This window comes from Schistocerca piceifrons, chromosome 6 (genome assembly GCF_021461385.2).
Source record: "Schistocerca piceifrons isolate TAMUIC-IGC-003096 chromosome 6, iqSchPice1.1, whole genome shotgun sequence".
Lineage (NCBI taxonomy): Eukaryota > Metazoa > Arthropoda > Insecta > Orthoptera > Acrididae > Schistocerca > Schistocerca piceifrons.
Window position 1 is genome coordinate 438,006,326 of NC_060143.1, and position 72,089 is coordinate 438,078,414.

A 72,089-nucleotide genomic window follows, 5' to 3' on the forward strand; every position below is an offset into this window, starting at 1 on the left:
ACAAGTTGGACGTGCTGCTGTCAGTTGCGCAACGATGCTGGTGTCAGTGGTCGCGTGAACATTCTCACACCCGTAGACGAGATTCTGGATATCTACGCAACTTAGACGCCCGCCAGAATCGTCGTGTTGTGAGGGAAGCACAGCACAGATATGGGGACTTGTGAGACCAGACGTGTCAAAACCAATTGTTGCACACCGGTTATTAGCTGCGTGACTGCTGGCACACACGCGTGTAGCCCGTCTTCCACTCGCGCCGCAGCATCGACGTGCACGGCTCGATTGTTGCCGTCAGAGGATCACCTGGAAGATGGAATGGAGCGCCGTGGTCTTGAGTCATGAAGGGATTCTGTCTGCTCTCAAGTGATGGTAGTTTGCGCGTACGACGTAGATCTGATAAACGCCGTTTCGTAGATTGCATTCGTCCAAACCACACTAGCCCCACTACAGGCCTTATCGCCTGGGGTGTGATAAGCTACAACTATCTTTCAAATGGTTCAAATGGCTCTGAGCACTATGGTACTTGACATCTGAGGTCATCAGTCCACTATAACTTAGAACAACTTAAACCTAACTAACCTAAGGACATGACACACATCTATGCCCGAGGCAAGACTGGAAAGTGCGACCGTAGCAGTCGCGCGGTTCCGGACTGAAGCGCCTAGAACCGCTCGGCCACCACGGCTGGCCAACTATCTTTCACCTTTGCCGTTTCTAGAGGGGACACTAACCAGCGCCAGCTGCGTGCAGAACGTTTTTAGCCCCGTTATTTTGTAGGTATTGCAACGGGAAGGTGATGTGTTGTTCCAACAAGATAATGCTCGCCCGTACACTGTCCATAAAACTCAAAGTGCTGTGCAAGACGTGCAACAACTCCGCTCTCCATCACGATGTCCGGAGTTGTCTGCAATCGAGCACGTGTTTGATTTGATGGGACGAGAAGTGACACGTGCGATTAGTCAACAAACAACTCTTACAGAACGTCGTGAACAGGTCGAGCAGGCATGGCATAACCTACCTCAGGACAATATTCGCCATCTGTACGACCGACTGGATGTCAAAGTCAGCGCCTGCATTGCATATCGTGGAGATTACAGCGCGTACTAATGTGGGTGTTTCAGTGCCGATCGATACATGGTAACTGAGAAACGCTTGTGCTATTAATCTGTAAATGTAATAATTTTATGTACTCAATATGTACTGTCGTAACAATGAATACTGAGTGAACTGGAGACCTCTTAAAGGGTGTATTAATTTTTTTCCGGTAGTATATACTGCTCGGAGACGCATTTCTTCCACTGAAACCTGTCACCCAGTCACGTTCCCCATAACAAAAAACTTGCCGTGGTGTGGTGACATCGACCTGCCTGCTAAAACTAGTGCACGGTGCAGTCTCCGACTGAGCGCGGCTAACTTCATCTCGCAGTTTCCTTATGTGCGTATTTATTCAGACCCACGTGTTGCGGCACTGTGGCTACCTTCTTGCTGCTGATAATGAAGTATTTCATGGTGGTTTCTCACTACTTCTTATTACTTTTCTTAAAATACTTATTACATTTGCTAGAAGAGTGGGTAACGACCCTACAAACCATTTAATACCTGTTATTTGATGAGCATCTGGACAAAGTTTGACAAATATCGAACAGGTGCTTAATGTTGTAACACTTTATTTCCAGTTAGTGTAGGAATTATAGAACAGGACACTGCTAAACATAGCTCTCGTTTCACACGTACGACGTATCTTATGAATCAAATTAAGTTTCATGCAATATTCATTAATTCTGATGGTCCATTGTGCGGATAGTCCAGAGAATACAAATAATACTCGGAGTTCCTCACAAACTGCTGCTTTTGTTCGCATGCAAATTGCGTTTATAATAAATTGACTGAACTGGATTAAGAGACAGTGGAAGGGCTATGGCCATAGAAAATAAAAATCACTAGAAATAGCAAAATAAAATAAAACATAATGCTGCTGTAGTATATATCGAACGATTCCTTTTGATCGGAGGATTGTGAAACAAATTTTATTTTGTCTAGAAAAAATATTGCCGCAGTTCTTATTGAAGCTCTGTCAGTGTTTCAATGACATAATAGTAATTGCGGTATTGCATTTGAAAAGAACTGATCACAAAATCGAGATATTTTGACCTCGAGTTTGAGCGATATGCGTCAGTTGCTTCGAACGGCCTTTCTATAAGAAGATGCCAAAATCAGGACGAGCAATGCTCTCGCATCAGCCGTCTCGGGATTAGTTGAGAAGCTGCCACCACAAAACCTATTATGTTTTTATGAGTAGCAGGTAGTTCTAAATTCCAATACATGCCAGTAAATCTGGGCATAATTTCTGAACGAAAAACCAGACACGACAACTTGAACCACAAAAAGAAAGCTAATAAAGCAGAGATACCTAAACGGTAAGGGAGTGATAATTAGAAACAATTTTATGTAATGGTCGAAGGAATCTGTTCTGTTACACCAGAACCACCTTTTATTACGCAGGCTAGTATTTTATGTCGTAGTTGACGAAAGAGGTATCATCTGAAGTAACGTATTTGGAATTATCTGTAGCTCGCAACCGATCTTTGATTTATGAAAAGACCGACGAGTTCGACACATTTATATCTGAACGGCTGCAATGTGTTCAGCTGACATTTTGCGGGTGACAAACCAAATGGTCAAGTATGGCGCTCTAATTGCAGACCAGCGACCACACTGTGGTGACAAAAGTCATGCGATAGCGATATGCACATGCACAGATTGTGGTAGTATCGCCTACACAATCTAAAATGGGGACGTGCATTGTCGAAGCTGTCATTTGTACTCAGGTGGTTCAAGTGGAAAGGTTTCCGATGTGGCTATGGCCGCACGACAGGAGTTAACATGGTTGTTGGAGGTACATTCACGGGACGTTCAATTTCTGAAATCGCTAGAGAATTCAGTATTCCGATACCCACAGTGCCAAGAACGTGCTGAGAATACCAGATTTCTGGGATTACCTCTCACCAGGGACAACGCAGTGGCCGACGGTGTTCACCTAACGACCGAGAGCAGCGGCGTTTACGTGGAGTTGTCAGTGTTAACAGACAAGCAACAATGAGTGAAATGTCCATACATATCAATGTGGGACGTACGACGGACGTATCCGTTAGGACAGAGCGGCCAAGTTCGGCGTTAATGGGCTCTGGCAGTAGACAGCCTTTGCTAGCCTGCAGCACTTCTCCTGGGCTCTTCGCCGTATCGGTTGGACCCTAGACGACTGGAAAACCGTGGCCTGGTCAGATGAGTCCCGATTTCAGTTGGTAATAGCTGATGGTGGGGTTCGAGCGTGGCGCAGACCCTACGGAGCCATGGACCCAAGTTGGCAAAAAGGCACTGTGCAAGCCGGTAATGGCTCCATTATTAGTGTTGGCTGTGTGTACATGGAATGGAATGAGCCACCGAGGACACAGACGAAAGTGATACCATATATATATATATATATATATATATATATATATATATATATATATAAATGCTCACCGTCCATTTGACCATCTTCTTCCGTGCGGATGCGCAAACAGTTCACGAACTCGTACGGGAATCAGCAAAAAGCCGCAAGTAAGGAGTGTAATGGGCAGGGGCACTATGAATATAGCGCGGGATAATAAGTTGGGAATGCGGGTCTCACGGGAGGCGTGTCAGAGGTAAATCCCTGCAGTCGCACAATCCTCTGTGTCTCAGCTGGCTCAGATGGATAGAGCGTCTGCCATGTAAACAAGGGATCCCGGATTCGAGCCCCGTCGCGGCACACATTTTCAACTGTCCCCGTTAACTTATATCAATGCCTGTATACCGCTAGGGGTATGCGTTTCATTGTAATAATTTATTGTAACGCATTACGAATACGTAGGCAGAAAGACCTTTTAGTGTTTGATTACATGACTGCGGAACAATCACTGTAAGCAGTTACTTCCACAAACCTATGAGCATGCGTGCTGAGTGATTTGAAGTGGAACAACCACATAAAACTAATTGCGAGTAAGGCAGATGCCAGACAGACGTTCTTTGGAAGAATGCTCAAGTAATGTAGTCCATCAACAAAAGAACTAGCATACAAAACATTCGTTCCCCCAGTGCTTGAATATAGGACTGATAGAAAAAATAGATAAGATCCAAAGAAGAGCTGCATGTTTTGTTACACGTTCATTGAGCAAATGTCAAATTGTCACGGAGGTGTTCAGCCAACTCCAGTGGCTTACCCTGCAAGACAGGCGTTCTGCATCACGATATCGTCTGCTGTTGAAGCTCCGAGAGCGTACCTTCCTAGAAGAGCCAACTAGTAGACTGATTCTTAACCATATCTCGTGAAAAGTCTGTTATACACTCCTGGAAATTGAAATAAGAACACCGTGAATTCATTGTCCCAGGAAGGGGAAACTTTATTGACACATTCCTGGGGTCAGATACATCACATGATCACACTGACAGAACCACAGGCACATAGACACAGGCAACAGAGCATGCACAATGTCGGCACTAGTACAGTGTATATCCACCTTTCGCAGCAATGCAGGCTGCTATTCTCCCATGGAGACGATCGTAGAGATGCTGGATGTAGTCCTGTGGAACGGCTTGCCATGCCATTTCCACCTGGCGCCTCAGTTGGACCAGCGTTCGTGCTGGATGTGCAGATCGCGTGAGACGACGCTTCATCCAGTCCCAAACATGCTCAATGGGGGACAGATCCGGAGATCTTGCTGGCCAGGGTAGTTGACTTACACCTTCTAGAGCACGTTGGGTGGCACGGGATACATGTGGACGTGCATTGTCCTGTTGGAACAGCAAGTTCCCTTGCCGGTCTAGGAATGGCAGAACGATGGGTTCGATGACGGTTTGGATGTACCGTGCACTATTCAGTGCCCCCTCGACGATCACCAGTGGTGTACAGCCAGTGTAGGAGATCGCTCCCCACACCATGATGCCGGGTGTTGGCCCTGTGTGCCTCGGTCGTATGCAGTCCTGATTGTGGCGCTCACCTGCACGGCGCCAAACACGCATACGACCATCATTGGCACCAAGGCAGAAGCGACTCTCATCGCTGAAGACGACACGTCTCCATTCGTCCCTCCATTCACGCCTGTCGCGACACCACTGGAGGCGGGCTGCACGATGTTGGGGCGTGAGCGGCAGACGGCCTAACGGTGTGCGGGACCGTAGCCCAGCTTCATGGAGACGGTTGCGAATGGTCCTCGCCGATACCCCAGGAGCAACAGTGTCCCTAATTTGCTGGGAAGTGGCGGTGCGGTCCCCTACGGCACTGCGTAGGATCCTACGGTCTTGGCGTGCATCCGTGCGTCGCTGCGGTCCGGTCCCAGGTCGACGGGCACGTGCACCTTCCGCCGACCACTGGCGACAACATCGATGTACTGTGGAGACCTCACGCCCCACGTGTTGAGCAATTCGGCGGTACGTCCACCCGGCCTCCCGCATGCCCACTATACGCCCTCGCTCAAAGACCGTCAACCGCACATACGTTTCACGTCCACGCTGTCGCGGCATGCTACCAGTGTTAAAGACTGCGATGGAGCTCCGTATGCCACGGCAAACTGGCTGACACTGACGGCGGCGGTGCACAAATGCTGCGCAGCTAGCGCCATTCGACGGCCAACACCGCGGTTCCTGGTGTGTCCGCTGTGCCGTGCGTGTGATCATTGCTTGTACAGTCCTCTCGCAGTGTCCGGAGCAAGTATGGTGGGTCTGACACATCGGTGTCAATGTGTTCTTTTTTCCATTTCCAGGACTGTAGATAAAACGAGAGAGGTTGGACACCACACAGAGGCTTATCAACAATCGTTCTTCTCGCGAAACGTTTGCGACTGGAGCAGCAAAATGGGGAGTGATACTGATGTACAAAACGTCCTCCACCACAAACCAGAAGATCACTTGCGGAGCACAGATGTGGATGTAGACGTAATTGCTTGGACTTCGGCATACAACACGTGTTAGAGGTCTGCATCATCACAGTGCCTTAGGATCGAGGCCAAATAAAGTTGCCTCTTAAACTCGGGCCAGGCGACACATTGCAGCAATGTTGCAGTGCCATTCCCTGTCGTTCTTCACTCGTTTTGCTCTGTATATTTCACTTTTTAATGTGCAATGGTCGACGTTTCGTACCCAAATAACATGGTACGTCTGGTACGTCTGCCAGTAATGACCAAAAGGAGACCTCCAAAACAAATGGTTAGCAAAGGTAACTTGGCGCTTTATACTGAGGTGGCGAAAGTCGTGGGATACGTCCTCATATCGTGTCAGACGTCCTTTTGCCCGGGATAGTGCAGCAACTCCACGTAGCATGGACTCAACAAGTACCCTACAGAAATACGGAGCCATACTGCCTCTGTAGCCATCCATAATTGCGAAAGTATTGCCGGTGCAGGATTCTGTGCACCAATTGACCTCTAGGTCATTCTCCATAAATGTTAGATTGTATTCCTGTCGGGAGATCTTCCTGCGTTTGGGCCACACGAATCTGGAACAAAGTACCCCATAACCTGCATCCTATCCAAAACCAATCTGTTTGAGAGGATATTAAACCTTTGTTACCTTCGGCGTAACTTCTTTCTCGGAATGATCCAACTATTTTCATTCTGTGCAAGAATGAACGAGTATACTGTCACATTATCAACACTATACCCTTAGTTTTCTCATATCTGTCCATTTCTATTTTCTTCCTTCCATCTCATCCGCTAATCTTACCTTATTATTTTCATTCTACCTCTGGCCAGGCAATTTGTTCTCCACATTTAATTCCTGCTGTTCTTGCACCGTACATTTTTGTTAGATCTCATTACTCTATTTCGACAAGAATGTGATTAGGAAATTGCGTAACGCAATGTTAATAAGACTGAAATATCTTATATTTCATCTATTCAGTATTATATCTATTACCATCAGCAATGCCATTTGCAAGGTGTGAACGGTAGCCGATACTACTGTTTACGAAAATGGCCACTAAATAAACAGTACGTAGCGGTTCACATGTGTGAGAACAAAATAGTCAGATCGTTGGTAAATGTAGCATCAGTTCGTCTCAACACACTGCCTGTGGGAAATGAGTGAAAAGAGATACCACGTCGGAGTTTAGTAAAGTACTGAAATCATTAAGGCGTAGCCACTGTAGCTGACCCAGATTTGGACCAATGAAGACCGCTGTATGTGGAACATAAGCGAGTCGCAAAGGATGACGGAGTCCCGCTCCCCCCCCCCCCCCCCAACCCTCCCGTTTGTTTAACAAAAAATTCTGCTTGGGGTCCTTCTGTTCCTCTTCGTCTAGTCTAGTGAAACAGTGTAAGCATAAAGTGAGCGCCACTGCTTTATGTGCCCACAAGAGCTTCCCATTGATATATCTTTATTTTAGTTGTCTGCTGTTAGTTGTTTGTAGCGTATCTCGCTGCATGGCCCACAGCATAAACACCAGCGAAAACTGAGATAGGTGAATGTATGCGATAGTAGAATCTAAGGCGTTCTGCTAAACCTAGGTCTGAAAACGAATCGTTTACGAGAAAATGATGAATGCCTGCTGTCGAAATTTCACTGAATTCAGTATGGAACATTTTCGTTGTTAGTAAAATACTCTATGCAACACAATTATCTGCGAAACAAAATTAAAGGATCTTTTTTTTTGAAACCCTGTAATTGTCTCCCATTGCGACACATAGGTTTGAAATTTGGCTCAATTGTACCTAAACCTTCCTGCGTAACGGTGCAGCAGTGTGGCGCCCTGCCGGCCTACGGTCGCAGGTTCGAATTCTGCCGCGGGCATGGATATGTATGATGTCCTTTGGTTAGTTAGGTTTAAGTAGTCCTGAGTTCTAGAGGACTGATGATCTCCGATGTTAAGTCCCATAGTGCTCAGAGACATTTGAGCCATCTGACCAGCAAAGACGTGTCCTGAGACGTCCTGGACAGTGGTGGGATACCAACTAGACTATCACCCTCCATGCTGCCCAACAGCCAGGAATGATGGTCTGGGGTGGCATTTCATTTCACAGCAGGACCTCTTTGGCTGCTATCTGCGGCATCCTTATAGCGCACCGGTACATAGACGATATTGTATTCCCTGTTCTGTTGCCTTTCATGGCAACCCATCCTGGGCTTATATTTCAGTAAGATAATGCCCGCCCACAGACAACGAGATTTGCTACTCTTTGTCTGCATGCTTTCCAAACCCCACCTTGACCAGCCAGATCACTGGTCTCTCCTCAAGGCACTCCAGCAAATCCGGGATTTTGATATAACTCGCCAGTTGGCCTGAATTTGGCACGATATCACTCTGGAGGGAAACCAACAAGTCTATCAGTCAACGTCAAGACGAATAAATTGTTGCATAAGGGCCAGAGATGAATGAACGCGTTGCTCACTTGGTCTATTTGTGAAGAGTATCTCTCGTATACATCATGCAATTTCTCAGAAATTGTAATAGTTTTTCTGTACGTGTACAACTACCGACATCCGCCACATTCGGATAATTTCTTTGTGGTGCGACTTTTTTTTTCTCTCTCTCTTAGAGTGTAGTTACCTTACACAATGCCGTGTGACATGTTACAATGTGGAGGCCTCTAGCCGCAGGAGAATTGCAACTTGAATCAGCCTAGCGGGAAGGTCAGCCGATTGGTATGCATGACTTTTAATACATCAACCAACACTGGGAACAGAATAAAAAGTTCGGAGGCATTACTTTTTAGCACGATCTTGTAGAGTAGAGGCGGCGCTCCCGAAGGTTACGCATGCCGCAGGGCCCCTTTGTGCTGTATGGGTGCTGAGTACCGCCAACTGAAGCTGGCCCAGACTTCTGCAGGTCATAGCGACGGTGTTTGGCCCTGCCGGTGGTTCGGGGGGCACGGCCTGTTCAGTCATAGCCGAGGCTGGCTGATGGCGCTCCAGTGTGAGATGGCACAAGCATCTGGGTATGAACCCTGGACCTGTGTATAGCGGGCTGCTCAGTGGCTGGCAGGGCCTCAGTTGGACCTGGCGGCAACTAGACCTTCTTGCAGGTGATCCTGCCAGGACGGCTGTAGCGTGGCGGTGACCTCTGTGAGTTGGCGATTCGACCGATAGATACTCCAATGACCTGTCTGGACGAACAGCCAGTATTTAGCCGTGTCAGAGTGAGTCTGCTGTGTTGCTGCGGCTGCCAAAGTCGTGTACAATGTACACCAAGGTGCCTCCTGGTTTCGGTAATCGTCGGAACAGGCAGACACCGACTCCCAGTGTATGTTGAGGTGCACTTGCCGCAATACTGGATCAACGCATTGGTACAAGCGGACGCTTTACGGCATCGAGTCCATATTTCTAGGTTTGTGCCTTTACACATTGGAGACTCTATGCTGTTGCCTTCCTCTGACCTTTGAACTTACTTACCCAGTCATTTAAATGATGACTTACAGTTCCACATGTACTTCGAACCAGGGTGCAACTCGGCGTTTTTCACATTAACAAATACTGAAAGATGCGCAACTAGTGTTTAATAACAGATAAGAATCATAGGATTGAGTGTGCTGCCTTACCATTGAACCAGCTAGCCACACAAAGTAATTCAGCACTCTTCGCGTTACAATCTGCTGTGCACTGGTATCTTTTGAAGGAGATGTTTCGAGTGTCATACAGATATTTGAATTCGCTACTGCACTTTTGCACTACTGCGCCAAATAGGGTGTAAGGCAGAGATGTAGTCTTTCGGCCCTGTTCTTCAATCTGTACATCGAAGAAGTTATGAAGGAAATAAAAGAAAGGTTTAAAATTGGGATTAAAATGGAAGGTGAAAGGATATCAATGATGAGATTCACTGATTCAATGCCTGTCCTGAAAGAAAATAAAGAAGAATTACAGAATTGAATGGAATGAACAGTCTAGTAAATACAGAATATGGAACTCGAAGAAAGATGAAAGTAAGGAGAAGTAGCAGAAATGAGTAGAGCGAGAAACGTAACATTAAATTTGGTGACAACGAAGTTCAGAAATTCTGCTGTGTAGGCAGCAAAATAATCCGTGACGGACGGAGAAGGAGAACATAAAACGCGGACTAGCGCTGGCAAATAGAGCATTCCTGGCCAATAGAAATCTTCCTATATGAAGCACAGGCCCTCATGTCAGGAAGAAATTTCTGAAATTGTACGTTTGGAGCATAGCATTGTATGGCACTGGGAAATGGGCTGTGGGAAAACCTAAATGGAGGAGATTAGAAGTATTTGAGACGTGATGCTACGGAAGAATGTTGATAGTTAAGTTAACTGGTAAGGTAAGTAAGGAGGAGGTTCTCTGTGGCATCGGCGAGAAATGGCATATATGGGAAACACTGAGAAGGGATGGTAGGACATCTGTTGATACATCAGGGAGTAACTCTGATGCTGCTAGAGGTAGCTGTAGAGGGTAAAACCTGTAGAGGATGGCAGAGATTGGGATACATCCAGCAAACAATCGAGGACGTAGGTTGAAAGTGCTACTTGAAGATGAAACTGTTGGCACAAGAGAGGAATACGTGGCGGGCAGCATCAAACCAATGATAAGACTTCACTTTTGAGATGAATTCAGACAGAAAAATCCCGCTTTCACCATTAGATATCGTCTTACATCAGGAACAAAATGTGTCGGTGTTCCGTCATGCATGTATCCCATTCGTCAACCATGAGCTAGGGCTGAAATTTGAACTTAAGAAGATGGGGAATTCACTGAAAAGGTTACATTTTAGATACATTTATGTTAACTAGGACAGTGCGCAAAATGTGTGGCAGCTCGTAACGACACATTTGTAAATATCTCGCAAAAGGCTAATTTGTGGAGCGCTATTTGCTGAAGTTGGTTTGTTTCTATTGTCTTATGCGTTCACCAATGTCAGTTCTCGCAATTAATTATGATACACCAAGCATAGTCTGCGCCTGCGCTGTATTTCCTAAACTGGCTTTATGTTGCGGAGCATCAGTCGGTAAGACCTGTTCATGCATTGAAAATGACAGCAAGGGTACATGTCTAAGTATCGGTAGATTTAAACTAATGTACCTGGCCGCATTTCCTCGAGGTTTTCAGACAGCTGGTCAGCATTTACATGGTCGGTTACCCCCTTACCTCTAACTCAAGCTATTTCCATAGCCTGATTTCGTTTTCTACGCAGCACAAGCACCTTTATTGTTTCAGTAATGAAACAGCTCTCTTTCATATACCAGTTTCTGGCTCCCACAGTTTTCGCTACAGACAAGACGCCTGCTTTTGGATTCTTCTAGAGAGCTTCATTGCCTCCAATATCACAACGCTGTCGGCTCTGACTGCAAAAGATACTGAAATCAGTGTCCACCATGAGAGACATTCTGCATTATTTTCAGATTTCATGTGCGTTCCGTCACCGTACGCTTGAAAATAGTCTCCTGTTGATGAAGGATTGAATGCATCAGAAGGAGTATCAAATTCATTATCGGTTTCCGGCACACTGCTCAGTATTTACAGCCGAGCTCTTCGCCATGTATCAGACCACCGAGTACATCCGGCGAACATTTCCAATTGTGTCCTCTGCTCAGACTCACTCAGCGCCCTTAAAAGTCTATGTGCGTTGTACACCGCCCATCCTTTTGTGCAGCGGGTCCAGGAAAACTGTCACTTGTTCACTAGTGGTGGAGCCAGTGTGATGTTTTTGTGGGTTCCTTGTTATGTCGGTCTGCCAGGAAACGAGGCTGATGGCGTTGCTGCCAAGGCTGCAGTCCTCGTTAGTTCCTATATTGCCTCCGATGATCTCTGTGTTCCCATCTGTCAGGAGGTGGTGTCCTTTGGCATCGCCAATGGTCTTCCCTTCACGGGAATAAGCTCCGGGTTATTAAGCCTGTCCCAGCTGCTTGGACAACCTTCTCTCGGCCCTCCCACCGGGATGAGGTCATGTTAACAAGGCTGCGTATCAGGCACTGCCTTTTTAGCCATCATCATTTGATGAGTGGTACTACTCCACCACTTTGGACATATTGCGCCCAAGTTGTAACTGTCTGCCACTTCCTGATGGAATGTCCATTTTTTAACCATTTATGTTCCCGCTTGTGTTTGCCTTCAGAGTTATTGGCCGTTATAGCAAATGACACGCGGGATGTCGACCGCGTGTTACTTTTTATCCGCCTAATGGCGTAGGCCATTTAATTTTTAGTTTTGGACCTTCGTTTCTGTATGATGTCTTTTTAGCCGTTTTTCCACGTGTTTGTTTTTTAGCTGCCTTCTGTTATGTCAATTTGGATTGACGTATAGTCGCTTTTTTAACTCCTCTCCGTCTTCGTGTTCTATAGTTTTGACTTGGGCGCCTATGACCCCAGTTGGTTTTTGAGCCCTAAAGCAAAACAAACCAAACCAATCTTCTATTATAGCAGTCGAGACTCTGAAAAGTTATCGGATGTAGTGGTGCAGAACTCCACCAGATAAATGATTCTGGCTCGTGATTCCACACCAGTCTTAGTGCTTATGGAGGCTGCACATCTCACAAATATGTGTTGCTTAGCAACCACTACGGGTCTGAAGATGCTACAATGTAAAATGAAACCTGCAAAGTTATAAAGGTGGATGCGACACGAGACTACAATAAATAAAAGGAGTATAATAGTCTGTTGTTGCGGACAGAAATTCACTTTACATCATGTCAAGGCCTCATAAATTAATATTATTTGAATTTCCAAGGAGAAGTGATCAGATCCGTGAGAATCGGAATGTAATTTCCAATTGGCAAATAAAAAACACAGAAAGAATTCGTGGTTAAATCGGATGCCGTCTGCCCTTTATATGGATTATTTACCATAGTGATGAAGCCCATATTGAGAATAATTGAACAACTGGATTCTAATTCGGTCTTCAACTTCGTTCCGTTGCCATTTTTAACAGGATTTCCAAATGAAAAGTTTAGATACAGTGGGTGGACATAAATATGGGAACACCCAATAAACTGTTGGCTTTCAAAACAGCCTCCACTCGTCTTAGAATGCATCAATACAGGTTCTGTCTGGTTGTGAAGGGAACCCTAAATCATTCTTCCTGAGAAAGAGTGACATATTCAGGCAACGATGGATTACGGTCACGCACATTTCTCTCAAAAAGTCGACCACAAAGGTTCAATAATATTGAGGTCTGGTGGCTGTGCTGGTCGGAGAATGAGAGACAATTCACCTTCGCGCTCATAAAACCAGCCCTGGACGATGCGAGCCGTGCGAACAGTTGCCCTGCCGTCTTGGAACACGGAATCACCGTTTTGTGGGACAAACACTGCACCATGGAATGGACCTGATCAGGCAAAATGATCACGTAATCCTTGGCAGTAATGTGAACTTGCACAGTAGCCGTATAGCCCAGTCAAAGAAAGAGGACCGAAAAAATGTCTGTAGGAAAATATCGTCTAAGGGGGGGGGGGGGGGGGGAATTCATGTAATACTTAATTTTAATTTTTGTACAATGGAAGGGGAAACCTCATGAACAACACACTGAAAATTCTGACTGGTGGGGTGTGAGCATAGTGTCGGGGGGGAGGGGGAGGGTAAATTTCAATTTTTTACACTTTTGTTGAATACCTCCAAACCCACGGCTTACAGCGAAAATGTTTCATAGCACAAAATTAAAATATATTTAATTTCCTATAAGGAGGGTCCTATTCATATATTTCTCTAGGACTGATAGTTCCCACCTTGCATGGGATGGAAAACTAGCTGCTTATTAACAAAAATGTGTTATTGGTATGAAATTGATGTTTAATGATAAATGAAATGGGCTAAGAACAAATATTTATTTATATATTATATTTATATATTTATTTACATATTTGTTTGTATGCCACAAATAATAATAGTAGAACTATATTAAGCGGTAAATTGTCTCCTAGGGGTGTGACAAGGCACAAAGGCAGCGGTGGACATTAGAAGCATGAGAGAAGTCAGGTGACCGTTTTGTGGTCAAGCATTTCCCTCCTTCATAGGACTGCAAAATGAAGAACGAGCAGGCAGTTCTCCATTCTCTCTATCGAATTACATGACAAAAGGCAACTACAGCGTATTTCATATAGCTATAGCGACATTTCTGCAGCTCGCCTTATGAATAACTGGTGATACGGTGAGCACACATTCCCGGGAAGGAGGTATTTATTTTCCATAAAGCGTATAAACGCTGCATTCAATACAGATATGAACTGTTATTAATACAATGCTAGAAAACATATGGGCAGATTCTACGTAAATCTGTGCACGCTGTTCTACACCGCTGGAGGGGAAATTGATTCTTTGTCATCCTGTACGGCAGTGGTAGCAGTCTTCCGAGAAAGGCGACTTCCTCCATCACGAGCGCTGGTCGCTTTTCATTTTACAGACAGACCATACGTCGCCTGTACTTCGTGACCAATTATCTTATGCAAGCAGACATACTAACTTCACTGAACTCGTATCTATATAGTGTTGATTAAGTGATTATTTGCAGTTGTTAAGTGAGCTTTCATGCAAAATACCTTTCTACAAACATTGAGTGACAAGTTCTTAATTTGTAAGTGTGATGTGATCAGTAATGTATGTCTTGTTGATGGGAAAGGAACAGGACTCGTAAATACAGCAACGTACTGCTATTTGTCATTAACAGCATACTGTAAAGCCTCTGATAAGTGTAATAGGGCCGCTATTGTTCTCTTTATACATGAATGATTTGGCGGATAGGGTGGGCAGCAGTCTGCGGTTGTTTGCTGATGATTCCGTGGCGTAAGGTAAGGTGTAGAAGTTGAGTGACTCTAGCAAGATACAAGAAGATTTGAACAAAATTTCCAGTAAGTGTGATGAGTGGCAGCTAGGCCTAAATGAGGAAAAATGTAAATTATTGCTAGTGATGTTCGGATACAGTGTTAACAGTGTCCTGCTTGACACAGTCAAATAGTTTAAATATCTGGGCGTAGTGTTGCAAAGTGACATGGTGTGGAAAGAGTATGTGAACTGTGGTAGGGGAGGCAAATGGTCGATTCATTTTATTGGGAGAATTTTAGGAAAGAGTGGTTCACCTGTAAAGGAGACCGCGTATAGGACGCTGGTGCGACTTATTTTTGTGTGCTGCTCGGGAGTTTTTGATCGGTACCAGTTCGGGTTGAAGGAAGACATGGAAGCAATTCAGAGATGGGCTGCTAGATTTGTTACCGGTGGATTCCATCAACACGCTAATGTTACAGAGATGCTGTGGGAATTCAAACAGGAATCCACGGAGAGAAGGCGATGTTCGTTTCGAGAAATACTATTGAGAGAATTTAGAGCAGCGGCATGTGAAGCTGACTGCCGAACGGTTCTACTACCACCAACATACATTGCGCGTAAGGACCAGGAAGATAAGATACGATAAATTAGTGGCCATACGGCGGCATATAGACAGTAGTTTTCCCTTGCTCTGTTTTCGATCCGAACAGGAAGGGAAATGACAAGTAATGGTGCAGTGTACCCTCCGCCACTCACCGTGCTGTGGCTTACGGAGTATCTACGTAGATGTAGAGATGTAATCTTGTTTGAGTCACTTGTTAGTAAATTAATGAATGACCAGGAAGTTACTGCATTTCCGTCATTAGTAATTGTGTTACTGTAGACTGCGTAAAACTCATCCATTCAGGAATTAACTTGCACTTGTAGAGTTGGCTTCATTGCGTGAAGCCCTTCACCGCACATCAATCGTATATCTTCCAAGATGGATGTCAATATGTCTGGTTGGAATACAATTAATCATGTTCAGAACTAGAATAGTAATCTGCTTTAATGCATTGTTTAAACTGTGTTGAAATGTCTGAAGTTCCGTAACACTTAGGTGACATACTTCCCGTACAATGGTAACCAATTAAGGCCTGTGAGATGTGGTGTTTTTTTTAATTATTTATATTTTGATTAAATTATTATGCTCTTCTGAAGATTCAGAAACCTGTTGTGAGTTTCGCACCACTTCTTGCCGGGAAGAGCAAAGGCTTTTCAATAAACTGAAGTACTGTATGCGATAGTTTATGTGTCACCTGAAATCGTTAGCAGAAAGCGCACCGTTCTCAAGATTAAAAACAGAGTTCGCACTGCCACTTAATTTATTTGTGTCGTGATCATGTTCGACCACGACCAGATGTGAGACGTAGCAACTACGAACAGAGAAACCTAAGGGACCAGACGGAGCTGGAAATTTTCTTTGCTATACTACACCACACGTTAAAAGAAATTGGATTTAAATCACAAACAAGGTAAATGGCAATGCGCCTTCTGCCTTGACTACGACGGTTGCCGACATGCAGTCGGTGCCTGGTAGCTGTATGAAAACTATAAAAACACCGTTATTTCTGTTGCCATTAATAGGAGATGGGCAGCACAGAAATACTTTAAGTAATAAACAGGCACTACAGCATTTGAGAGCACAATAATCAATTTAATTACCTTAGTATTGCTAACAACAGGCACTGTACAGTTTTAATGTTCTATCTTCGATATTTCATGATATATGCACATATAAATTCTTACATAGCACTGAAGAATATCAATATTTTATAATAACTAATTAGTGATTGCTGACCACGCCATATACGCGTCCGCCGTCTTTAAAAAATATATCAGGGCTGTGGTAAGAGAAGAGGATTCCAATTCTTCAGCTGTCAAAAAAATAAGAAACACAGAATAACGCTATCCATACAATTTATGAACAACTCGAATTCTGCGCCGTGGCGCATAAGATGTTCTTTGAAATATCAGGTGGTCGCTGCTCAGCGACCATGTACGAAAGTTCTACACAAATTCTGTGGCTTTTAGAAACCTGCATGGTTAGATTATCGAATGTAAGTTTATTTAAGCTATCGAAACAGATACTAGTATTACAGGGCCTCTTCAGATGTTGGGAAAGCTAAGGCTGGAGCCAATAAATTGAATTCGTCAAGCTGCGAAAAGTATTCCAGCCATTGATTGTGGAGACAATGGAACAGACTTTGTCGAATAGATATTGACAGCATGTTATATCTGCGGCAGGCTCTTGAGTGTGGTAGACGGTTGATAACTTCAGCTATTGGGGATAATAGCTCTTTCAACGATTGCACGTAAATACTCACCTAATGAACTGAAAATAACTCCACTATATGAATACGAGCTAAGTGATTTTCTCTCCTCTGCTCACATGAGAGAACTGGACAGAAAATTCTGGGGCGATGTAATCTGTCTGTGAACTGATAAGCGAGTGGATCTAATGATGTCGGAAGTTGCCTTTCCTTGAAGAACGCACAGCTGTCGTAGAGGATGACTAAGAATCAATTTCCCCTCTAGCATCGTAGAACAGTGTACAGAGTATTAAACAGACTTTGTTCATATGCGTTTCTTATTTAGTATTATTAGTAATTCACATCTGCGTTCTGTATAGCGTTGACGTAGTTTGTTGAACATAAACAGCGTCTACCACGTCTCCTCACTTCATGGCCAGTGACTCATATGGCAAGCTGCGAAAGGGTCTGTAGAACTTTGTGAAACACCCTGTAATTGCTTTTTGTGACATAGTATGGTAGAGAGAATGGGGAACTGCCTTCTAGCTCTTTATTTTGCAGAACTATTAAGGATGGAACTGGCTGAATATAGTTCGGCCTCATACCAACCCTCGTGATTCTACCTTCCACCCCTGCCTTCCCACCCTGTTACACCCCAGGAACCCAGTTCATCTCTTGGTAAGATGTGGTGCAGACATTTAATATTTGTCCTTAACCCAAGTTATTTAACAATATAACTTAATTTTATACTGTTAAAACACTACTTTCAATTCCCGGGTTCCATTCCCGGCGGGGTCAGGGATTTTCTCTGCCTCGTGATGACTGGGTGTTGTGTGATGTCCTTAGGTTAGTTAGGTTTAAGTCGTTCTAAGTTCTAGGGGACTGATGACCATAGATGTTAAGTCCCATAGTGCTCAGAGCCATTTGAACCAACTACTTTCAATACTCTACAATGAGGAAGCTGTTAGTCAGGGAGACATTTCTTGTTGGAAGTTTAATGTGGTTTAATTTTCTCTAGAAGACGCAGTTTTCGAGTTTGTCAAGAAAAACATAAAATAAGAGACCTTTACACGCCGCCCCCCTTCACACCCACACCATGCTCACACCCCTCCGATCAGGACTTTTAGTTTGTTAGTCATCACATTCCCGCCATACTACCGTACAGCAATTTGCGACGACGCGAATTTTTCCCCTAATTTTCCCTCAGTGACTGGTTTAGTAGTGCCCATGGAATACCGTAATATGACTGCCCCAATTATCACAGAACCTCCACCATGTTTCACTCGTGGAACGTAAACTCGTGCTGAAGTTAGAAATAAAGTGAAATCAAGACGGATTCGACTAAATGAATTTCTTCCATTTCTCCATAGTAGAGATTTTATGTCTTCGCCACTAAGCTTTCCTGTTGTGGGTTCAAAAATGGTTCAAATGGCTCTGAGCACTATGGGGCTTAACATCTATGGTCATCAGTCCCCTAGAACTTATAACTACTTAAACCTAACTAACCGAAGGACATCACACAACACCCAGTCATCACGAGGCAGAGAAAATCCCTGACCCCGCCGGGAATCCTGTTTTGGATATTCGACTCATTGAGGAGTGGTTCTTGAATCATAGTTCACACTGTAATTCCTTGTTTATGGAGCTTCCATCGTGTTCTTTTATTGCTGGCAGGGTTTTGTGAGTGCGACATTCAGTTCTGCAGTGACTTTAGCAGCGTTCATCCACTTACTTTTCGTCAGAGTCCTCTACAAACACTGTCTGTAACGACCACTCAACTCACACTTTCGCCCACGTTGCGAGTTAGAAGACAAATGTTTCCCACTTTCCCTGTAAGCGTATAAATCTTCGGAACGGTACTTCTTGGAACAACAAACACTTCGATTGTTGTGGTTACAGAAGCACCTTTCTTACGAGCATCACCAATATGCCCGCTCTCGAATTGCTTAGTTCCGACGTAATGCACTCAAGACTATACAGAACAGTGATCTGACCACGACTGACACACTGAGGACATAGCACAGGTGCCGTTCGTGGTCAAATACGACAGCGCAGTCTGCACACTTGGCTATAACTGCATGTATTTCTCGTGATGTTTCAATATTTTTGTCCAACCCTAGTAGCTGCAGTAGCGATATATGATGCAATTACTAACGCAATTTTACAAATCCCCATATTTCAGTCGACCGAAACGATGAAGAACTCCGAGGTACAGACATGACTACAAGTGAGTGGAAATTCTGATTCAGTGCTTGCTATTGAAAGTCACGAAAAAGATGGTTGTTAGATCGAATCTGTAGTGTAATATTTCACCTGCCGTGTGGTAAGTCGTGTCATACTAAACTGCAGAGGAAAAATATCGTGTGGCTTTGTGGTCCAAACCGTGTTTCTCTTAGAGCAACAGTGCAAGGCTTGCATGGTTACATTTCGTTCAGGACACGGTGTTCGCTGGAGATAACTCAGCTAACGGTTGTTTGAATCAATGGTTCCCAATAGAACTGTTGATATTTTTAAAAATATCGGGAATCTGATTATTCGATATTTAAGAAAACATCATCGGCTCTCGATATACTGAAAAATTGTCGATGTATCAAATGGCTCTGAGCACTACGGGACTTAAGTTCTAAGCTCATCAGTCCAGTAGAACTTAGAACTACTTAGATCTAACTAACCTAAGGACACCACACACATCCATGCCCGAGGCAGGATTCGAAGCTGCGATCGTAGCGGTTCCAGACTGTAACGCCTAGAACCGCTCGGCCACCCCGGCCGGCGTCGATGTATCGATATTGTTGTTGTGGTCTTCAGTCCTGAGGCTGGTTTGATGCAGCTCTTCGTGCTACTCTATCCTGTGCAAGCTTCTTCATCTCCCAGTACCTACTGCAACCTACATCCTTCTCAATCTGTATAGTGTATTCATCTCTGGGTCTCCCTCTACGATTTTTACCCTCCACGCTGTCCTGCAATACTAAACTGATGATCCCTTGATGCTTCAGAAAATGTCCCATCAACTGATCCCTTCTTCTAGTCAAGCTGTGCCACAAATTTCTATTCTCCCTAATTCTATTCAATTTCCTCTTCATTAGTTATGTGATCCACCCATCTAATTTTCAGCATTCTTCTATAGCACCACATTTCGAAAGCTTGTATTCTCTTTTTGTCTAAACTATTTATCGTCCACGTTTTACGTTCATACATGGCTACGCTCCATAGAAATACTTTCAGAAACGACTTCCTGACACTTTACACTCGAGGATAACAAATTTCTCTTCTTCAGAAACGCTTTCCTTGCCATTGCCAGTCTACACTTTATATCCTCTCTACTTCGACCATCATCAGTTATTTTGCTCCCTAAATAGCAAAACTCCTTTACTATTTTAAGCGTCTCATTTCCTAATCAAATTCCCTCAGCATCAACCGCTTTAATTCGACTACATTCCAATATCCTCGTTTTGCTTTTGTTGATGTTCATCTTATATCCTCCTTTCAGGACATGTCCACTCCGTTCAGCTGTTCTTCCAGGTCCTTTACTGTCTCTGACTGAATTACAATGTCATCGGCGAACCTAAAAGTTTTTGTTTCTTCTCCATGGATTTTAATTCCTACACCGAATTTTTCTTTTGCTTCCTTTACTGCTTGTTCAATATACAGATTGAATAACATCGGGGATAGGCTACAACCATGTCTCTCTCCCTTCCCAACCACTGCTTCCCTTTCATGTCCCTCGACTCTTATAACTGCCATCTGGTTTCTGTACAAATTGTAAATAGCCTTTCGCTCACTGTATTTTCCCCTGCCATCTACATATTTTGAAAGAGAGTATTCCAGTCAACATTGTCAAAAGCTTTCTCTAAGTCTACAAATGCTAGAAACGTGGGTTTGCCTTTCCTTAATCTACACTCCTGGAAATGGAAAAAAGAACACATTGACACCGGTGTGTCAGACCCACCATACTTGCTCCGGACACTGCGAGAGGGCTGTACAAGCAATGATCACACGCACGGCACAGCGGACACACCAGGAACCGCGGTGTTGGCCGTCGAATGGCGCTAGCTGCGCAGCATTTGTGCACCGCCGCCGTCAGTGTCAGCCAGTTTGCCGTGGCATACGGAGCTCCATCGCAGTCTTTAACACTGGTAGCATGCCGCGACAGCGTGGACGTGAACCGTATGTGCAGTTGACGGACTTTGAGCGAGGGCGTATAGTGGGCATGCGGGAGGCCGGGTGGACGTACCGCCGAATTGCTCAACACGTGGGGCGTGAGGTCTGCACAGTACATCGATGTTGTCGCCAGTGGTCGGCGGAAGGTGCACGTGCCCGTCGACCTGGGACCGGACCGCAGCGACGCACGGATGCACGCCAAGGCCGTAGGATCCTACGCAGTGCCGTAGGGGACCGCACCGCCACTTCCCAGCAAATTAGGGACACTGTTGCTCCGGGGGTATCGGCGAGGACCATTCGCAACCGTCTCCATGAAGCTGGGCTACGGTCCCGCACACCGTTAGGCCGTCTTCCGCTCACGCCCCAACATCGTGCAGCCCGCCTCCAGTGGTGTCGCGACAGGCGTGAATGGAGGGACGAATGGAGACGTGTCGTCTTCAGCGATGAGAGTCGCTTCTGCCTTGGTGCCAATGATGGTCGTATGCGTGTTTGGCGCCGTGCAGGTGAGCACCACAATCAGGACTGCATACGACCGAGGCACACAGGGCCAACACCCGGCATCATGGTGTGGGGAGCGATCTCCTACACTGGCCGTACACCACTGGTGATCGTCGAGGGGACACTGAATAGTGCACGGTACATCCAAACCGTCATCGAACCCATTGTTCTACCATTCCTAGACCGGCAAGGGAACTTGCTGTTCCAACAGGACAATGCACGTCCGCATGTATCCCGTGCCACCCAACGTGCTCTAGAAGGTGTAAGTCAACTACCCTGGCCAGCAAGATCTCCGGATCTGTCCCCCATTGAGCATGTTTGGGACTGGATGAAGCGTCGTCTCACGCGGTCTGCACGTCCAGCACGAACGCTGGTCCAACTGAGGCGCCAGGTGGAAATGGCATGGCAAGCCGTTCCACAGGACTACATCCAGCATCTCTACGATCGTCTCCATGGGAGAATAGCAGCCTGCATTGTTGCGAAAGGTGGATATACACTGTACTAGTGCCGACATTGTGCATGCTCTGTTGCCTGTGTCTATGTGTCTGTGGTTCTGTCAGTGTGATCATGTGATGTATCTGACCCCAGGAATGTGTCAATAAAGTTTCCCCTTCCTGGGACAATGAATTCACGGTGTTCTTATTTCAATTTCCAGGAGTGTATTTTTTAAGATAACTCGTAAGGTCAATATTGCCTCACGTGTTCCAATATTTCTACGGAATCCAAACTGATCCTCCTCGAGGTCGGCATCTACCAGTTTTTCCATTCGTCTGTAAAGAATTCGTGTTAGTATTTTGCAGCCGTGGCTTATTAAACTGATAGTTCGGTAATTTTGACATCTGTCAACAGCTGCTGTCTTTTGGAGTGGAATTATTATATTCTTGTTGAAGTCTGAGGGCATTTCGCCTGTCTCATACATCTTGGTCACCAGATGGTAGAGTTTTGTCGGGACTGTCTATCCCAAGGCTATCAGTAGTTCTAATGGGATGTTGTCTACTACCGGGGCCTTGTTTCGACTTAGGCCTTTCTGTGCTCTGTCAAACTCCTCATGCAGTATCATGTCTCCCATTTCATCTTCATCCTCTACCATTTGCATAATATTGTCCCCAAGTACATCGCCCTTGTATAGATCCTCTATACACTCTTTTCACCTTTCTGTTTTCCCTTCTTTGCTTAGAACTGGGTTTCAGTCTGAGCTCCTGATATTCATACAGGTGGTTCTCTTTATTCCAAAGGTCTCTTTAACTTTCCTGCAACAGTATCTACCTTACCCCTCCGGAATATTTTACCCAAGAGGACACCATCATCATTTAACCATACAGTAATGCTGCTTACCATCGGGAAAAATTACGGCTGTAGTTTCCCCTTGCTTTCAGCCATTCGCAGTACCAGCACACCAGGGCCGTTTTGGTTAGTGTTACAAGGCCAGATCAGTCATTCATCCAGACTGTCCTCAGCAACTACTGGAAAGGCTGCTGCCCCTCTTCAGGAACCACACGTTTGTCTGGCCCTCCGTTGTGGTTGCACCTACGATACGGCTATCCGAATCGCTGAGGCACGGAAGCCTCCCTACCAGCGGCAAGGTCCATGGTTCATGGCTGGTGGGGGTGGGGGGGGGGTGTATCGATATATCGGCTGAGAAAATAAAATATAGACGTCCGACCTAAAAATGTTGGTTGCACATTGTACATATACTGTCGCTTTTAGAGCTGTATAGTTAAATATTGATTTAGTGTTAGATATTCTGTAAATCAACAAGCTAGCAGCCTGCCTAATCCCCTTAGAGCAAGAACTGCACGTTCGCGCTTGGGATAACCACTTTTCTGACACTGGTAACTGCAGGTAAGTGGGATAATAATAAAAGTTGTCTGATGGATCCATCGTAACACTTCATGTCGACTTCCCTGGTTTTTTTTTTCTGTCAACGACAGCGACTTAACGGATGTATCGTCAAAGCTGCGTGGTGAAGTTAAATGTTGCAGTTTCTGTTCGTAGCGCCGAGCGCCGATTGCGTCAGCATTTCCCTTCACACGCCTCCGTCCACCGCAATGACCAATCTTGTCACTTAGATTTCTGTTCATTATTTTCAGCAACTGTTTTTGAAGTATATTATGTCACAGTTCCCCCTGCCTAAAGAGTATCTCCAGCAGTTTAAAAAATACTGAGACAATCACTCACAAGACAGAATTTAACTCTTCAAATATCACACACTAGATGTCACAAAGAAAAACTAACCGTTGGAAAGAGTAACATGGGGAATTTCACAGACTTAACAATGCTCCATCAAAACATGCAATCAATAAAAAATAAAATACAACTATTAGAAGTTGCGCTACAATCTTTGAACTGCACAGTAGTTTGTATTACTGAGCACCGGTGTAGAGACACAGAAATCCAACATGTAGTATTATCATTGTATGAAAGGGCAAACTCTTACTGCAGAACTGCTTCAAGGGGTGGAGGATCATGCACTTATATAAGAAAATGAACACAGTTTAAATCGAGACATAACCTCAGTACAGTAAGTGAAGACAAACACTTTGAAATATCAGCTATTGAATTAACAGGGCTTGATAACATTTTGTGTGTATATAGATCTCCCAGTGGTAGTGTAGGCACTTTTTCAATAAATTAACGAAAGTTCTAGATAATGTCTCAAGTACAAAGGTCAACATAATTCTTTGTGGGGACATTAACATCAACATTAATATCATAAATGAATCCAGCAGCTCCTTCGTAAGATCCGTCAAAGTTTTGGCATATCCCTATTGGTCAATCGGTCAATAGTGCAACCAAGGGTTGCTGCAATGACTGCATCAGTAACTGACCATGTGGCCACATACATGGACAGGGAAAAAATATGTTGTAGCTGTAAAAGATCTCGGACTATCAGACCATCTCTGTAAAATAACAACAGTAAAATCATTCCCTAAACTACAAGCCTACAAACGACAGCTATCAGAAATAAAAATAAATGATTCTTCAAAAGAATTAGAAAAACAAAGCTGGATGAAGTTTATAAGGAAACCAATGTGAATATGAAATTCTCCAAATTCTTCACATTGTATAAATGTAACTTTGAAAAGGCATTTCCAAAAGTATGCATGTCTGTATCAAGATCTCACAAAAACAGGTGGATAACAGCGGGTATTAAGAAATCCTCCCAAACACTTAAACACCTAGTTCCATGAAAAATATTTACAATGATTCAGAATTCTAAAATTTCCATCACAGATACAATAATATCTATAGGAAGGTGCTGACTGCTCCAAAAGAAGTCATTTAATGACAAAATAATATATAATGCTGAGAATAAAAGCAATGCAGTCTGGGATGTTATAAAAAAGGAAACGGGGAGAGGCAAACAATCGCAGGATAACATACTGTTAAGGGAGGGGGTTAAGGTAATAAATGATCCACAACACTTAGCAAACTAAGTAAACGAACATTTTTAAAGTATTGCAGAGCAGTTACAGCAAAAATTCCACAAAACAAATATAACTCCTGTAAATAATCTTGCACCACATAAAATGATGTTACTTCCAACCACAGAGAATGAAGTCAATAAAACTGTTCCAAAACTAAAAAATAAAAAAAATCTGTAGGCTTAGATGAATTACCAATGTGTGAACTGAAATAATGCATAGGGGTTATACAAGGCCCCTTAACAAATATAATAAATGAATCCTTCACATCAGGGACATTTCCAGAGCAGTTAAAACAGGCAAGAGTTGTAACTTTGCTTAAGAAAGGTAATGCAAAGACACAGAAAACTACTGGTCAATTTCCCTGTTGTCGGCATTCTCAAAAATAATAGAACCAATTATGAAAGACAGATTACTGAATTAACTGAATAAATACAATCTTTTAAGCGAATCACAGTTTGGTTTCCAAAGTGGTGAAAATAGGGAGTCAACCATAGTAGAATTCACAAAAGTTGTATGTGATGCTCTTGATAAAGATGAATGTGTCACAGGCATATTTTTGGATCTTTCTAAGCAGTTTCATAAATTTTACCACAAGATTCTATTAAATAAACAAGAAGCATTAGGAATAAGAGGGGTAGCTAATAACTGGTTTTGATCATACCTAGCAGATAGGGTACAAAGAGTAGAGATAACACATACTTCAAATAGATCTAAACATTTAGTAAAACACTTACCAGAACCAAAATACATTAATATAGGGGTTCCACAAGGTAGCATATACTGTTCCTGATATACATCAATGACTTTCCCAGTACTGTTGCTTACGGTGAAAAAATTCTCTTTGCTGATGACAGCAACATTAAAGTCACTGAGAAAACAAGAGAACTCCTTTCCAAGAAAGGAAATGAAACTCTCAAGGGAGTTTATGATTGGTCCATAAGCAATAAAGTGACATTAACATAAAGGAAACTAAAGCTATGAATTTCAGTTTGAATAGGGAAACTGACAGTGTTAAATTAAATATAGATAGCACCTCTATAGACTGTGTAACAAATACAACTTTTCTAGGAATGAATATTGATTCTCAGTTGAAGTAGTGTGAAAACACAAAGGTATTTGCAAACAGAATGTCATCAGCATGTTATGCCCTTAGAATCCTATCATCAGTGTGTAACATGCACTGTCTTTTAGTTACATATTATTCATAAGTACACTCAGCTCGTTGCTATGGCATTCTTTTTTGGGGAACAAACGCACAAAATATAAACACACTTTTCAAACTCCATAAAAGGGCCATAAGAATAATAACCAAAAATACTAGTCGAGCTCATTGTAAAGATCTGTTCAAAACACTGGGGATTTTAACTGCTCCATGTGAATACATTTACCAGTCAGTTATACATATAAAAAATAACATTGGTAATTACTGCACAAACAGTTCTGTCCATGACCATGCAACAAGAGACAGACTGAGCTTATATTTACCAAGAAAAAATAAACAAGATTCAGAACAGCATTTTCTACCAAGGAATAAAACTATACAATAAATTACCAAAGGAAATTAAAGAAATTGGAAAAATACACTTATTTAAAAAGGCAGCTAAAAGTTCGTGTTATCCAAAACATTTTATACATTGAAGGATTACTTAGATAAAGCAGAGAAGGGGTTTGATAAGAAAATGTTGCACAAATAAATAATAATAATAATGATTATAAAACATCCAACATTCCACACAACACCTTCACTTTATGTTTTTTCCTTCTTTCTTCCTTTCTAGAAATACTTACCCCCAATCTATGCATAGCACAATACTAACACCTCTTCCTCTTTCTGAGCTCAACATCTCACTCATTATGGAGGGCTGCTGACTCAGTTTTTCAGGATAGCAAATTGCGGCACAGAAAATGGCCCAGGGATCACCATATGTGTGTGTGTGTGTGTGTGTGTGTGTGTGTGTGTGTGTGTGTATGTGTGTGTAGTGCTTGAAGTGTTATGAAACAATGTGTATATAGTGTGTGCAGTGACTGATAGGGAGATATGAGTGAACAGTGTGGCATTACATTATATAACAATTTTTTTTGTATGAAAAGTATAGCATACCAGGAGTAAATCTAATGATTATGTCTAACCAGAAGTCTGTAAATATATGTGTATACGAATTAGGTTATTTTAAATTAGTCTAAATTTGTAAACACTTTGAGATGTCCTAGATTCTTGTAAAAAGAGATCAACGGATGAATAAAGCTAGTGCTACTACTACTACTTCTACTACATTCGCACTGCCACCCTCCAGAGCAATCGGTGTTGTTTTGTGCAACATACACACAGTGTCACACAGTCAAACAGAAATATTGGACGTTACGAAAGCTCTAAAAGTAGTAAGGCTCCTTCATACAGTGAAAGTAAGACTATGTTCTACTATAATTTCAAAAGAACTTAATTATTTTCCGGAAATTAAAATATATATATATATATATATATATATATATATATATATATATATATATATATATATACAGTTTTATTTATGAATTTAGCCAGCTATGGACCGCATACAACTTAAGACTAATGGTGTTTCTTTTTCTTCCGTTCTTCCCAGTACTTCTTCATTTTCTCGCCAACTGCTGGTCTCTGCTCATCTGTCCACACTCTCTTGGGTCGAGGTTTTTGGCGCATCTTCTTCATAGTTTGCGTTTTCTATAAGTAGCCTAAAGTTATTCCTGTCACGTATTATTTCTTCTGTAACACCTATTTTGTTGGCGTCTTTCTTTACTGCTTCTATCCGTCCTACAGTTTCTTTCAGCTTACTATTGTAATTAAAAATTTTCTTTGTAATACGTGTTTCTTCCATTCTTTTTAAATGTCCATAAAATTTTAGCCGTCTCTTCCTCATTGTATCTGTGATCTTTTCTGTATTTTTGTATAGGTCTTCTTTTCTCCTTTTAGTCCACCTAGTTTCCTTGTTTTTCTCAGGACGTAGAATTTTTCTTAATATTTCTCTCTCTCTTTTCTCTAGTTCTCTTAATTCGCCTTTCTTATTCAATGTTAGGCACTCTGATCCATATGTTGCTTGTGTCCTAATAACCGAATTATAATGTTTAATCTTTGCTTGTATGGATATTGATTTCTTATTGTAGTAGTTTTGTGTTAATATATATGCAAATTCCAACTTTTTATTCTTTCTTTATTTGTTATGTTATCCAGTCCATTGGCTTGGATCCACTCCCCCAGGTATCAGCACTCGATATTGCCCATTTTATTTCGATATATTGATATATGTTGGGGTAAAATGTCGCCGATAAATCGATATTTTATCAACTGCCCTAGATCCCAGACTTTTTCACCGTGCAACACTTGACATTTTTTTTATATTTGGGAGTACCACTATTTCTTGTTCAGTTTGGAACGAACCCTGTAGTGGGAGAAGGTGATGGGTGCGGATGTTTGAGTGACGACTGCTGCAATGGCGAGGGGGGGGGGGGCGGTAATTTTCGTCATTTTACTCAGCGCTGAGGACACAGATACGGTTTTTCCTTCGTGTCGTTCGACTGCTATGTATGGTAGAAATGTGACAGATACATTATATTGTTTCGTAGAAGCACTTATTTAAAGATTCTTTCATGTTCACATGTGGCACTTATTTGCACCAAATAATATGAAATTAAATCAAGCCATTTTCGACACAAATATTCAATGAGTAAGAGAGGAATGACGTTTAAAGCGTTTATTAAACTTTTACAGTAGATACTATCACACTTACGTCTAGGTATTGGTTTAAGTTACTTAAATGCATCCTTGGACGTAGGATATTCCTGTCTTAAAAATCTCTTCATGGTTAACTTAAAACACTATCATGACGTTGACACAGTCAACTTTAGTTTCACGTCACAATTATAGTAAAACAATTCTCATTTATTCTCCGTTCTTTCTTCTCATTTTTAATTACGTGACTTGTTTATATCACTATGGATCTTCATAGGTAAGTAGTTGTGTTGGCAACCGAACTTGTCTCTTTCGAAACTTATAGCAGTGTACTATATGCGCTGCGTAACGTCAGCACTGTTTACGCTGGTATGAGATTCTAGGTCTAGTGAAGCAGGGGATACAACCCGTCGGCTTTGACCAATGAGGTCATACATTACTCATAGATAATAATGTCTTCACTTTCAGCCGTAGATAATAAAACAGTTCTGTGTTCCGGACAAGCGCTATCATTGTATATTAAAATAACTGAATGCGATTTTCAAAGAGATCGCTACATATTGCTCAAAATATTCTTCGTGTGCGTTTATTTAAATAATTGGTTATATGCAATTCATTCGGTACTTAATTTCATTCTTAGTGATTTTGAGGTGATTTGGTCTATTAGTTTCTTATTTTAGGACAATTTTTAGTATCTCCTTTTCGTTTGTAGGTATGGCTTTATCTGTTCCGTTGAACGTGCATGATTTGAGAGAGGCTGTGGGCGTAGACATACTGAGCACAGTTTGTTTATCACAAATGTGTGGTCTCGTTGCCGAGTATGTTCGATGTCGTGAGTGCGGCGAATAAATGCGCCCACAAGTGTACATGCGCCATACTCAGGACTTATTCGTATGGCGCTGCATCAAAGATCGGCTGTGGCAATACATTAGACGAGGGATGTGGTTCGAAAAATCTAAGCTCGCCTGAAGAGACATTATGAAAAACACGTACTGTTGGTGTTTGAGGTATCCTGTGTGGCTGTGTGTCCATGAATGTCGTGTGAGTAAGCGTACAGTTGTGGATTGGTACACTTTTTGTAGGGAAGTTTGTTGGCAAAAGGAAGTACAACAAGGGGGCAACCTCCGGTGGGTTTATATGTTTGGGAGTCTGTAGTTTCAGGTCAAGAATGTGACGATGTAGTGTTTAAAGTAGTACTCAGTCGAAGGAAGGAAGTTTTGGACAGCTTAATTGAAGATCACGTTGCAGAGGGTTCCATTATAATTTCAGATGGTTTTTCTTCGTATAGGGATTTAGGGGAAAGTGGTTATCAGCATCTCGTAGTTGATCACAATATTGAGTTCAGATCATTAACCACAGGGGCTTGCGCAAATAGCATAGAGGGTTATTGGTCAGCTGTGAAACGTCTTGTAGGGAAGGGGAAACGCCCGATTTCCACACTTCAAAGTCACTTGGACGAATATTCCATTTAAATGTTTTGTTAAACGTGTTGGGCGAATGTACCATCCGAAATAATGTTAGCTAATTTCACATTAGGATGGGGGGTCGGGGGATGAATGTGTGTGTGTCTGCGCGTGTGCAATTGTGTGTGCATGTGTGTGTGTGTGTGTGTGTGTGTGTGTGTGTGTGTGTGTCTGTGAGTGTTTTCGTAATTTTTTTTTTGTTGTGTATGTGGGTATGTGATTTTTGTTGATGTCTTTCTAGGCGAGCTTCGGTTCTTTTAAGAAGTTCCCGTGTTGTAAGTTCAGTTTTACATTTTTTTCTTTTACTGCATTTGACTATTCTGACGCATTTCATTGTTGTTTTACACCATTACGTATGTTTTCGTGTATTCCACTACGTAATAGAAATTTCGCAGTTGTCGCTCTTCTTTCGTTTCCCAGCACTAGTATCAGTACGATTTTTTACGAAGCTACACTTGCAATATTAAATGCGAAAAGCCCGCCACAACTAAAATTTGCATCCCGTCCTTCAGTTGACCTTTACACTGACATTACCTATTCGAAAATAACGACATATGTAACACTGATGAGATTTACCTATATGTCCCAACTGGAGAGCAGGATACAAACGGCCGGCCGGTGTGGCCGTGCGGTTAAATCGCTTCAGTCTGGAACCGCGTGACCGCTACGGTCGCAGGTTCGAATCCTGCCTCGGGCATGGATGTGTGTGATGTCCTTAGGTTAGTTAGGTTTAATTAGTTCTAAGTTCTAGGCGACTGATGACCTCAGAAGTTAAGGCGCATAGTGCTCAGAGCCATTTGAACCATTTGATACAAACGTTAAGTATAGCTATATAGCTCAACTAAAGAATGGGTTACTATTGTCACTGCTGTGATGAAAACTATAACTTTCGGTCGATACTGTTAGCATCGAAGGCGAAAAAAAACTGTACCTCATAGTGAAGTACGGGATACAAATTGTTTATCTGTCGTCTTAGTGCCTCTTTGTGTAGTTCAAGCGAGGTACAGGTTGCAAATGTGATGTACGTCCATTTCCACGTCATCGTTAACAGTGTACATATACATAGGTCAACTGAAGTGTGGGATACAAGTATTATACACGTAGCTCCTTCTGCCATAGGTAGTACTACTATCTACGTAAGAACAGATTATAAGTGGTAGCGGAAACGAAAGAAACAAGACATGTAAAATTTGTATCTCGTGCTTCAGTTGACCGATATAGTACAACCGAATAACAGGGTATTAATGCTAACGAAAACGAAGAAATCGACATACGCTAAACTTGTATCGCGTGCTCAGTTAACCAATACGGTTCGAATGAGGTTCGAGATACAACCCATATATATGTGACGTGAGGTGTTCTATGCTACCAATATTTCCATCCATTTTTTCCCCTTCTTTTTCCAAAGAAATAATAGGATACAAACACGCGATCTCTTATCGTGAAAATACTATTTGCATTGATATATGTCAACTATATATTTCGTCTCTCGTATTCCTTTGTTTCTGAACAGCCTTGTCAGCTCTTTCGTCTGTGTAATAAATGCTCTCTGGCCATTTCTGACGTCATTGTTCAAAGCTGACGGGTTGTATCCCCTGCTTCACTAGACCCGAGATTCTGAATAGACAAGACGGGTTGCCGACGTAACTGCTTAGATCTGAAGATATTCCAAAGTGATCGAAACACGTTGCGTAATTAAAAGCGTGCAACTGAGACTGAATAATAAATGAAAATTATTTTAAACGTAAATACAGTTGCTGATTCTCTCGAGAGGAATATGTCGGCTATAGTGACAATTATAGTAGTCAAGTATCAGCTCGTTGTAACACGCACGCTCCGGTTCCAGGTACAAACTGCACACTGGTACACTGCGTAAGTTGGCAGCAGTTTCTAAGCGACATGAAACCTTTCGATTAATCATCGACAGGACCCGGTCAAAATATCGCCAACGTCAAAACAGAAGAACTATTACTGGGCAAGGCAGCGACGACTAATGAAGACAGGGATGGGGAGAATACTATCCGGCACTCCCGTGTCTTGCGTACAGCCCTGCGGTTAATCTGTAACATTGTACAATTGTTACGTTTATCTATGAGTTTTCTCAATTTAAAAATAATGTAACGTTAAAGGAATAATTTTGCTTATCTCTGTAAGTTTTTTGTTGTTCACGTACCACCTTCATGTAATTGCCTTCTACCAGTGGTAAGCATAACACCACAATCTGGAATCCCGTGCTCTAAAGGACATCGTAATGCGGGTGTTGTGGGAAAATGGCGAGGACTTGAACCGTTCTGCGCGTCCTTCTCAGATAATCCGCAGCTACCAATCATAATTAGCCTACCCCAGTACGTCATGCCCTGGTCAGCGGTGGAAAGCAATGAATGTTCTTCTCCACACTACTACGGGCCACACTACAGTAACGATATACTTTTATTTCCAGTTGTTGCATACTTTGAGGATTGTCAACATGGAATGAATCTGGTCCCTCCCAGCCACCATGCACAAGGAAACTTCACTCCCTTCACATTTCCCTATCCCTCTCTCTCTGTCCCTCCGAGGAGATCCTTTCCAGTGTGACGTGCACAATAAACGTTGTAATTTGGTGCAAAGGTTTCGTTAATCGTACTAGCCATCATGAAGTTCAGATCACCATTGCACCGCCGTTGTCCAAAGACAAATCACGGGATGTCTCCTAACATCGTGTCGCTCCTCCTTTCGCCCGGCCTAGTCCAGCAGCGCGATGTGACACGGACTCAACTACTCGTTTGAAGTCCCCTGCAGAAATACTGAGCTATGCTGTCTCTATAGCTGTGCATAGCTGCGAAACTGTTACGGGTACTTTATTTTGTGCAATAAATGACTTCTCGATTATGGCCCATAAATGTGAAATCCCCTTCCGCGAGGCGAACGGATACTGACCGTAGGGCCGGTCAAGTTAGGAAACAGGGTCCCTGGATTGGAAGCGGCAGAATGTTCTGACAAAACCTTTTTTGATTTTCAAGATACGCAACTGTATTAGCACTTGGACACAATGTTTAAAAAAAATATCTTCTGCCAACAGTCGCCGCTAGCCATGTGACACGTAAGCGTTCAGCTAATTCTTTAAATGAAAATTTAAAATTTGGGTTCCAAATTTAAGGTAAAAAAATAAAACAGGCAATATTAAAAATTAAGCCTGTTGCTGAATTAAATTGCTGCTTGCTCCTGATCCTCAAGAAGGACTTCAGAAAATTTAAATTTAATAAGAACAGAGAAAGCACACCAAAATACTAGTATAAGATTTAACATAATAAGACCAGCAGAATGCAACTATAAGAATTAAGCTTCTTACAGTATTAAATTATTGTTTTAATCAGGTTTTCAAGAATTACTTCAGCAAATTTAAAATTTAATATTAAACAGAACAAGCATATCGAAATACAAATACAAGAAAAATCGTAATGAGGTCAGCAAAACAATTATAAAAATTATGCCTCTTGCATAATAAATTAGGAACTCAAGAATGACTTCAGAAGATTTAAAATTTAGTATTGAACAGAGCAAGCACAGCGAAATCTAAGTATTAAAGCTTAATTTTCAACGTGTGAAAACTACGGCCGACATCGCCCAATAATCTTGATAAACAATAATAGGAAAACTACCTGATTTTCACTTTAGACCAGCACGGCCGTAGCCGCAGACAATGATTTAAGGTACAGGTTAATATACCAAAGCCAACGGCCTTTCCGCAGTGGTAACACCGGTTCCCCTCAGATCACCAATGTCGGGCTGGCCTAGCACATGGATGGGTGACCATCCGGTCCGCTGAACGCTGTTGGCAGCTGGGGTGCACTCAGCCCTTCTGAGGCAAACTGAGGAGCTACTTGACTGAGAAGTAGCGGCTCCGGTCTCAGAAACTGACATACGGCCAGGAGAGCGGCGTGCTGTCCACATGCGCCTCCCTGTCCGCATCCAGTGACGCCTATGGATGAGGATGACACGGCGGCCGGTCGGTGCCGTTGGGCTTTCATGGCCTGTTCGGGACGAGTTAATATTTTAAACTAATATACCAAAATTTTCACCAGACACTTGTTATTAACAACCTAACCACATTAAATATTCGTTATTTGCCGGGAAGTTAAGCGGCGCGCCTTAGACAAACAGCTATTGAAATAACGGGGCATAAGGACACTAGCTACATTACTTAATAACAAGGTAGGACGGTGTGCGTGATCGGCAACAGTCTAAATTAAGCGGAACGCTAAATCACATTAAACATGGAACACAAAATAATTACCGAATGCTGTCTGCATCATACCAAGTATGTATGATTAGATGACTTGCAAAAAAAAAAAAAAAAAAAAAAAAGTCTTGACGGTCTGTTGAATGCTTGGCTGAGCCAAGCCAGAGATTTGTCCCACTTCCTATGCAAGCTAGAATGTTAGATAATCAGAACAGCTTTCAAATTCATATTGATCAGCTTAGCATATGGAGGCTGGGGATAATACGAAAACAGAGGTTTCTGAAGATGCGGGATGTGAAAGCCAGGGTGTTACCGCTAACCAATTCTTTAGGTAACCCAAAGTTGGAAAATATAAGACAGATATTGAATGGCATTAGTCGCCTTCACGTCTCGGCTAGGTAACCACGAACGTGGTGTGTCCACAGCCACGAACACATAACGGTTGCCATCCTTGGTGCGCGGGAGAGGGCCCAAAAAATTGACGAAAATTTTATCAAGCGGTCTGAATATCCGTGTGGATTGCAAGCTACCATACCGTGGAATGGTCTCATGTGTCTCCATATTACAATCCCAGCAGCTCCGCACCAGACTACGGATGTCACGTTTCATATCCTTCCAGGTCTGTTGTCCTTCAGTCTTTTTATGTGTCTTGTGTACACCCAAGTGGCCACCACACACCAGCCGACGAAAATACGCGAACATGGCTGGGACTGAGGCCCGATGTAAACAGATCTTGAGTTTCCCATCATTGCGGGTTTGAAAAGAAAGCACCCCACGCTCGTTAGGATATCCATGGGCCGGACGTCACTCCCTAACTGACGCGATTCAGAAGTGCCTGCGGAGCTGTAGCTTCGCATTCCTCATGTGGCTCCGATTGTTGCTCCTGGGAAATCATTCGGCTGAGAGTATCGGCCACCTGATTCTCACTTCCCCGGACACGTACAGCGTCAAACTGGAACGCGGAAATCTTTATTGCCCAACGCGCTACCCTCCCGGTCTTGCACGATCATGCCAAATCCTATCTTAACGTTTGATTACCCGTTTCAAGCCGGAATCTCCGACGTTCGAGATAAAACTGAAATCGTTCAAGTGCGAAGAGAACCGCGAGTGCATCAAGCTCGTATACAGTGTTCGACGTCTCAGGATCAGTTACGGAACACGATGCGTTAGTTAATGGTCTCCACCCTCGCTTGCTCTTGCAAAAGAGCGGCCGCAGTACTGGAATAGGACGCATCCGTCTAGACAATGTACGCGCCCCTCGTACGGCAGCAATGCTAAAGGCCCTCTTCAGCCCTGCGAACGCCCCTTGTTGACTTTTGTCCCAGACAAATTTTTGTCCCTTTGCGCCTTAACTCTTTGAGGGTTGCCGCTATACCAGCAAAGTTGGAAACAAAAATTCGTCATCACTACAAATGGTGTGACGCCCTTGTTGCGAGGAACAGGGAAATTGTAAGGAGTATTAGTACGTGAATGGTCTATCTTAACCCACGCCGCAGACACAACGTGGCCCAAGAAGAAAGTCTCTTGTCTAGCGAGAATGGCGTTACTTGGTTTTGCTGTGAGCCCCGCCTCCCTTAGCGGAACCAAGACCTGCTCTAGGTGCCTTGAACGTTCATCTAAACTGGCACTGTACACCACAACATCATCCAAATATCGGTATACACACTTTAACTTAAAATCTCCAAGCACATTATCTAAGAAGTGCGAGAGAACCGCCGCTTCGGTGGCTAACCCCCAAAAGGCACCCGGCTGAATTCATAGAAATCATAATCCTTACAGGAGGCGGTGAGAGCTTTAGATTCCTTAGCTAAGGCTCCTGATAACACGCCAGGTTAAGATCCGAAACAGAAAATTCGTGTCCCCGAAAACCATGTAGATCAGATGTGTAAGTCCGGTAGTGGAACCGATTCCAGGGCTACCTTCCGGTTAAGTGACCGATAATCTACTATTGCGTCTACTATTGGGCGGCACCCACCCATATTGGGTTTAGGGACCAAAAATGTGGGCGAGGCGTACGGAGACACCGACGGTCTAACGACACCAGAGCTGTGCTACGATATTACGCACGTCACGCATTTTGTGTGGCGAAAGCCGTTAGGGGGCCTGCCTGACAGGGATCTGTTAAGTTGCATTAGTCTTGTACTCTTATTTTGTTGGTCATATCCATCTACATCTCGGGAAATCGAAGCTACAATTTCAACGAGCGCTCCCTTCGAGCCGGCCGTTGTGACCGAGAGGTTCTAGGCGCTTCAGTCTGGAACCGCGCGACCGCTACGGTCGCAGGTTCGAATCCTGCCTCGGGCGTGGATGTGTGTGAAGTCCTTAGATTAGTAGTTCTAACTTCTAGGGGACTGATGACCTCAGAGCCATTTGAACCATTTTCGCTTCCTTCCATCTGCCGGCAAATTTCCTACCCCAAACTCATCTTCCTCTTCCTAACATCACAAACACTAGTAGATGTAAGAGCCTTACTCAACTTAAACCTTGCTTCAGGGTTGAACTTGAAGAACAACTCGCCCTTCCAGTAGTCTAATACACACTAGGTACAGACTAGGAAATCATATCCTAACAATAACTTCACCACCAAGCCTTTCACCACACACAAGTTGACAGGCCACGTAAAATTCCCAATACCGAGTTTGATTCGGATTTGCCCAGTGATCTCAGGAGCGCCCCCAGTGGCTGTACAACCTCCCTCACTTCCTGGTTGTAGCTGGGACCACGCCACCAGATCATTCCATGTAGGCTTTCACGGCCGGCGTCTTCATCAGCCCCAGCTCCTAGCAGCCAGTCGTCGCCTCACCTTGGAAGATGTTCTCCGTAGTTGAGAACGAAACGTCAGGGAGAAGAAGTTCTACAGATCGACCACGGCAACTTAGCCCGGAAGTGTTTACTGATGAACTCCACCAGATGTTTATAAACCTCAAACCAATCAAAATAAAATAAAGAGACACTGCTTCCGGAACCTAGCTAGACATACACTGGCTCCGTACCCGCACTGGCGCATAATGAGGTTACCTGACAGCACACGCCTTACGACACCCATGCTGCTGGCGTGGTCCCTTGTCAGCATTGGTTGGCGTCGTAAATTTGCGTCCCCTTCACGCGGTAGTCGACACTGTCATACAACGTGTTCAGTACTCCAGCACCTGAAACAATACCGCGGCTTTACTTCAGGCCCCTTAGGTTCGGTGTCAGGTTGCCACAATAATTCCCTGTGCCGGCTAGACCCCGACGCCACCCCACGCTGTTTGTCACAATATTTGATGTTGTCAATGCTAACAACCATTTTATCCAGCTCGGAATACGATGTAGGTTTCTCGCCAAAGACGAACGCGAACAATCAGATGGACACATCCCTTCCAAAATGTAGTGGACGGCGTCGATTTCAGAGGCGTCAAGAGACAGTGCGATCTGGGCTACCCGCACCCTCTCGACATACTCTGCCAATGCTTCATCAGTGGCTTCCATCCTATAAAAAAACTGATCAGCAAAGTCCTTTCTCCGACGTCAGGCGAGACACTGCTACAGAATTATCTCGTGGAGAGCCGCTAAACCCCCTTCTACCTCTAGTACTTTGGCTGTCAAACGGCTTAAACGCACCTGTGTTAGTGGATAAATTGCACGAAAAATCACAGTGCCAGAAACTTCAAAGAGGCCTCCCGTTCTTCCATTTCAACGGTGAGCCACAATAATCTTTTTTAATATTTTTAAACAATACATATCAACTGAAAATTCCCTGACACACTGAATAATAGGCAAAAGCAGGCTGGGAAGCTTTGAGAACTGACTAGTACAATCTACTCGCTTTCCAGAAATTTGCCCAATAGTATGGTTTCGGTCTTCCTCCACCTCGCTATCATCCTGCCACTTCAGGAAGGCGAGGAGCCTCTGTACCAAAATAATCTCCTCTTGCGGGGCCTGTACAGAGGACGCACTTTTATGATCGACATCTAACAATTGGTCATTCATTCTTTTCACTACATGATCCATCAGAGTGTGCAACCTCAACATCTTGGCCTCAGTCGGCGTAGTACCTTCCAACAAATCTACCCCGTCACGCACTACGCCCAACTCAGTGAAGTATGACGCACTGGAGGTACTTACCTCATCAACAGATTGGCCCGTGACATCAACCAGCTTTTCTAAGGCGCCCTACAAGGATAGACACAGTTCGTCGACACTGCCTTGGTCGGACTCCCCGTGAGTCATATTGAAGCTGTTCCTTCCTCAGGTAATTTACCCCGAGGACACTTCTAGCTCCAATGTTGGAGAACACTACAACCACAATACAGTTTTACAGTCGGCTCTAAATAGAAATCCGCCACAATGAAACAATTTAACAATTGAAAAGCACCTTAATTAAATTCTCCAAATGCGAAGTGCCACGCTTGCTTGGAATCCGCTTCCGCAAGGCGAAAGGAAATTGACCTTTGAACTTGTAGCGTGATCTTTGGGGGGGGGGGGGGGGGGGGGATGGGGGCGAAAAGAAAAAGAATTGTTATTTTCTATTTCTTGAAAATTATCGAAAAAGTGAATATTTTGGTGGGCCACTTGGCAACAGAATCAGGGATTAATTACACTATTATAATAACATACGTTGAGCATTAAATACCTGGTTCCGAAGAAACATTATCATTTCTGTGCATTTTTATAGTCGCGATGTAGTCATACCCGGAACAACACTAAGGGAAAAGAAGATTTATTGATTTTAAAAGAAATGCAACACTACACAATTAAAAAAAAAGAGCTGATTCAGAAATAATAGGAAAACGATAATGTTCCTTCTGCCTCATGCTGCGTTCGGCCCATCAGCGTGTTCGTAATTTACGGTGATGAACTAACACAAAATAGTTAACATTCAAGTAAATGAGGAGATGGAAATCATCAAGGTTAGTTTACTAAAATAAGTACACTTATCTTTAACACACGTTTTTAATGCTACGTACCTATTCATATTAAATTACAATAGATGACCATTGTGATTAAATACTTTATACATAACAGTCAAAATGTCCTCTTGATGCTGTCTGTTCGTAATAAATTACAAGAAACTACATGTTTTATGATTGTAAAAATAACAATTAGCATATTGACTGAATATTTTCACATAAAATATAAAATACCGATACCGAACGCAGCAAGTCCGCGTCCGCCTTTCATGGAATATAAACAGTAAAAGATGAGGCGCCCAATGCCTCATTTGTCTTGAAACAACAGGATTCTTTTTTATATCATAAATCGATACATTTACATAGAGATTTACAGGCACCGCACAAGAACGACAAAGATAAGAATAATTGATTCTGTCACTACCATGCAATGGTTCATTTCTTTTACTTTACAATTTTTCGATAACTGTAGACCATCAGGCGTTTACTATTGAGCGTATATTAATGTTTGTGAGACGAAAATTACTAATATTACAAACTGCTCACATAGGAAACAAGGTTCCTGGATTGGAAGCGGCAGGATGTTTTGTCAAAATAATTTTTTTATTTGTAGTTCATGCAAATATATTAGCATTTGGCCACAATATTTAAGGAAAATATCTTCCACCAACACAGTGCGCTAGCCGCACAATACTTAGTGTTTAGCTAATTATTTAAATTAAAATTTAAAATTTACATTCCAAATTTAAAATTAAAAAACTTAAAACAGTCAATATAAAAAAAGAAAATGCTTGCTCCACGTCCTCAGGAACGAATTCAGAGAGGACAGAGCAAGCACACTAATATACACTGAAGCACTTGTATAGGCATGAGTATTCAAACACAGAGATATGTAAATAGGCAGGATACGGCGCTGCGGTCGGCAACGCCTATAAAAGCCAACAAGTGTCTGGCGCAGTTGTTAGATCGCTTACTGCTTCTACAATGGCAGGTTATCAAGACGTGAGAGAGTTTGAACGTGGTGTTATAGTCGGCGCACGGGCGATAGGACACAGCATCTCCGAGGTAGCGATGAAGTGGGGCTTTTTCCGTACGACCATTTCGCGAGTGTACAGTGAATATCAGGAATCCGATAAAACTTCAAATCTCCGACATCCCTGCGGCCGGAAAAAGACTCTGCAAGAAAGGGACGAACAACGACTGAAAAGAATCGTTCAACATGACAGAAGTGGAAACCTTCCGCAAATTGATGCAGATTACAATATTGGGCCATCAACAAGTATCATCGAAATGGGCATTCGGAGTCGAAGGCACACTCGTGTACCCCAGATGACTGGACGACACAAAGCTTTGCACCTCGCCTGTGCCCATCAACACCGACATTGGACTGTTGGTGATTGGAAACATGTTACCTGGTCGGACGAGTCTCGTATATCGAGCCGATGGGCGTGTACTGGTATGGAGACAACCCCATGAATCCATGGACCATGCCCGTGGAGGCTCTGTAACGGCGTACGGCGTGTGCAGCTGGAGTGATATGGGCCCCCCGATAGGTCTAGGTACGACTCTGACAGGTGACGCGTATGTAAGCATCCTGTCTTATCACCAGCATCTACTTAAGTACGTGGTCTTGGGCAATTTCAACAGGACAATGCGACACTCCACACGTCCAGAATTGCTACAGAGTGGCTCCAGGAACACTTTTCTGATTTTAGACACTTCTGCTGGCCACTAGACTCCCAGACACGAACATTATTGAACATATCTGGGAGGCATTGCAAGGTGCTATTCAGAAGAGATCTGCACCTGCTCGTACTCTTACAGATTTTTGGACGCCATGCAGGATTCAAGGTGACAAATCCCTCCAGCAGTACTTCAAACATTAGTCGAGTCCATGTCACGTCGTGTTTGGCACTTCTGGGTACTCGTGGGGCCCTACACGTTATTAGGCAGGTGTACCAGTTTCTTTGACTCTTCAGTGTTCAAGTACATGCATAAACAGAACAAGACCATCAAAATGTAATTACAAAAAAAAAGAACGACTTTAGAAAATTTAAAATTTAATATTGAACAGAGCGAGCACACCGAAATCTAAATATTAAAGCTTAATTTTTAACCTGTGACAACTTTGTCCGATCTCGCCTACTATTCTTGCGAAACAATAAGAGGCTAACTATTGGATTTACGTTTGAATCCAGCACGGCCGTATCCGTAGACAATGATATAAGGTACAGGTTAATATATCAATTTTTTAAACAGATTTGATAGTACCAACCTAACCAAAGTATTTCAAAATGACAGTCACAATCGCATTATTTATTTTGCCGCCAACCGGTTTCAACCCGCGATGGGGTCATCTTCAGGGCTATTGACACCATTTGGTCGCTCGCTGGAGTCGTCCCCTAGCCTGTGCACGGTTGCTAACTAGTCGGCGCACGAGCGATGGGACACAGCATCTCCGAGGTAGCGATGAAGTGCGGCTTTTTCCGTTCGACCATTTCACTAGTGTGCAGTGAATATCAGGAATCCGATAAAACTTCAAATCTCCGACATCCCTTCGGCCGGAAAAAGACTCTGCAAGAATGGGACGAACGACGACTGGAAAGAATTGTTCAACATGACAGAAGTGCAAACCTTCCGCAAATCGCTACAGATTTCAATGCTGGGCCATCAACAAGTTACCAACCGTGCACAGGCAGGGTGACGATTCCAGCGAGCGACCAAATGGCGTAAACTGCCCTGAAGATGACCCAATTGGGGGTTGAAACCGGTTGGCGGCAGAATAAATAATGTGATTGTGACTGTCATTTTGAATAATTGATTATAAGTAAATTAATCGCTGTTAATGTCCATATAACAATGTTGTCTAAAAATCTAACCACAATGAATATCCGTCATTTGCCAAGGAGTCTAGCGGTGCATCTTAGACAAAGAGCTATTGTAATAATGCCGTCATAAGAGCACTAGCTCCGCTACTTAATAACAAGGTAGGATAGCGTGCGTGATTGGCAACATTCAAGATTAAGTAGAATGCTAAATCACGTTAAACTATGAAACACAATCCAATACCTCCTCATTAGTTATGTGATCTACCCATCTAATCTTCAGCATTCTTCTGTAGCACCACTTTTCCAAAGCTTCTATTCTCTTCTTGTCCAAAGTATTTATCGTCCATGTATCACTTCCATACATGGCTACACTCCATACAAATACTTTCAGAAACGACTTCCTGACACTTAAATCTATACTCGATGTTAACAAATTTCTCTTCTTCAGAAACGCTTTCTTTGCCATTGCCAGTCTACATTTTATATCCTCTCTACTTCGACCATCATCAGTTATTTTGCTCCCCAAATAGCAAAACTCCTTTACTACTTTAAGTGTCTCATTTCCTAATCTAATTCCCTCAGCATCACCCGACTTAATTCGACTACATTCCATTACACTCGTTTTGCTTTTGTGGCACAACTTGACAAGAAGAAGGGACCGGTCGGTAGGACATGTTCTGAGGCATCAAGGGATCACAAATTTAGCGTTGGAGGGCAGCGTGGAGGGTAAAAATCGTAGAGGGAGACATGAATACATTAAGTAGATTCAGAAGGATGTGGGTTGCAGTAAGTACTGGTTGATGAAAAAGCTTGCACAGGATAGGGTAGCATGGAGAGCTGCAAGCCGGCCGGAGTGGCCGTGCGGTTCTAGGCTCTACAGTCTGGAGCCGAGCGACCGCTTCGGTTGCAGGTTCGAATCCTGCCTCGGGCATGGATATGTGTGATGTCCTTAGGTTAGTTAGGTTTAATTAGTTCTACGTTCTAGGCGACTGATGATCTCAGAAGTTAAGTCGCATAGTGCTCAGAGCCATTTGAACCATTTTTGGAGAGGTGCATCAAACCAATCTCAGGACTGAAGGCCACAACAACAACAACAATTAAACACAATACATTTACCGAATGCTATCGTTCTTACAGTACTAGCAGACAAATGTTTGGCCGCCTCGTCCACAGACAGGAATCGTACTGGCCCCACACAAGCCACTTCGACAGGAAGCAATTTAGTACTTGTCTTTAGGCGACGTGAAAAAAAAAAAGACTTAACGTGTACATTTTGCCATTAAACAAGCTGTAACGTCTCATCACAAGGTTCAATAACAAAAACAGGTCTATAAATAGTTGCCCCACCATGTGCCTTAACGCGGTACAAAGCGACAGGCAGAATCGTAACAAATTTAGACACCCGGGGGTCCTCAAGATTTAAACATTAATACAGCAATGAATAACTAGCCACAATGTTTCACAACATTTTTCTTTTTAAAGTTCTTTGGAAATAAAGCACAGACGCTAAGCCCGTCTAAAGCTGATCGAGGCGCCAAACCCTGGCACACAAACGAACAGCTGCCCCCGCAGCTGGCTCCCGCCCTGCTGCACGTCCTCGCCACGACTGACTGTCACCACGGCGACGGCTTCGCGCTCGTTCTCTTGGTCACCAGCCTCATGAAGCCAGCACGTCCCAACCGCCGCTACCGCTCCCCTGACTTACACATGAAAATCACGCTGTTGCCGAGACCCCCGTGCCCCATGGCTCGAGACGAGACCAATCGATACGTGCAAAATCGATCCAAAGCTCGACGGGCACGCATCATAATGTTCGATGGGTTTCTTGTCGGGCTAATTTGGTGGACAAATCATTCGCACGAACTGTCAGAAATGTTCTTTAAGGCAATCGCGAACAATTGTAGCCGTATTATACTGCGCATCGTTGTTTTTGGAATGGTCTCCAAGTAGCCATTTCCGGTGAATGATCTTTTCAGCTCATTGCACGAAAACACAACCTACACCAATATGAATCCACCAGCAGCTTGCACTGTGCCTTGTTGACAACTTGGGTCCATAGCTTTATTAGGACTGCGACACATCCGAACCCTACCAGCAGTTCCTACCAATTGAAACCATGGCTCATCTGACCAAGCCACGGTATTCCGGTCGTCTGGGGTCCAAACGATACGTTCACGATCCAGGAGAGGCGATGTCGTGCTGTCCATCCTCAATACAGTTTAAGCTTATTCAACTTATGAGTCCATTCACGTCTCTTAACACAATTAGCACAAAGGGATATTTGAGTATCAGTTTTGTGATAGTTCGCTTCTCTTAAGTATCAGAAGTCTAGGACATTAGAAGGAAACCAATGGCAGTACAGGAGACATTTCCTTTTTCACTAAATCATATCTGAGTTTCCAAGCTGCAGCTATGCAGGAATTGAGAGAACCGATACAGCAGCAAACAAAACAAAGCAATCTGTGGAACACAAAATCAGGCAAAGTTATTCAGAATCTTGTAACTAAGATCAACTGCTAATAAAGATGATTGTTATTTAAAAGAGAACTTTCAAATGGCTCTGAGCACTATGGGACTTAATTTCTGAGGTCATCAGTCCCCTAGATCTTAGAAATACTTAAACCTAACCAACCTAAGGACACCACACACATGCATGCCCGAGACAGGAATCGAATCTGCGACCGTAGCAGCAGCGCGGTTCCGCATGTAATTTTTTTTTCCTTCTATCTTTTCTTTTCTACGTAATTCTGTAGCTCTCAATTCGTTCGAGCAATCAATCATTCATGATAGGAAATACAGTCATAGCTCAGTCACTCAAAATGATTCTGAAATTTTACTTGTTAGAATGAAATCAGGCGATGATTCTTCTTCTCTGCAGGCTCGTGCTTTGCGGCAGTCTGCTAATCTGCACAAATAAAATGCCTCGTAATTTTGGGAGCGTTGTATAATCAGTCGGGAAACCTCAGATCAAGCGAATATTTGGCTTTGATGAAGTTTAACCTTCCGAAGAAGCAATGGAGCTCTTGGATTATTAAGTGCAGGTTCGTATCCAGTCTTTCGGAAGTCCCTTCTGATTAACAACTACGCAATATATCGATAAATATCATTAATTCTCAAATTTAAAATACACACCATTTACTTGAAGGAGCCATCTATATATATTTCCATTTAATCTTACAGTTCATATCAGTTATCTTCTGTAATAAATCTCAATAATCAGATTACAGTTCTTCCAAACCAAGCACAGGCTAATCGGCACGAAGACAATCTCGGAAGCTCCCGTTCTTTTTTTTTTTTTTTTTCTTTTCTAACAACTACCAGAGAGAGTACTACAAAGAATACTTATGCGCTCATGGCATAGCTATTGTATGAACTACTTTTCGCATGGATTCTGCGAGTATGAAGATAGAAAATTTGTAAACGTCATTCAAGGGTAGAATTGTATCAGAATAATTCATCGAATATAAAGAGATATTACAATTGCCCCTCGCAGCGAGCAAAGTTAATGATAATACACTTTGCGAGCTAACAGAAAAAAATTTGTTGGGTTGTTTATTCAAAAGAGGAATATTTTAAATTCGTAGAATTTTACTATAGAGAGTATGGGTAACATGTTAAGACAATAAGTTACGAGAATACCTAAGCTGTAGCTTTTACATGTACCGGGGTATACCCGCATCCCGAGTACATAACCAGGGAAGATGTAGATTGGTGTAATTACGAAAAAGGTCTACCCATTTGGGAACTGGCCTTCACAGGGAAACCCTGGAAAACCCGGAAGAATAGACCCCAGCTCAGGTATTAAAGAAGATAGGAAAGCCTAAATCCAGTAATTTTGAAATATATAGAAGCTCTATAGATTAGATCGAAGGAAAAGTGCCTCATAGCCAAAAAAAATTTTTACAATATTGCTCAAAAAAAAAATTTTCAAAATTCTTCTTTCGACGATGTAGCCGGCGATCTCGTTGTGAAGTCGATGGAACAGGAACACTGGGTACGGACACCGGGTAGGCGACGTACAGCGTTTGGTGGACGCGGCACGGAGGACAGGCGATGGCTTATGGTACAGGATAGAAGCTGGTAACGTGCCGTAGAAACAGGAAGATGATCTCAGGAACAGATGGTCAGGTACGTGAACATGAAACAGGTTTAAAGTGGAATAAGAAAAGGTTCTGACTGAATAAATCCCTGGAAGAGAGTGGATTAAGGCAACGAAGTCCATATTTCATCGTTGAACTCAAAATCGGAGTGGATCCCTACATTCTTCCATCTGTACTAGACTGGAACATCCATCAGTCCTGACAATCGCGATTTTTTTTTTTTTTTTTTTTAGTCCTCAATACCAAAGTTGTTTTGCATTACAACTGCTGATTGTCCAAAACATTGCCATATAGACCGTGGGCATTTAAATTTTGTTGTAGCTCATATCGAATGCATTCCTCTCAAAAAAAATTTTTAATCTAATCTTCCTTTTGTTATAGTGCAGGTGGAAGTAGAGCATTGAATCTGTCCGAGGTTTGCTTTCAATCACGAAATTATGGATAAAATTTAAGTTTATACCTGATGAAAAATTTTAATAACAGGCATATGACACTGACTCCACAAAAGGAATAATTTGAAAAATTTTCATTATTCTTATAATTAATTGATTTATAGATCCACTTGCAAATAAATATCATTAATGATGACGTATGTTCATTTAACAAATCATCCACTCGTAGAATCTTCTTCATCCTCTCATGAACATTTATGGAAATATATTTCAACAATTATGCCCATAATACGAAACACACAAACTGCTATTCTTAAAAAGTTAGTTAAAATTCTTAAATTAATTCTCCTGGTAAAGAAGGCATAATGAAAAATCTAAAAATTATAATAATTTTCTCTCGCGCAACCAGAGAGTTTCATCAATTGTTTGCAACAGTGACATTATCGACTGTTGCTTCATTTCACAGTTCATTTGTTTTCTTGCGCGAACAGCGCATATCATACACACAGCGTATTTACCTACATATCCCACACTGTTCAAGTTTCACACGCAATTCTCACATAAGTGCCGCGTCTTGAGGAAATGTAGATGCAGTTTCATTGTATATCACTGTGGCTTCTGCTCATAGTCCACACTTACAAACACTAGTAATTAACAAATTCTTCTACCTATCTTAAAAATTTTGTGCTAAACTATCACAGGAGTAATCTCACTGTCTCTTAACCTATCACAGGAGTAATCTCACTGTCTCTTAACCTATCACAGGAGTAATCTCACTGTCTCTTAACCTAGCACAGGAGTAGTCTCATTGTCTCTTAACCTCTAGACAACATAAACTTCTTGATATTTATATACACATTCGACTCATAGTCAAATTCCACACTAAATTCTTCTCCATATTTGGTATCACAGATCTACGATCCTTCACTAAATTTCTTAATATCATTATGCGGGAATAATCCCTTTATCCTTTTCGATTCGGGATATGCCAACAAGTATGATCCAGGATTTGGTATATTTACAATAACATATGGTCCGGTATAAATAAGATTCCATTTCTTTATGTTCTTCATCAGTTTCGAGGAATGGATGTGTCTCCTCAATAAGACCTTTTCTCCAAGATGAAACGTCTGAGTCCGGTGAATCCGTTTATCATATGTCAATTTCCGTTGTATTGCCTTTTTAGTTAAATTGACAAGTGCGAGTCGAATCTTTTCCTCCCATTTTAAATTCTGGTCTTCATACTTTGGCAGATGGTTTATCCAGAAGTTCTTTTCAGTCTGACTAAACATAAGCTCTGTTGGAGTAAAGTTAGTTGAGGTATGTGTCAGATTATTAAATATTTGTTCAAATTCTGACAAATAATCAGCCCATGATGTTTGTTTACTGTGACAGTATGTACGCATAAATCGGTTTAATTCTCGAAAAACTCGTTCTATTGGACTACCTTGTGGATGGTAACATGATGTCAAAATTTGTTGAATACCAAGTTGTGTTAGTGTTTGCTTCCATTTAAATCCAGTAAAAATTCTGGCATTATCTGTAATTATGGATTTCGGTAAACCTACATGCGGAAGATAGTCACGCACCAATCTCACTACAACAGCTCTGGCAGTAGCACACTTTAATGGATATAGTTTAACATATTTTGTAAAGACGTCAAAGAATCCAACAATGAATTTTACTCCTCCTCTTGATCGTGGGAGAGGGCCGCAGATATCACACGAAATTAACGCCCTTGGCTCTCGTGGAATAATTGAATGCAGAACATGCTTACTACCTCTATTATCCGGTTTTTCCTTTTGACAGAGTAAACAGTTTTGTATTGTTTGGTGCACTTTTCTCCGAATATTCGGAAAATAACAGTATGCTCCTATTTTATTGGCACATTTAATTACACCAAAATGTCCCCATGATAAGTGGGTAAACCAAATTAATTTTTCCTCATATTCCTTTGGGATACATACACACCACCGTGGGTTGTTGTCCTTCCCACGTCTGAAGAATAATACTCCATTTACTAATTTATAATGATCCAATCTAGCCCTTGAATTTTGTTGTTCCTTTAGCTGAATTATCTTCTTCCATCGAGGGTCCTTTCGTTGTAAATTTCCCATATCTCTACAAAGATGTACATAATAAGTCTTGGAGATATTGTCCTGTAACAGTAATACTGGAAAATCCGAAGTATTTACTGATTCTATTTCCGGCGTTAAACCTTCTGGGGATCTTGACAGCGCATCCGCAATAATATTTTCTTTGCCAGACACATGAATAATTTTAAATTGGTACTGTTGTAGTGTCATTGTCCAACGTGACAGTCTAGGATGTAATAATTTACTTGTTTGCAAAAAGGTTAGTGATTGATGGTCACAATACACAATCGTTTTCGAACCATATAAATAATAGTTAAACTTCTTGAATGCCCAGATAACCGCAAGTGCTTCAAGTTCTGTGGTCGTATAGGCTCTTTCACAGGGCGATAACACTCGACTAGCAAATGCTATCGGACAGAATGTTGGTACCCCTTTTATTTTCCTTATTTGGAAGAGACAAGCACCCAATCCAACATCCGATGAATCCGTGGACAGACAGAACTCAGAATTCATATCAGGGTGATATAATAAGGATGCATTAACGAGTTGGTCTTTAATGTCTCGAAAAGCTAGTTCACATTCTTCAGTCCATTGCCATGGCACATCCTTCCGTAGAAGCCGGTTTAATGCCTCAGAATTCATGGCTTGAGTCTTTATGAAACGACGGAAGAACGATGCCATACCTATAAATCCCTTCAGCTGTCTTTTATTCCGTGGTGATGGAAAATTGCGAATTGCACTTATCTTCTTCTCGGTAGGCAGGATACCTTTCGCATCTATCATATGTCCTAAGAACTTGATTTGTGGTAAAGCAAATTGAGACTTTTGTAAGTTTACTGTAATTCCGGTTTTCTTGAACACAGCAAAAATCCTTTCCAAAATATGCAAATGCTCTTCCCATGTTTTCGTGGCTATTAATAAGTCGTCAACAAACACAGTTATACGACTACGCAATTCTGGTCCAAGAACATAATCCAACGCTGAAATAAATATTCCGGCACTAATATTAAGTCCGAACGGGACAACTCTAAATTGGTAACTTCTCCCAGCATAGATAAATGCGGTATATTTCCTAGATTCTTCATCCATTTGGACCTGCCAGTATGAACTTCTCAAATCAACACTAGTTAAGTACGAAACATCCTGGAAATTTTGAATTAATTCATCTATATTTTCCGGATGAGTTCTCACAGGTACCATTATTTTATTAATCTCTCTCGCATCCAGAACTAATCTAACGTTACCTCCAGGTTTTGGGACGACTAAGAGCGGAGAACAATATGGACTAGTTGATGGCTCAATCAAGTTCCATTCTAACATTCTATTTATCTCCCTTTGAACAGATTGTTTTAAACGCCAGGGGATCGGGTAGTGCGTGTAACAGTAAGTCTGATGTGGCTTCACTTGTAGGTGACAAATATACCCTTTAATAATTCCTGGTTTCTCATCAAAAATCTCTTCATATGCCTCTAACAAATAATGAAGCTGCTGCCTTTGTTCTCCGGTAAGCTGATTTGATTCACTAGCTTTTATCATTGTTGTTTGGTTAAAGTCCTCCTGTTGTATCAAATCCTTTGAAAGCTCCGTCCAACGACCGTTTGTAGTGTCAATTAATTGAATTATGGCACCGCGACAATATTTCTCATGCACCGTTTCCTTTCTATTTAAATCCAGTGCTATCTCTTCTCCATTTAATCTAAATTTAACTATTCCTTCCAAAAAATCTATCTGACAATCGTATTCCTGCATACTCCCAATACCAAGAATACAGTCCACTAATAACTTCTCCACTACAAGGAACGTGCATTTTATTGCTACATTTCCCATTTTCATCTCTAATTGTGTTTGTATTTTGACATTGGGAGAGCGTGCTCCAATAGCTCCGATGATTTTGCAGTTCTGTACTGGCAAAATTGGTACCTTCTTCTTCCTAATAATTCTCCGAAAAAGAGCGCCTGAGATGACATTGGCGGAAGCGGCGGTGTCCAATATCACATTCGTTGGAACTTCCTCTATTTCAACACATACTTCCGATACCGGAACACTCGATCTGTCATTATGACACGTTATTAAATCCTTTGCTAACTCTTCAGTCAACAGCTCACCATCATTATATCTTAACATTTGTAATTTTACTGTTTCGCCCCTAACAGATCCCCTGACCGCTCCTCCGGGGCACGATGCGGTCATGTTTAGTTTGACTGATTATTGGTCCGATTGGTATTTATCTCTTCAGCTACTTCAGTGATTATCGGTTGTTGTGGTGAATTCGGTCTATATTGTCTTGCTTGATTTGTGTAATTATTGTTGTTGTTCTGCTGGTGTTGGTAGAACTGTCCTGTGTTGCCATACATTGGATCATATCGATTAAAATTCCTATTGTTCCTAAAATAGCCCCTCGCTGCACCATTACTAAAGTTTCCATTATGGCAATAATTATTGTTTGCATTTTGTCCATTTCTAAGTCTCCTCGGAGAGTGTAGTTTGTTATGATTATTGTTACTGCTACTATTACTGCCATTCCCATTCGAGTTGCAGCTCGGATTCGCTTCTGTTACTCCTCTTTGATATGACATTTCTCTTGCCCTTTTATTGTCCTCCTCAATTATATCAATATGATCAAGCGTAGTCATAAATGAGTCTATATCCTTATCATTTATATATAACAGCTGATTCCTTATACTGGTCGGTAGTCTGGACTTGAGTATTCTAAGTATATCCGGCAAAGGAATCGGTACATCCCAATACAAAGATTTATTAATGTATTTCTCAAAATATCTCTTTAGAGATCCTCTAGAAAACGAGAAAGGCTCAGGATATAATACTTCCTGCCTAAGTCTTTCTTGTATTCCAGCAGACCAATATTTTGCTAGAAATGCCTGCTCAAATTCTTTGTAACATTTACAAGAAGATGTTTGTTCGGATGCCCACAGTGCTCCTGATCCTTGTATATATCCAGATACAAAACTAATCTTTTGCCATTCTGTCCAAGATCGTGGAAATAGACCTCTGAAACTTCGAATAAAGACTACAGGATGAACATTCTTTTTGTCAGGGTTAAAGATTTGAAATTGTCTCTGTTTAATCATCTTCTCCTCAACGGTACTACGATTCCAAAAATCATCCTGTTCGTACTTTTCCCTGTGGCTATCCGTTATATCGAATCTAACTTGTGACGTTCCAGTTCTGTCTACATCGGATCTTGACGTGGACGGAATGTCACGCGCAGATTGAGAATGTTGTTTCCTACTTCTCGGTGTTTCTAAATCCTCCTGCGAGAGATTTAGTGATCTTTCGATATTTTCTTTCCAACGCGAGAAATCTTCGCCAAGTTGTTCTCGAACTTCCTTTAACCCTTTGTTAAAAAAATTATCCTCGGAACTCTCTGAAATGGACTGTAAAGCTACTTTCACAGTTTCTTCTATGGTTTCCGAAGGAGAATTTTGCCGCTCTAATGTCATTTCTGAAAACTTTCCCGCAAGTACATTCATTCTATGTTCCACTGTCTCCTGTTTTTCCTTCACTTCGTCAAATTGCTTCTTTAAATTATCTTGGGATTCTGTTATTTCTGGTATCATAGATACGGAACACTGTATGTCCTCTTGAGCTTGTATTACTTGAGGAAACAGTTCTACTTGTTTTTGTATCGTGTCAATTTTGACGGATACATATTCGGTTAGTTCCGCTTTTAATTTACTATTGTTTTCTTGGCATTGTCTGCGGACCTGCTCAATTTGAGCAATAAGATTCTGTTCGGTCCTTTCTGCCTGTTCTTTTATTTCCTGTGTCTGGGTATTTAATCTCTGATCTAATTCGGTAAAGGTTGCTCTTAACTGATTTTGTAATTCTGTTTGATTTTCGGCTAGTTGATTTTTGAATTCATTTTGTATAACGGATAAGTCTCGTTTTACCTCTGCTTGGCCTTCGGCTAATAGAGACAACTGTTGCATAATAACAACTAATGTGTCAACAACAGTCTGATCAGCTGTTGTATGAATGTTTTCTGAACCAGCGGGATTATTTATATTGCTACCGCTAGCCACAACAGTCTCAGAATTACTATCCGTGGCCTCTGCTTCTGTGCAAACAGCTGAAGGCTGTTGCACGTCTCGTTGCTGATTCAATGACATTTTAAATGCCGCTCTCGTCAATACCATTAAATAACTGTCAATATCAGGTTCCAGTCACTAAATACAGTTTCAAATTTGCTGTCGTAGACACACTTAACTTTCTAATTACTTCACAGATGGTATAAAGTTCACTGCTCAGATACGAAAATCACACAATATACAGTTCTACAATCTAACTACTATCTGGAAAAAAGTTCTTTCTAAATTGATTTCAAACCATTTTAACTACAGGATGAAAAAAAAATTAGATTTCTCTGGCCTTGTTCTGTAGTCTCGGTGTTGTCCAATAGTTGAAATCGTTTCTTGGTATCAGCAATCTTTTACTATGGGCACCGAATCTCTCTTCAGATTAGTTACCTCTCGTTCTCGTTGGTTTTCATGAAACAAAAAAATACATATATTATATAACAATCCAAGAGAGTCCTGTCACGGTCGCCACTGTAATTTTTTTTCCTTCTATCTTTTCTACGTAATTCTGTAGCTCTCAATTCGTTCGAGCAATCAATCATTCATGATAGGAAATACAGTCATAGCTCAGTCACTCAAAATGATTCTGAAATTTTACTTGTTAGAATGAAATCAGGCGATGATTCTTCTTCTCTGCAGGCTCGTGCTTTGCGGCAGTCTGCTAATCTGCACAAATAAAATGCCTCGTAATTTTGGGAGCGTTGTATAATCAGTCGGGAAACCTCAGATCAAGCGAATATTTGGCTTTGATGAAGTTTAACCTTCCGAAGAAGCAATGGAGCTCTTGGATTATTAAGTGCAGGTTCGTATCCAGTCTTTCGGAAGTCCCTTCTGATTAACAACTACGCAATATATCGATAAATATCATTAATTCTCAAATTTAAAATACACACCATTTACTTGAAGGAGCCATCTATATATATTTCCATTTAATCTTACAGTTCATATCAGTTATCTTCTGTAATAAATCTCAATAATCAGATTACAGTTCTTCCAAACCAAGCACAGGCTAATCGGCACGAAGACAATCTCGGAAGCTCCCGTTCTTTTTTCTTTTTTTTTTTTCTTTTCTAACAACTACCAGAGAGAGTACTACAAAGAATACTTATGCGCTCATGGCATAGCTATTGTATGAACTACTTTTCGCATGGATTCTGCGAGTATGAAGATAGAAAATTTGTAAACGTCATTCAAGGGTAGAATTGTATCAGAATAATTCATCGAATATAAAGAGATATTACACGCACTGAAGCGCCTAGAGCCGCACGGCCACCGCGGCCGGCGAGAACTTTCATTTAGTTGTAAAAATGAGCACTTTATGCCTGTGGCCAGATTATCTCCTTGCCGTCTGGGTCATTCCACATACAAACTATAACGCGCTAACACTTTTTCAGATACATGAGAGTCTCCACGGCTAGTACCTACACATCAAATCTACATGTGGAACAGTGCACTTAAAATTTCTGAAGTGAAGTTAGGTAAGAACTGTTTAAATGCTATCGTATATGGTGCTAAATCACACCATGTTCTGTTACAATAATCTGAATTTCAATAGATATTGGAGACTCATGTAATTGGCGCAACACAAATTATTTTAAGTCATTCGATGTTAATTTATCAGACATATAGTACACTTTCTATTACTACAATGATCTTTTGTATTTTCTCTGATAACAGGAATCAAAGGCAGCAGCTGCGAGGGCATTTAACGCTACTGAACTGCGTACCGTCCTGCGACATCCACCAAGTAAAAACTTCGTTGCTGTTACTTCAGAAGAAGACAAAGTTGCAGACGATGGAATACAAGAAAAGCAAACTCCTCCTTCTGTATTGTTGGTTGCTGATGCTACAGGAGACGGTCATTATGCTGACACTGCTTTTCAAGTGAGTCACTCGAAGCAACAAACGCCTGTATGTGCAATGTTAATTTATGATCACACAGAAGGCAGCAAAAATGATGACGCTGCCAGTCTTGATACTGATACAAAGGAGGAAGGTCCTGGCTGGGGAATATCAATTGCTGACAAAACAGAACGTGGAAAAGATGCTGAGAATGCTGTAGCTGAGCGTGACAGAGAGGAGAAAAGTCATGCTTGTGGAATCGTACCTCCCGACACTATAGAAGGCAGCCAAGATGCTGACACTGCCAATGAAGGGATGGACGCAGAGGAACAAGCTTCTGCTTCTGTAGCATTAGTTGGTGCTACTCCTGAAGGTGGACAATACGCTGAAAATGGCATCGTTAAGCATGACACAGAGGACGAAGGTCCTGCCTGTGAAATTATAGTTGGTGATGCAACGATCATTGGTGACACTACACAAGGCAGCCAAGAAGGTGACGCTGCCAGTCTTGATACTGATACAAAGGAGGAAGGTCCTGGTTGGGGAATATCAATTGCTGACAAAACAGAACGTGGAAAAGATGCTGAGAATGCTGTAGCTGAGCGTGACAGAGAGGAGAAAAGTCATGCTTGTGGAATCGTACCTCCCGACACTATAGAAGGCAGCCAAGATGCTGACACTGCCAATGAAGGGATGGACGCAGAGGAACAAGCTTCTGCTTCTGTAGCATTAGTTGGTGATACTCCTGAAGGTGGACAATACGCTGAAAATGGCATCGTTAAGCATGACACAGAGGACGAAGGTCCTACCTGTGAAATTATAGTTGGTGATGCAACGATCATTGGTGACACTACACAAGGCAGCCAAGAAGGTGACGCTGCCAGTCTTGATACTGATACAAAGGAGGAAGGTCCTGGTTGGGGAATATCAATTGCTGACAAAACAGAACGTGGAAAAGATGCTGAGAATGCTGTAGCTGAGCGTGACAGAGAGGAGAAAAGTCATGCTTGTGGAATCGTACCTCCCGACACTATAGAAGGCAGCCAAGATGCTGACACTGCCAATGAAGGGATGGACGCAGAGGAACAAGCTTCTGCTTCTGTAGCATTAGTTGGTGCTACTCCTGAAGGTGGACAATACGCTGAAAATGGCATCGTTAAGCATGACACAGAGGACGAAGGTCCTGCCTGTGAAATTATAGTTGTTGATGCAACGATCATTGGTGACACTACACAAGGCAGCCAAGAAGGTGACGCTGCCAGTCTTGATACTGATACAAAGGAGGAAGGTCCTGGTTGGGGAATATCAATTGCTGACAAAACAGAACGTGGAAAAGATGCTGAGAATGCTGTAGCTGAGCGTGACAGAGAGGAGAAAAGTCATGCTTGTGGAATCGTACCTCCCGACACTATAGAAGGCAGCCAAGATGCTGACACTGCCAATGAAGGGATGGACGCAGAGAAACAAGCTTCTGCTTCTGTAGCATTAGTTGGTGCTACTCCTGAAGGTGGACAATACGCTGAAAATGGCATCGTTAAGCATGACACAGAGGACGAAGGTCCTGCCTGTGAAATTATAGTTGGTGATGCAACGATCATTGGTGACACTACACAAGGCAGCCAAGAAGGTGACGCTGCCAGTCTTGATACTGATACAAAGGAGGAAGGTCCTGGTTGGGGAATATCAATTGCTGACAAAACAGAACGTGGAAAAGATGCTGAGAATGCTGTAGCTGAGCGTGACAGAGAGGAGAAAAGTCATGCTTGTGGAATCGTACCTCCCGACACTATAGAAGGCAGCCAAGATGCTGACACTGCCAATGAAGGGATGGACGCAGAGGAACAAGCTTCTGCTTCTGTAGCATTAGTTGGTGCTACTCCTGAAGGTGGACAATACGCTGAAAATGGCATCGTTAAGCATGACACAGAGGACGAAGGTCCTGCCTGTGAAATTATAGTTGGTGATGCAACGATCATTGGTGACACTACACAAGGCAGCCAAGAAGGTGACGCTGCCAGTCTTGATACTGATACAAAGGAGGAAGGTCCTGGTTGGGGAATATCAATTGCTGACAAAACAGAACGTGGAAAAGATGCTGAGAATGCTGTAGCTGAGCGTGACAGAGAGGAGAAAAGTCATGCTTGTGGAATCGTACCTCCCGACACTATAGAAGGCAGCCAAGATGCTGACACTGCCAATGAAGGGATGGACGCAGAGGAACAAGCTTCTGCTTCTGTAGCATTAGTTGGTGCTACTCCTGAAGGTGGACAATACGCTGAAAATGGCATCGTTAAGCATGACACAGAGGACGAAGGTCCTGCCTGTGAAATTATAGTTGTTGATGCAACGATCATTGGTGACACTACACAAGGCAGCCAAGAAGGTGACGCTGCCAGTCTTGATACTGATACAAAGGAGGAAGGTCCTGGTTGGGGAATATCAATTGCTGACAAAACAGAACGTGGAAAAGATGCTGAGAATGCTGTAGCTGAGCGTGACAGAGAGGAGAAAAGTCATGCTTGTGGAATCGTACCTCCCGACACTATAGAAGGCAGCCAAGATGCTGACACTGCCAATGAAGGGATGGACGCAGAGAAACAAGCTTCTGCTTCTGTAGCATTAGTTGGTGCTACTCCTGAAGGTGGACAATACGCTGAAAATGGCATCGTTAAGCATGACACAGAGGACGAAGGTCCTGCCTGTGAAATTATAGTTGGTGATGCAACGATCATTGGTGACACTACACAAGGCAGCCAAGAAGGTGACGCTGCCAGTCTTGATACTGATACAAAGGAGGAAGGTCCTGGTTGGGGAATATCAATTGCTGACAAAACAGAACGTGGAAAAGATGCTGAGAATGCTGTAGCTGAGCGTGACAGAGAGGAGAAAAGTCATGCTTGTGGAATCGTACCTCCCGACACTATAGAAGGCAGCCAAGATGCTGACACTGCCAATGAAGGGATGGACGCAGAGGAACAAGCTTCTGCTTCTGTAGCATTAGTTGGTGCTACTCCTGAAGGTGGACAATACGCTGAAAATGGCATCGTTAAGCATGACACAGAGGACGAAGGTCCTGCCTGTGAAATTATAGTTGGTGATGCAACGATCATTGGTGACACTACACAAGGCAGCCAAGAAGGTGACGCTGCCAGTCTTGATACTGATACAAAGGAGGAAGGTCCTGGTTGGGGAATATCAATTGCTGACAAAACAGAACGTGGAAAAGAGGCTGAGAATGCTGTAGCTGAGCGTGACAGAGAGGAGAAAAGTCATGCTTGTGGAATCGTACCTCCCGACACTATAGAAGGCAGCCAAGATGCTGACACTGCCAATGAAGGGATGGACGCAGAGGAACAAGCTTCTGCTTCTGTAGCATTAGTTGGTGCTACTCCTGAAGGTGGACAATACGCTGAAAATGGCATCGTTAAGCATGACACAGAGGACGAAGGTCCTACCTGTGAAATTATAGTTGGTGATGCAACGATCATTGGTGACACTACACAAGGCAGCCAAGAAGGTGACGCTGCCAGTCTTGATACTGATACAAAGGAGGAAGGTCCTGGTTGGGGAATATCAATTGCTGACAAAACAGAACGTGGAAAAGATGCTGAGAATGCTGTAGCTGAGCGTGACAGAGAGGAGAAAAGTCATGCTTGTGGAATCGTACCTCCCGACACTATAGAAGGCAGCCAAGATGCTGACACTGCCAATGAAGGGATGGACGCAGAGGAACAAGCTTCTGCTTCTGTAGCATTAGTTGGTGCTACTCCTGAAGGTGGACAATACGCTGAAAATGGCATCGTTAAGCATGACACAGAGGACGAAGGTCCTGCCTGTGAAATTATAGTTGGTGATGCAACGATCATTGGTGACACTACACAAGGCAGCCAAGAAGGTGACGCTGCCAGTCTTGATACTGATACAAAGGAGGAAGGTCCTGGTTGGGGAATATCAATTGCTGACAAAACAGAACGTGGAAAAGATGCTGAGAATGCTGTAGCTGAGCGTGACAGAGAGGAGAAAAGTCATGCTTGTGGAATCGTACCTCCCGACACTATAGAAGGCAGCCAAGATGCTGACACTGCCAATGAAGGGATGGACGCAGAGGAACAAGCTTCTGCTTCTGTAGCATTAGTTGGTGCTACTCCTGAAGGTGGACAATACGCTGAAAATGGCATCGTTAAGCATGACACAGAGGACGAAGGTCCTGCCTGTGAAATTATAGTTGTTGATGCAACGATCATTGGTGACACTACACAAGGCAGCCAAGAAGGTGACGCTGCCATTCTTGAGCGTGGCAGAGTGGATGAACCTACTACTTCTGTAATTATAATTGCTGACCGTACAGAAGGGCGGCAAGTTGCTGAAACTCTCACTGAAGAGATTGTAACAGAGGATATAGCTCCAACTTATGTAATATTAATGGACACAGAGAATGAAAATGCTGCTTTTGCAATTCACACTGCTGGAATAACAGACGGTGTCCAAGTAGATGCCGTGGCCTTTCAGGTGGCTGACAGTGAGAAGCAAACTCTTGATTCTGCTGTCTTCGTTGCTGCTACCTCACAAGGTGGCCAAGGTAGCTTTGCTTCTTCTGGCGTAGGATGCACCTCGGTCATCAAGAAGAAGGTGAGACCTTCTTCTGCTGTTTGTGTAACTGGGCCTCCAAACAATAATCCTTTTTCAAAATTGTCTAAATTCTGACTTGTGTTTTTAATGGTTAATAAATTAAAAATTCAGTGATTTTTCTCATATTCACTTTTATTAATAATGATGGTGTTAATTTTGACTTATGGCAAGAGGTATCGTCATAACAAAGACATATTTTATGTTGATTTGGTAGTGGACGTTTTCCTCCCCTGAGTATCTACTGAAGGAATTGATTATGAAATGTTAGCTCAGCTGAAAGAAAAATCTGGTTGCCCATAATTGCGAAACCCATGATGATACTGGATACTTTATAAGAACTATGGAAAATATGTAGCAAAGTCAGTCTCGCTTCAATATTCATTTGAAATACCTCCTTTACGTAACAGCGATGTTGGAAGGAATAGGAGAGTGTTGTAGTTTTACTGGTCGTTAATGTTTAGAACAAGGTATTGAAGGAACTTCATTACAGATGTCGGACGTCGTAGGTTGGGCAGACTGGTAAAACAGGACAGGCAGCCAACTGTGGCGGTACCAACGTCAGAATTTAATGCTGGGCACAGTACAATGTGTCTGAGCACACAGTGCACTGATCACTCCTAATGGGCATGTGACCATCGACACTGGACTTAAGCACAGTGCCAGAGCGTTGTATGGCCTGATGAACCCTGATATCTTCTTCATCATGCCGACTGGAGGACGCGAATTCGTCGTCTTCCAGGGAATAGCTCTTTGACACCTGTACTGTAGGTCGGAGACAAGCTGGCCAAGGAGTATCGTACACTGTTGCAAACGACGTCCACCCCTCCATAGCGATCAAGTTTCCCGACGGCAGTGGCATTTTGCAATAAGATAATGCGCCATGTCACTAGGCCAGGAGTGTGATAGGATGGTTCAAGGAACGTAGCGTAGAGTTTCCATTGGTATGCTGGCCCTCCAACTCTCCAGATGTGAACCTGATAGAACATATCTGGCAAGTGACTGAACGTGGCATCAGAGCTCATTGCCCGCTCCCTGCAATTTACGGGAATTAGTTGATTTGTGTATGTAGATATAGTGCAAAGTCCCTCCTGCAATCTACCAAGGCCTCACTGCATCCATGCTGTGATGCGTCGACACTGTTATATATATATATATATAAAACCAGGCCTAATATCTCACGAAATAAGCGTCACACTTAAAAACTACAAAGAACGAAACTTATCTAGCTTGAAGGAGGAAACCAGATGGCGCTATGGTTGGCCCGCTAGATGGCGCTACCATAGTTCAAACGGATATCAACTGCGTTGTTTAAAATAGGAACCCCAATTTTTTATTACATGTTTGTGTAGTACGTAAAGAAATATGAATGTTTTAGTTGAACCACTTTTTTCGCTTTCACAAACGTATGGCTCACAATTTTAGACGAACAGTTGGTAACAGGTAGGTTTTTAAATTAAAATACAGAACATAGGTACGTTTGAACATTTTATTTCGGTTGTTCCAGTGTGATGCATGTACTTTTGTGAACTTATCATTTCTGAGAACGCGAGCTGTTACAGCGTAATTACCTGTAAATAACACATTAATGCAGTAAATGCTTAAAATGATGTCCGTCAACCTCAATGTATTTGGCAATACGTGTAAGGACATTCCTAGCAACAGCGAGTAACTCGCCTTCCGTAATGTTCGCACATGCATTGACAATGCGCTGACGCATGTTGTCAGGCGTTGTCGGTGGATCACGATAGCAAATATCCTTCAACTTTACCCACAGATAGAAATCCGGGGACGTCAGATCCGGTGAACGTGCGGGCCATGGTACGCTTCGACGACCAATCCACCTGTCATGAAATATACTATTCAATACCGCTTCAACCACACACGAGCTACGTGCCGGACATCCATCATGTTGGATGTAATCGCCATTCTGTCATGCCTTGAAACATCTACGTTTTTGAGATTCCCGATTCTCGCGCAATTTGTCTGCTACTGATGTGCGGATTAGCTGCGACAGCAGCTAAAACACCTACTTGGGCATCATCATTTGTTGCAGGTCGTGGTTGACGTTTCACATGCGGCTGAACACTTCCTGTTTCCTTAAATAACGTAACTATCCGGCGAACGGTCCGGACTCTTGGATGATGTCGTCCAGGATACGTGGTGTAACGCAAAATTTACATTGACAGCAAAACACGAAATATTGCGATTTAGAAGGAGCTGGTTTGGTTAATTATTCTGAGACGTTGAATTTAAATGTTTTCTGTGCGCTCGTTAATGACACGCACACTTTTTTTTGTTTTTCTGTTTTGTTTTTGTTTTGGGTCATCAGTCTTCTGACTAGTTTGACGCGGCCCGCCACGAATTTCTCTCTTGTACCAACCTCTTCATCTTAGAGCAGCACTTAAAGCCTACGTCCTCAATTATTTCTACATCTTCATATACATTTATATTCCGCAAGCCACCCAATGGTGTGTGGCGGTGGGCACTTTACGTGCCACTGTCATTACCGCCCTTTCCTGTTCCAGTCGCGTATGGTTCGCGGGAAGAACGACTGCCGGAAAGCCTCAGTGCGCGCTCGAATCTCTCTAATTTTACATTCTTGATCTCCTCGGGAGGTATAAGTAGGGGGAAGCAAGATATTCGATACCTCATCCAGAAACGCACCCTCTCGAAACCTGGACAGCAAGCTACACCGCGATGCAGAGCGCCTCTGTTGCAGAGTCAGCCACTTGAGTTTGCTAAAAACCTCCGTAACGCTATCACGCTCACCAAATAACCCTGTGACGAAACGTGCCGCTCTTCTTTGGATCTTCTCTATCTCCTCTGTCAACCCGACCTCGTACGGATCCCACACTGATGAGCAATACTCAAGTATAGGTCGAACGAGTGTTTGGTAAGCCACCTCCTTTGTTGATGGACTACATTTTCTGAGGACTCTCCCAATGAATCTCAACCTGGCACCCGCATTACCAACAATTAATTTTATATGATCATTCCACTTCAAATCGTTCCGTACGCATACTCCCAGATATTTTACAGAAGTAACTGGTACCAGTGTTTGTTCTGCTTTCATATAATCATATAATAATTGATCCTTCTTTCTATGTATTCGCAATACATCACATTTGTCTATGTTAAGGGTCAGTAGCCACTCCCTGCACCAAGTGTCTAACCGCTGCAGATCTTCCTGCATTTCGCTGTATACTACAGCATCATCCGCGAAATGCGGAATGGAACTCCCGGCACTATTTAATAGGTTATTTATATATATTGTGAAAAGCAATATTCCCATAACACTCCCCTGTGGCACGGCAGAGGTTACTTTAACGTCTGTAGACGTCTCTTCTTTGTGAACAACATGCTGTGTTATGTTTGGTAAAAGCTCTTCAATCCAGCCAGGCAGCTGGTCTGATATTCCGTAGGCTCTTACTTTGTTTATCAGGCGACAGTGCGGAACTGTATCGAACGCCTTCCGGAAGTAAAGGAAACTGGCATCTACCTGGGAGCCTGTATCTAATATTTTCTGGGTCTCATGAACAAATAAAGCGAGTTGGGTCTCACACGATCGCAGTTTCCGGAACCCATTTTGATTCCTTCAGAGTAGATTCTGGGTGTCCAGAAATGACATGATACGCGAGCAAAAAACATGTTCTAAAATTTTACAACAGATCGATGTCAGAAATAAGGCCTATAGCTTTGCTCATCTGTTCGACGACCCTTCTTGAAAACTGGAACTACCTGTGCTCTTTTCCAATCATTTCGAACCTTCCGTTCCTCTAGAGACTTGCGGTACACGGCTGTTAGAACGGGGGCAAGTTTTTTCGCGTACTCTGTGTAGAATCCAATTGGTATCCCATCAGGTCCAGTGGACTTTCCTCTGTTAAGTATTTCAGTTGCTTTTCTATTCCTTGGACACTTATTTCGATGTCAGCCATTTTTTCGTTCGTGCGACGATTTAGAGAAGGAACTGCAGTGCGGTCTTCCTCTGTGAAACAGCTTTGGAAAAAGGTGTTTAGTATTTCAGCTTTACGCGTGTCATCCTCCGTTTCAATGCCATTATCATCCCATAGTGTCTGGATATGCTGTTTCGATCCACTTACTGATTTAACGTAAGACCAGAAAGTTCTAGGATTTTCTGTCAAGTCTGTACATAGAATTTTACTTTCGAATCCACTGAACGCTTCACGCATAGCCCCCCTAACGCAAACTTTGACATCGTTTAGCTTCTGTTTGTCTGAGAGGTTTTGGCTGCGTTTAAATTTGCAGTGAAGCTCTCTTTGCTTTCGCAGTAGTTTCCTAACTTTGTTGTTGAACAACGGTGGGTTTTTTCCGTCCCTCACAGTTTTACTCGGCACGTTCCTGTCTAAAACGCATTTTACGATTGCCTTGAACTTTTTCCATAAACACTCAACATTGTCAGTGTCGGAACAGAAATTTTCGTTTTGATCTGTTAGGTAGTCTGAAATCTGCCTCCTATTACTCTTGCTAAGCAGATAAAACTTCCTCCATTTTTTTATTCCTATTTATTTCCATAATCAGGGATGCTGCAACGGCCTTATGATCACTGATTCCCTGTCCTGCGGTTGCAGAGTCGAAAAGTTCGGGTCTGTTTGTTATCAGTAGGTCCAAGATGTTATCTCCACGAGTCGGTTCTCTGTTTAATTGCTCGTGGTAATTTTCGGATAGTGCACTCAGTATAATGTCACTTGATGCTCTGTCCCTACCAACCGTCCTAAACATCTGAGTGTCCCAGTCTATATCTGGTAAGTTGATATCTCCACCTAAGACTATAACATGCTGAGGAAATGTATGTGAAATGTATTGCAGATTTTCTCTCAGTTGTTCTGCCACTATGCTGCTGAGTCGGGAGGTCGGTAAAAGGAGCCACTTATTAACCTAGCTCGGTTGTTGAGTATAACCTCCACCGATAATAATTCACAGGAACTATCCACTTCTATTTGACTACAGGATAAACTACTACTAACAGCGACAAACACGCCACCACCGGTTGCATGCAATCTATCCTTTCTAAACACCGTCTGCGCATTTGTAAAAATTTCGGCAGAATTTATCTCTGGCTTCAGCCAGCTTTCCGTACCTATAACGATTTCAGCTTCGGTGCTTTCTATCAGCGCTTGAAGTTCCGGTACTTTACCAACGCAGCTTCGACAGTTTACAATTACAATACCAATTGCTGCCTGGCCCCCGCATGTTCTGACTTTGCCCCGTACCCTCTGGGGATGCTGCCCTTTCTTCACTTTACCGAGGCCATCTAACCTAAAAAACCGCCCAGTCCACGCCACACAACCCCTGCTACCCGTGTAGCCGCCTGTTGTGTAGTGGACTCCTGACCTATCCAGCGGAACCTGAAACCCCACCACCCTATGGCGCAAGTCGAGGAATCTGCAGCCCACACGATCGCAGAACCGTCTCAGCCTCTGATTCAGAGGCTATATGTATTCCAATCTCCGTCTTCCTCTACAGTTTTTCCCCTCTACAACTCCCTTTAGTTCCATGGAAGTTATTTCCTGATGTCTTAACAGAGGTCTTATCATCTTGTCCCTTCTCCTTGTCAGTGTTCCCCACATATTTCTTTGCTCTCCGATTCTGCGCCGGAGCTCCACATTCCTTACCTTATTAATCCACTTAATTTTCAACATTCGCCTGTAACACTACATCTCAAATGCTTCGAGTCTCTTCTGTTCCGATTTTCCCGCAGTCCACGTTTCCCTACCATATAATTTTGTACTCCGTGGGTACAGTCTCAGAAATTTCTTCCTCAAATTAAGGCCTATGTTTGATACTAGTAGACTTCTCTTGACTGGAAATGCTCGTTTTGTCTGCGCTTGTCTGCTTTTGGTGTCCTCGTTGCTCCATTCGTCACTCGTTATTTTGCTACTTCATCTACACCGTGATCATCAATCATGACGCTAAGTTTCTCGCTGTTCTCATTTCTGCTACTTCTGATGACTTTCTTCTTGGATTTACTCTCAATCCATATTCTGTACTCATTAGATTGTTTATTCCATTCAGTATATAATGTAATTCTTCACTTCCACTCAGGATAGGATCCTTGATTGTATGATTATATGATAGCGGAACAAACACTGGTAGCAGTTACTTCCGTAAAATATCTGGGAGTATGCGTACGGAACGATTTGAAGTGGAATGATCATATAACATCAATTGTTGGTAAGGCGGGTGCCAGGTTGAGATTCATTGGGAGAGTCCTCAGAAAATGTAGTCTATCAACAAAGGAGGTAGCTTACATAACACTCGTTCGAGCTATACTGCTCATCAGTGTGGGATCCGTACGAGGTCGGGTTGACAGAGGAGATAGAGAAGATCCAAAGAAGAGCGGCGCGTTTCGTCACAGGGTTATTTGGTGAGCGTGATAGCGTTACGGAGGTTTTTAGCAAACTCAAGTGGCTGACTCTGCAACAGAGGCGCTCTGCATCGCGGTGTAGCTTGCTGTCCAGGTTTCGAGAGGGTGCGTTTCTGGATGAGGTGTCGAATATATTGCTTCCTCCTACTTATACCTCCCGAGGAGATCACGAACCTAAAATTAGAGAGATTCCAGCACGCAAGGAGGCTTTCCGGCAGTCGTTCTTCCCGCGAACCATACGCGACTGGAACAGGAAAGGGAGGTAATAACAGTGGCACGTCAAGTGCCCTCCGCCACACACCGTTGGGTGGCTTGCGGAGTATAAATGTAGATGTAGATGTAGATAGGAATGTCATCAGCGAATCATATCATAGATATCCCTTCACCTTGAATTTTAATTCCCCTCCTGAACCTTTCTTTTATTTCCATCATTGCTTCTTCGATGTACAGATTGAGCAGTAGGGAGGAAAGAACTACATCGCCGTCTTACACCCTTTTTAATCCGAGCACTTCGTTCTTTGTCGTTCACTCTTATTATTCGTTCTTGGTTCTTGCAATTATCCGACTTTCCCTAAAGCTTACGCCTATTTTTCTTAGAATTTCGAACATCTTGCACCAATTTTCATTGTCGAACGTTTTTACCAGGACGACAAATCCTATGAATGTGTCTTTATTTTTCTTTAGTCTTGCTTCCATTATCAACCGCAACGCCAGAATTGCCTCTCTGTTACCTTTACCTTTTCTTAAGCCAAACTGATCACCATCTAGCACATACTCAACTTTCTTTTCCATTCTTCATATATTATTCTTGTAAGCAACTTGGAGGCATGAGCTGTTGACCTGATTCTGCGATAACTCTAGCACTTGTCAGCTGTTGCTGTCTTCGGAATTGTGTGGATGATATTTTACCAAGAGTGAGGTGGTAAGTTCCTAGATTCATACATTCATCACACCAACGTGAAGAGCCGTTTTGTTGCCTTTTCACCCAATGATTTTAGAAATTCTGATCGAATGTTATCTACCCCTTCTGCCTTATTGATCTTAAGTCTTCCAAAGCTCCCTTACATTCTGATTCTGGTATTGGATCCCCTCCCCCTTCCAAATCGACTCTTGTTTCTTCATCCATCACATCTGACTAGTCTTGCCCTCATAGAGGCCTTCAATGTACTCTCTCCACCTATCAGCTCCCTCCTCTGCATTGAACAGTGGAATTCCCGTCGCACTTTTAATGTTACCACCCTTGCTTTTTGTGTAACCGAAGGTTGTTTTGGCTTTTCCTGTGTGCCGAGTTAGTCCTTCCAAAATCTATTTTCTTTTTTTTTCTATTTCTTCACATTTTTCTTGCAGCCATTGCGCCTTAGCTTCCCTGCACTTCATATTTATTTCGTTCCTCAATGACTTTTATTTCTGTATCCCTGGATTTTCCTGAACATTTTTGTAGTTTCTTCTTTCATTGATCAACTGAAGCATTTCTTCTGTTACCCATGGTTTCTTCGAAGTTAACTTCTTTGTACCTGTCGTTTTCTTTCCAATTTCTGTGATTGCCCTTTTTAAGACATATCCATTCCTCTTCAACTTTACTACCTACTGAGCTATTCCTTACTGCTGTATCTATAGCCTTAGAGAAGTTCAAGTGTGTCTCGTCATCCCTTAGTACTTCTGTATACCAATTCTTTGCGTACTGATTCTTTCTGACTAATCTATTGAACTTAAGCCTGTCTGGCCTTAATGTAATCTAACTTCAATCTTCCAGTGTCACCCGGAGTTTTCCAAGTATACCTCTTCCTCTTGCGATTCTTGAACAGAGTACTCACTATTACTATCTGAAATTTATTACAGAACTCAATTAGTCTTTCTCCTCTCTCATTCCTTGCCACAAGTCCATATTCTCCTGTAACCAACTCTTCTAATCCTTCCCCTACAACTCCATTCCAGTCTCCGATGACTATTAGATTTTCATCTCCCTTTGTGTACTGTATTACACTTTCGATATCCTCATATGATTTCTCTATCTCCATCTTCGGTTTGCGACGTCGGCACATACACCTCAACGATCGTTGTCGGTGTTGGTTTGCTGTCGATTCTACCATGAACAACCCTATCACTGAATTGTTCACTGTAACACATTCTCTGCACCTTCTTCCTATTGATAACGAACCCTACACCCGTTATTCCATTTTCTGCTGCTGTTGTTATTACCCTATACTCATCTGACCAGAAATTCTTGTCTTTTTTCCATTTCACTTCATTGAATTACAGACCACATGTTCTGTGGATACACATTAGGTGTCTTGAACGCAGTCGTTTCCATTGCTTTCTATGTCCTCAAGCCGTTGATCACTGCTGATTCTTCGGCCTTTAGCGGCAGTTTCCTACCCCAAGGACAAGAGAGTTTCCTGAACCTCTGCCCGCTCTTCCGTCCTCATTGATAAGGCCGTTGGCAGAATGAGGGTGACTTCTTACGTCGGAAGCCTTCGGTCGCCAAATGCTGATTATTAATCAAAGTTTAAGCGATGGCGGTTTTTTTAACCAGGAACCGATGACGTTTTGATTACTGATCTAAGACGCTATTCTTTTATTTTTATTTCTTGTTACCCCTAGACGACTGGTGCATTATGTCCATAATGGCGGCTAAACACATTAGGTACAAGCCAGCAATTTCCAGTCACGAAACAAACGCACCGACACTCTCAGAGTATGAGCTGTAAAATACAAAGATATCATTAGGGACAGGGAAATAAATAAGCACTATACAATGTGTCTATTTGTTCGTACTTATTATAACTCTCCAAAAACGATAACTTACGTAATTACACATAAATGAACAGATAGAGGCCAAGAGGATAACAGGTAACATACGCAATGACAAGAGAATATTGGAAGACAATGAAAAGGATGACAAATTCCAGAGTCACCAACATTCTGAGCTTGCATATTCCTCAATTATCGTTTCTACCATGTAAGAAAATATTAATTGTGGTCCTAAAACTAATTCACAAAATAATATTTATCTCTGCACTGCCCACTTGATTGAGGTATGACGATGGTCACAATCAGACAAGTCGGAAAGAACAGGTACCACACATATAATAGTAATTGTTACGTTAAGGCAGCGATTCGTGATAAATCTTCAGCGTGGATGCAACCTAAGTGAGCAATGGGGACGCTGGAGTGGGTGGAGGAGACACTACGCCACTACTGTGCGACAAGTTGAAATTTTGATCGGTCGGCAGGCGTGCTTGGATACAATTCTGCTAGCGACACCTTAGAACGTATTTACTCTTCCGCTCCACTGCAGCGTTTGGAGTCGTAACAGTTTGTTGCTCACGTGATGTGTTGTGACTTTTGCGTGTAGTTATACGTCATTGAATCGTCTTTTGTCTTAATTTAAGTGTGTTTTTGGTAGCGGTTCCGACAGCTTCGTTGTCCACATGTAGCGCAAGTTGATCCCATCCCACGCAAACTCACTGTTAGTTTTGGCCTTTGACAATTTATAGCGTCCCCCAGTGCTATATTACGAAAAGACTTAAGAAACAGTATTTATAAAGAAGAGACATTTAAAAATTGAATTTTATATATATATATATATATATATATATATATATATATATATATATAAACTTGCACAGAGAAATTATTATTTTACGGGTATATATATATATATATATACCCGTAAAATAATAATTTCTCTGTGCAAGTTTCGAGTGCAAAGAAATATAACAAAATGATCTAAAGAGACGACAAGATACGCTCTTTTGTCAATTTTTTAGTTGTCTTCACTTCTTCCCTTGTCTTGATTGCGTGTAGACGGACATTTTGCGAGTGCTGGCAAATGTAAGCATATTTGTACTAATTAAGCAGATAATATATTCATTTAATATTATTATTCACTTTTAATTTGTAACTGGTGATCCCGATTTCATGTCCGCCTTCCTTGAATTAACCTGCATTCGAGTAATTTACAGTTCAACAATCGCAGCGGCCGATGCAGCCAACGACTCCATTACGTGGCGATATTAACTTATAAAAAATTTAGCGGAAGCGAAAAACAAGCCCGGTATTAACATAGTATCCATTTTTCTCCACAGCTGCACGAAGTTGCAGAAATACGTAGCTTTAAGATTCTTATATTCGGTACCATAGCCGAGAGCCAGGGCCAGGACTCCCACTACAATGCAGTGGTTAACGAAGGTGAGAAAAAATACTCTCGCGCGTGTGTGGGCCGCAATTGTAATTAATAACTAAAGATTTTTTGCTTTAAAGTGAACTGACTAGCCGAGGAAATGAATATGAAAAGTTTATTCCATTGTTCAACTTATATGCTCATGTTTTAAGATTCAACGAGTCTAACATTCATTAACGTAACAAATAATTTAAGATTAATATTGTAAAAAAAGAGAACTTTATAAATGCATTTAATCGTAAATCAAAATTGAATGAACTATCATTTTATTAAGGCCCACCACGTAAGTCGGCAACAATCATAATAATAATAATAATAATGTATTAAATTACGACGGTCGACGGACGCGAGATTCTTCGTTGTCCACATGTCGCGCAAGTTGATCCCACACAAACTCACCGTTAGTTTTGGCCTTTGACAATTCTACCCGTAATCTGCAGCCAGGCTCCTTCATGACTGGTTAGTGGAATTGTTTGATATTTCTTCATATCATTATCACAAAGCATATTTTGACAGTGAACTTTCTGTTTTCATTCTAAAATTCTTGAATCCCCTCCAAGTAGATAGATTGTTACTTTAACACCCCAATGAAGTTTCTTTCCGCTGTAGGGTTGGACCGGTTAGTGTCGCCCTCCTTGCCACTGTTGATGCCGAATATACCACTGTGTGTGTATTCAACTTGCCACCAGGGTAGATGATCAATATCTTATGGTTGTGTTGCTTGAAGCTGGTGATGTCACGGGCATTTGTTGGGAACGCTGGTCGAGTCAACACTGATGTCAGTGGGAGAAGGTGAGAAGGTCTCTCGAGACGTACATTAAATGGAACTTCCCGTCACATCTTCAGATATGTGGTTATCGGGTCCATATTACTTGTGGTGGTTGGGTTGGGACATGCTTCTTATTTAATGAGAGTGGTCACCAACGTCTCAATTTTCCGAAGCGGGATTTTGCTCTAAAAAATTCTTTCCATCAGCGACATAAATTGATGGTAGCGATCTCGTGACACTTGGTGTTAGTTGTAGTGGCAATACTCTGCCCAATTTCAGTTTACTCAAGGGAAATTTTTCCCCGTTCCCGCCGTCTGCTCCCAGTGCTGAAGCTCAGGTGCCGAAACGTAAGTAACATCGTACTCAGGATGCAGACGTTTCCGATGTGGATTGCCGTGTGTTATCTTCTCCTGCGTCAAGGGCCTCTCTTGGTAATTCAAACTGCGTAGAGGCCTCCCGTCCTGTGTGGTGTTGACGGATTCCGGCGTTCGGTCGACCTCTGACGTGGATATTACGGAGTCGCGGTAGAGGCCGGGTGTGTCTGATCTGTACACCTCGCTGCCCAGCCTTCCACCTCCACCTACCACCAAACATGGCAGTCCAACTAACAGCGATGCATCGCTATCTCCGGGTTGACTGCCATCGACGTCGTTTGTGTCAGGCAACCTTCGGAGCTACCGCCGGGGAATCTTGTAGTGCAGGAGTCTCCCCCCCCCCCCCCCCCCCCTGCCCACCCTCCCCAGGGGCGGTCGTTATCCCGTCACCTGCTGAGCCTGTTGTTCCGTGCCTGTCTGTCATACCGGATGATCCCCCTGCAGTGCACGTTACTTCTCCTGGTCCAGTGCAGGCAGATTCAAGTTCTTGAGCTTGTTCATCCTGCTCTTCCGGCTGGTGAAACGAATTTGCCTCACAGCCGGCGTACGCAGCGTTTCCAACCGGATCGCTCTGTCTTGCGCAAGAAATCATGGTGTAAGGGTTCTGCAGTGTACGGGACTAGTCTTCCCTCCATCAAACTCGTCTATAGATTAGAAAATGGACTGATGGTCGCAATATGGCACAGAAGCATATTTTCTTTTGTCCCACTTTGGTAGGTGACTCAATCTGACACCCTTGTTACTCTGAAAGTCAATCGCACTGAAACTGAGTTACGTCTCACCACTCTGTCAGCTTATTTATGATTCTCGTACAGGTATTATATTTTTGTACGCAGCATTTTTTCTCCCAGCATTTCAGGCTCTTTTTACTGTACAGCCTGAAGATTCGGCAGGTAGTGCTTTATATTATCGTGAAGGTATTCCCGTCGCTGACAAAGTTCTCGATTCAGGCCGCGAGATTGGTTGTGTTTTTGATCTTACCCTGGTTGTGATTTATGCACCGTCTGGCATGGCTCTAATTGGTGGCTCGC